Here is a 72,089-nt window from a genome sequence, read left to right on the forward strand (position 1 = left end):
GCCCAGGTTGCCCAGAGAAGCTGTGGCTGCCCCCTCCCTGGCAGTGTTCAAGGCCAGGTTGGATGGGGCTTGGAGCAACCTGGTCTAGTGGAAGGTGTCCCTGCCCGTGGCAGGGGGGTTGGAACTAGATGGTCTTTAAGGTCCCTTCCAACCGAAACCGTTCTGTGATCCTATGAGATCGCAGTGGTTCCTCTCCACTCTCTGAATTTATGAGCGTATCTTATCTGGGTTATGTGCTCACTCTGCGCCCACATCTCCAGAGCTGCTTTTCGGGAATCACCATCAGTCTCAGAGCTTTGCCAAGGAGGAGCCCTGGGGAGCCAGACAGAGGAAATGTGTGCTCAGGACGCAGCTGAGACAAGGGCTTTTTGGGGAAAACCCTGGGAAAAACCCCTTAATCTGGGTTGTGATTTTCCATGTAGAGGTGGCGGCGATATCTCCAGACATGAACAGTCTGCTGTAAGGATCCATTCACCCAGGGCTTTGCACTGTTCATTTTTATAGCTCTGGGTAGGGGAAGTTGCTAAGCTGGAAGCTTTTAATTTTCCATTGTGTTCATTTTTCCATGCCTCCTGCTAGGCCTTTGCAATGTCAAAGCTGGCCTCAGTAAAGCAAAACGCCAGTTTGAAGCTGGAGGAATTGGGCATTAAACTCTCTAGCTGAGATAAAGTCCAGTGGTCAGCACTGCCAGGTCTGGTGATTTGAAAGGAAGAAATGAAAAACATGAACCTGGCTTAAAACCTCTGAATTTTGCTAAAGAAAGATCTTTAAATTTTGTTTTCTTTATCTGAAGCTTAAAATAAGCATGCTTTGCAATAGCTGCTGGTAGATGGACATGGGAAAATTGTGTGCTCAGAAATTTTGTTGCTCAGATGAGAACATAATCAACTGAGAGGTTTTCTGGCTTGAACTTCTAATGCCAAGAGATTTTAATAAAATTTCCTGTAGTTTGATGGAGTTGGCCAAATGCTGGGGAGAGGGCTGACAATTTAATTCTGGGTAATCTGGGGGTGGGGATTAGCCCTGGTGTGATGCTAACACAAAATTAGCCCTGCTGTGTGTCCATCCCTGCTTCTTAGCTCCTTCAACCATCTCCCACCGAAATCTGCACTTCTCCTGAAAGTGGGGTGTCCTCCTCCTGGTCCTCAGTCCGTGCCCTGCAGAGAGGGGTGACAAAGTGATGCCTCGTGCTGCCATGGTCCACAACTCTACCATGAAGCCTTCCATTGCAAAGTGCCTTGGCTGGACAGACCATAGAGGGATGCTCCCTCCAGCAGATCAAACCCAGTTAATTATCATCATAACGCCAAGGTCATTTTTAGAGGACATTTCGTCTTAAGGTCATGCTTCCCACCGTTACTATTTCTATTTCTTTGCCACATGGGAGCACGTTTTCTTAAACCAGGGTTTTCTCAGAGCTGTGTGGTCCCATGGGCTGAACCTTCACATGCAAAGCCAGCCACGCTGTGTTTGGACAAATTTCCCCACCTATCTCAGACAGTTCACTGCCTAAATACACCAGGGTAGGATGAACGATGGAAATAGAAAGGGATTTACTTGAGGTTATGCAGCACAAAATGATGCTAGGACCTCACTTGGGGTTGTAGGCACTGCTGTAGCCATGGGTTACCCTCCTTTTTTTCTTTGGAAAAGTAGATGAGGGAGGTTCTGCTGAAATTACTCCATTTCACCCTGAATTTAAGGTCTAGATAGAATATAATTCTGCCAGCACCATGTTGAAGCATCAGAAAGCTGAGTGCCAGATGTCTACGCTGCCCCTCAGCACAGTTTCTTCCCTCTCTTGCTGTCTCCAGGTGTGAGGGTTTGGTCTGCATTTATGGCCCATTTCTCCAGCTCAGCTCTGCACCAGCACAGATGGATCTTCAGTTTTCTCTCTGGCCCTGCAGCCCTGAATAGCATCACTCCAAACAGCCTCATATACTGCTGCTGCAGAGATCCTAACAGGTCTGGGGACCATAAGACATCTTCTCCCAGCTCAGTTCTTTCAGGGCCATGCTGAGCCTTCCTCTGACCACCTGTTCCCAGAACGCACCAGCTCAGTTCCTTGTTTCTCAACATCTGATAACATCATGCCTGGTTTGGCTTGTTAAAATCCAGACAACTCTTAAGCCAAAGGAAAGATATCTGAGTCACTCTGAGTCGCTCCTGAATAAATTCTAATAGACACATATCAGGCAAAAGGAGTTAAAGAGTCAATGAGGATGATCTAAGCTGAATTAGTAAAAAGAGTTAGTGTTGGAGTTTTGCCCCAAGATATATGAGTCCCTCCCTGAGATCTCATTTCCCTTCCTGTTCTTTCGCAATCCCAGGACAGGAGGTTTCTCATGCACCAAACGGTTGGAAAAAGCCACAAACCCAGATGGGTGCCTTGCAATCCCCATCTCTGATCTTCTCCCCTGTGTGTCCCCCTCCCTGTGTATTCCTGCAGAGGAAGGAGCCTTCCCTTTCTGCTGTGCAAGGGATTGCTCGTGAACTCTCTCCTTTGTGGCTGAGATAGAGCAGATGTCTTCGGAAGTTGTCCAAGCTCGATTGCATTCGATGGGATTTCTCAGAAGGAAGCACCCACAGCAGCAGCCAGCATGATTACTTGTGGAAGAGTTTAGTTACTGCAAGAAGTTAGAAAAAAAGCTGCCCACAATAATAGCAAACAACCACCACCAGTTCCCAATGGGAAAACATGAAAGAGGTAGGTCTATCTGTCTGCTCTGGGAATGTTTCCCACCCTTGAGGGAGTCCTGTAGTAAGTCAGAACTAGAAGTAGAGATTTTTTAAACTCCTCTAACAAGCAAGACTTTAAAAAAACACACCTGCAGCTGTGCCAATGGCATTCAGGGAAGCTTGGAAATCTTGGAAACACATCACACTCTACTGTATACAGCCTTGGTCAAAAATACAGGTTGTTCTGTAGGTCCATCCTCACCCTTTGTCACTGGACCGTGTCTAAGGGATGGAAATCCACTCATCAGTGACTGACTGCAGTCAACTCACTTGGTCAGTGTTGACCAATGGACTTGTATGAAAACTGTGTCACCTCTTTGCTCATCGTGTTGATTATATCTTTCTTGATTGAAGGCCAGTAGGAAAAATACACAAAGAATATTTGGGAAAGGAGGCAGAACCCAGCTCCTCCTGGTGGGAGCCCCACGGCTGTCAGCAAAGGTCAAGGTTCCTCTTGCTCATTCTTCCTGCCTGGCCACATGAATTTTGCTCTCCTTAGTGCCTGGTGACCCAGCTTGAGCAGGAGGGACAGAGGAGAGCCCCATCCTCACTGTTTATCTCCTGTTCCTGCTGTCCCCTCACCCCAGTTGCTCCATAGCCTGGTGGATTTAACACTGTTTTGGCTAGTGGGATCTATGGATTTTTGGTGCATCCCTATGAGTAAGAAATCAAGCAAAGGGGGCAGGAGACCTGCATGGATGAGCAAGGAGCTTCTGGAAAAACTCAAATGGAAAAAGGAAGTCTACGGAATATGGAAAAAGGGACAAGCCACTTGGGAGGAATATAGGAAGGTTGTCAGAATATGCAGGGATGTGACAAGGAAGGATAAGGCCCACTTGGAACTAAATCTGGCAAGGGACATCAAAGACAACAAGAAGGGCTTCTTCAAGTACATCAGCAGCAAAAGGAAGACTAGGGAAAATGTGGGCCCACTGCTGAATGAGGAGGGTGCCCTGGTGACAGAGAAGGCAGAGTTACTGAATGCATTCTTTGCCTCAGTCTTTACTGGTAAGGCTGTCGCTCAGGAATCCCAGACCCTGGAGGTACGAGAGAAAGTCAGGAGAAAGGAAGACTTTCCCTTGGTCGAGGAGGATCAAGTTAGGGATCATTCAGACAAATTGGATCCCCACAAATCTATGGGCCCCAATGGGATGCATCCATGAGTGCCGAGGGATCTGGCAGATGTTATTGCCAAGCCACTCTCCATCAACTTTGAAAGGTCATGGAGAACAGTAGAGGTGCCTGAGGACTGGAGGAAGGCCAGTGTCACTCCAGTGTTCAAAAAGGGCAAGAAGTAGGACCCAGGCAACTACAGGCCAGTCAGTCTCAGCTCCATCCCTGGAAAAGTGATGGAAGAGCTCATTTGGGAAGACATCTCTAAGCATGTGGAGGATAAGAAGGTCATCAGGAGCAGTCAACATAGATTCACCAAGGGGAAATCATGCTTGACCAAGCTGATGGCCTTCTATGAGGACATGACAAGCGGGGTAGATGAGGGGAGAGCAGTGGATGTCATCCACCTTGACTTCAGCAAGGCTTTTGACACTGTCTCCCACAACATCCACGTAGGGAAGCTCAGGAAGTGTGGGTTAGATGGGTGGACAGTGAGGTGGATTGAGAACTGGCTGAATGGCAGAGCTCAGAGGGTTGTGGTGAGCGGTGCTGAGTCTAGTTGGAAGCCTGTAGCCAGTGGTGTTCCCCAGGGGTCAGGGCTGGGTGCAGTCTTGTTTAACTTATTCATCAATGACCTGGACAGAGTGTACCGTCAGCCAGTTTGTTGATGACACAAAACTGGGAGGAGTGGCCAATACACCAGAAGACTGTGCTGCCATTCAGCGAGACCTGGACAGGCTGGAGAGCTGGGCAGAGAGGAACCTCATGAAATTCAACAAAGGCAGGTGTAGAGTCCTGCACCTTGGGAGGAATAACCCCATGCACCAGTACAGGCTGGGGGTTGACCTGCTGGAAAGCAGCTCTGCAGAGAAGGACGTGGGAGTTCTGGTGGACAAGTAGTTCACCATGAGCCAACAATGTGCCCTTGGGGCCAGGAAGGCCAATGGTATCCTGGGGTGTATTAGGAAGAGTGTGGCCAGCAGGTCAAGGGAGGTTATCCTGCCCCTCTACACTGCCCTGGTGAGGCCACACCTGGAGTAACTGTGTCCAGTTCTGGGCCCCCCAGTTCACGAAAAATAAGGAACTACTGGAGCGAGTCCAGCAGAGGGGTATGGAGCTGATCAGAGGGCTGGAGCATCTCTCTTAAGAGGAGAGGCTGAGGGAGCTGGGTCTGTTTAGCCTGGAGAAGAGCAGACTGAGGGGGGATCTTATCAATGCTTACAAATACCTTAGGGGCGGGTGTCAAGAGGATGGGACCAGACTCTTCTCAGTGGTGCCCAGTGACAGGACAAGGGGCAAATGGGCACAAACTGAAACACGGGAAGTTCCATCTGAATATGAGGAGGAACTTCTTTACTGTGAGGGTGCCAGAGCCCTGGCACAGACTGCCCAGGGAGGTTGTGGAGTCTCCTTCTCTGGAGATATTCAAAAACCCGCCTGGATGCGACTCTGTGCAACATGCTCTGGGTGACCCTGCTTTGACAGGGGGTTGAACTGGATGATCTCCAGAGGTCCCTTCCAACCCCAGTCATTCCCTGATTCTGTGATTTCAGCTGTCTTGGGCTGAGGAGGCCTTCTTTTCTGCATTTTGACCAAAATTCAGCATCAGGAAGGGAGGGCAGCTCCCTCCCCTTGCTATTTAATATCCTGGCTCACAGGGTATCATGCAGGAGCACTGAGTCTCCTATGGTTCGCCTAGGTTCCATTCACTGACGGTGTAAAGAAGGGTCTCATTCAGGTCCACTGAATCACCCCCAGATTCCTTCTCTCCATGGACAGTGGAGGAGGCCTGGGCACTTATGACAGTTTTATCACCACATTGGGGCCAAGCATCTACTTTTCAGGTATTGTGGAACCTATGTAGCCTGCCTAAGGGAAGTGTGGGCTTTTGTCCATCTGGCTGTATTAGCTACTCCTGGTAAGTGGGTGGTTGTTTCCCAGGAAGCTGCTCATTGGACTGTTCGTTTCCTTTCTACATATGTTGAGTGTCTCATTGCAGATGTTGACTTCCCTTTGACATCAGTCAATATTTAGCTCTTGAGTTAATAAATATTTAGATATACTTGGATTAAATCAGTGTGTCCTAGGCTCTTTCTGCTAGCGTTCGTGCTTAAGCCCTGGGGCCAATGGGTCAGAAAACCCTGTCATGCTTTCAAGACCTGTTTCTGCAATGGTATTTGTAGATTGAGTTCATTCTGTTCATGAAAGGTCATACCCTTAGCTGTGTTGAATGCTACCTAGAGTCATCACGGTTCATAAAATCACACAAGGAACAAAGTAAAGCATGGGGATTTTTTTTTCCTTCTCAGTTTTTTTTTTAACAGCTTGACATTCGCATCAGAAGATCAATCTGTAGATTGAAGGGGTGTTGGCATCTTTCCAATGTCACATTGGGTTTTCCACTCAGTTCCATGTCTTTGGATCCTCAAATCCGCAGAAGTTTCTTCATTTCTATTTCCCATATAAACTGGATGGAATCAGAATCCCTTTGAGAATGTGAAAATCTTTGAAAATCAAAGCCAGACTGTGCAGTTCATATTTACCCCATCAATCCACACTGAAAGAGTTTGCATGGTGCATTCAGGGAACCAGAACCCTACTTGGATGCTGCAAGCTACTTTGGTCATCTCATCCCAAAAAAGATATTGAAGCATGGGATGAGGTCCTTTATCCAGACAATCAGAGACTTGGAAATCCTCTTGAAGGACAATCTGGAAAATAAGACTCATTGTGCAATGTGCTCTAGGTGAACCTGCTTTGGCAGGGGGTTGGACTAGATGATCTCCGGAGGTCCCTTCCAACCCTTAACCATTCTGTGATTCTGTATGATTCTGTGATTTACAGTGACAAAGTGAGAACTAACAAGGTAAGGACTGTATACCATGCGTGCAGACTACAGGGACAGTTCTCAGGATGCAAACTCAAAGAATAATTTAGGTTGGGAAGGACCTCTGGAGGTTTTTGGTCCAAAACTCCAAAGTTGCATCCAACTTTTATCCCAGAAAGCTCTTCAGCACTCATTCAACATTTTGCATTTGCTAAAGCTCCATTGAGTTCACTTCTGCAGAGGATTATGAGTTTCACTAAACACCTGTGGCCTTTGTTAAATGCATGGGTACAAGTGCATTGCTGAAACAAGCCCTGCAGTTTCCCTGTTGTGGAAAAAAAGGAAACAATAGATGATATTTAGATATTTTAAAAATGCTGTTGTTGGAGAAAACCATTGACACACTTTTCTTGTCCCCTAAGCAATGAAACCTGATTTCCTAGTCCCTTGCACATTTGCATCCGGCAGTACTCCCAGTTCCTCCCAGTGTCTCCTACGATTTTGGTCAGTAAAGGGCAACCTACAGTATTGCTGGTAGGGCCATGAGGTACCAGCTGGTGGACCAGTAGGCATTTGCTGACTGATCGGTCGGCTGCTGCCTTGCAGGATGAGTAAGGAATTGCCTTTCCATTAGTGGGCCTATTAACATATACTAATTTGTATTTAATTCTCCTTTAATTTGCCTTTAATTCTCCTTTCCCTGGTTGCTGATATGAATGAAACTTGTAGGAACTTCATACCCCCACAGATGGCAAAGACCCTTTTCTGAAAGCGGGGTGATAATGGCCAACAAGCTTAAAAGTGTTGATGCTTAATGGCTAGGCAAAATGACCACATGAGGATAGTTTTGTTCAGGAACCAGGCTAGGAGAGCAAAATAACTCCAATCCCAATAAAAGGCAGCATTTTTTCCATTCTTCTTCTTTTCTCAGTCCAAGATAAAATGGTTGTGAAGGTTTTTTCCTTCTAATTTGAAAGACAAAATTCACTTATGCACTGAAGCCTTGAAAGCAAGTTTTTAGCCCAAAGCACAAAATCATTACTCGATGAAGTTAGCCTTTGAGCAGCCAAATTTCAAAAGAAAACATTGACTTGGGGTGCTTTTGCTTGTCACTTGAGGAGATTAAGCATTGTATAGTGGGAAATAAAGACAACAGGAGGCCAAATACTGGGAAAAATCTTTTATCTGGTGGAGTTGCCTGTCAAGGGATGCAAGGGATGCCCTTGTTGCTGATACTTTTAAAGTTAGATTAGGACAAGAATGAAAACACCTGCTGCCTAATATCTAGATCCTGTTTCTTGTAATCTTAATGAAAATACTCTGACTACAGAAGGTACAGCACAGTCTTTTCCCTTATCTGTCTGCTAATCACTCTCTCCCTCCTCTGAAGCTACCTATAACGTCCATTGCTATGGTAACTGAGCATGGTATGTATCACAGACAGGATGACATATGCATCTTTTCCTGCTTTAATAGCTCCTCTCTTTAGGCTGCAGTCTTCCCTCATTGCTGAGTTCCCCAAAGGACATGTGTACGCTGACTTCATGGGTTTGTATCTCCTTGTGGGCAGCTGCCACGCTCACCCGCTGAACCGCTGGCGCCACAAAGCCCGGTGGGTTGTCGTTCAAATCAGCTTCGCATGGACCATAAGCTTGTGATGTGTTCCTCTGAGGTTTAATTACATGTATTTTTAACTGAGTGGCAAGAAAATGTTTTGAAAAAAACAATGTTCATTGAGCTTAAAGTGTAATTACCCAATAGATAAATATGCCTAGAGAAATGGGAGTTATTGGATTATTGGCTTTGTCAGGCAGGTCAGTCATTAAACGTTAAAAAATGAAGCCAATATTTTGTCTCAGCAAGTTTGCACTAGCGAACATTGATCCATTGTCTGTTTGTTCATGCTCCAAAATACTTGCCCATCAATAGTCAGAAGCCTTGTGAACCCAAGGATGGGGTCATAATGAAACAAGCAGACACTAGTCAGCAATGCGTAGAAGATTTACATCATCTTGCGAAGAGTCAGCTGCAGAGAAAGCTTGAGATGTAATGGTAAAGGCAGAAGCTGGTCTTCTCCATCACAGAAGGGTGTGTGGGGTGGTATTAGCTGCTAACACAGCCTGTCTCCTCCCTTGGAGTACCTCAGCAACAAGCACTCAGGGCTATTTCTGTTGCAAGAGATAAGAGCACCAGAAGCCTTCGCTTGATGTAGCACTTAGTGCCATGGTCTAGTTGACACAGTGGTGTTAGGTCAAAGGTTGGCTTTGATGATCCCAGAGGTCTCTTCCAACATAGTTGATTCTGTGATTCTGAGACGATAGCTGGATTAGTAAGAGATAGTGCCTTCTGCAGAGACCTTACATCTCAGTGGGGACAGGCCCACACAGCTTTAAATGGGAAGGGGACACAGAAAGGGAAAGGGACTTGCTGAAGTTCCTGACATCAACCTGACTTCACATCAACCTTGGCCAGAGGGACCTGAAGAGGTCCAGCAACAAGATACTGGTTCCATAATGCTGTGCAGCAAACAAAGGTCCTCTTGTTTCCCCTCCTGAGTGCTGAGCTTGGTGTGTTGCCTTCCTTTTATTCATCCTCTCCCCCTCAAGAAGTAAACATGAAGGTTGAAGGAGCGAGCCTTGCTTGGCCTTGCCTTGCCAAACAGAAGCTGAATGAAGATAGAGTTGCTCTACCTAAACGCATGGGGATGTAAATGCTGTGGAGGGAAAAGAGGTAGTTAAGCTGAAATCTGCGTCTGGAACATGAACAACTGGATATGATGGGGCAGAAATGTATTACAGCTGGAAATGTGATGTTTTCTGTCTCAAGTGGTGAGACAGAGCTAGCAAGGCATAGATAAAATGGCCCAGAAGTTTTTGCTACTTCCTTGAGGGATATCATATTTCGTATCTGCGGGCAAAACCATATCTCTTTGGTGGGTTTCCTCTCCCTCCTTTACCCCCTTTATTCTTACTCTGCTCTCCTGCCTGCAGCAAAGCTCCCAGGAGCTCACTTCCCATCCAAATCCCAAACCTCAAGCCCCGTGGTTTCCTCTGAAGCACAATGATGACTCAGAGTGTGCCGGGGAGCTACGAGGCAAAGAGTGGGCTCCATGGGAGAGCAAAGCTGCATCTTCTTAGAGAGTAATTATCTTTCCTCTAAGTGATACAAAGATTTTCTGCTATCTCTGCCTATAACCTCCTTCCACTGAGTGTTTTGATGAGGCTGCTGGACTCTATCTTCCAAATTATTTACAGATTTAAACATTATTGTGGGTGAATGGGTAAATAGCTGAGACCTGGACTTCCCTGGGGAAGCCCAAGGAAATGTAATTACCCTCAAGCTCCTCTGTTGGCCAACAGTGATGTGCCAACAGCACATGGAGGGGAGAAGGCAGAGAGGAGAAGTGCTGCAAAAACTTAATTTCATAGAAAAACAGGCTAAACACACAGATTTCTTAGGAGCAAGAAGCAGCTCTCACTTATGCGGTGAGACCATCTCAGTAGGAGAGGTGTCCCTAGTAGTTTCTTGGTTTCTCTGCTCTTTTTGTCTTTTGAACAGTGTGATGAGGTTGAAAGGCCTCAGATGGACTGCAGCTTCCTGGAGGCCCATTTTATGATCATTCCTTGACTGTAAATTGATTTTTTTTCTCATTTTAAAAGGAGATAGCCCATGCTATCACAGGAAGTAGCTCCCAAGTCTGGTGGCAAAGGGTTCTGTCCCATTCTTACTCCTGGTGTGGGTAAACTGCGGCTGGGACAGCCTGGGGCACCCGCGTGTCATTTTCTGGTGTCAGTAATGAGAAAAAATAGCTGTATTGGCACTTTGCAAGCTTTATTAAGTGATAGCCAGAGCCTTGGTGCTGCAGCTCCTAGGAGGGTGTGAATATGGTTTGTCTCCTCAGGGTTCACACTGATAGAGTCCAAGCAGAATGATGCATGAAAACTTTTTTTTGAACTCAAGAACTGGATTTTCTTGAATGCCTGGAAAAGTGTTAATGTTGTCCTTGTAGACAACACAGGTAAGCAAGTGCCAAAGGATGGGTGGAGCAGACAGAGACTTCTCTGTGTATTTATATGTTCTGGGGTTTAGTCCCCTCTCTCTGTCCACTCCCATCCAATAACCCAGGTCACTCATAGGAGCATAATTGCTAGTGCTTGATGAGTTCTTGACTAAGCCACGCCGATCAAGCTTGAGTGTATTTCTTTGGTCTTCTGCCATCTCTTTGCTTTCTGTCTTACCTCCACCATCTTTCAGCTGTTCCAGTTTGCTCCTTGATTCTCCTCTTCTCTTGATCTGAGTCTTCTCCCCTTGCTTCTTCATTAATCTTAAAATTGTTCCGCTTTGCATCTACTTTGGCCCAAAGACATCCATGGTTCCTTCTGTTTGATACCTGCTCCACTGAAGGCAAGTGATCCTGTTGCCCAGGGCAATGCTATATGTATCTCAGACTGATACAGCTCCATGAAGACACCCTTAGTCTCTGAGGCTGTGACTTTCTACGCAACAGCATTACTGAAGGAATATGTCTTTAAAAACTCCTTCTGGAGTAAGTCCTCAGGTACGCTTATGCTGCCTGAGAAACACAAATTCATCTTTTTGTTCTCTTCATGCGTTTTTCTCTCTCCAATTGCTGTCCCTACTCCTGCACCAGCCACTTCAGTGTTTATTGAAAATTTGTGTTAACAGAAGTATTTTTACTGTGTATGAAGACCATCATCACCAGTTCTGATATGTCTGCCCATTGCTTGGTGTCATTTGCATAAGATAAGGATCTTAATGGTATAACAGCCGTTGTCATGAGATTCATCTCGGCTTGGGTTGTTACTACACTGCATGGGAAGATGATGAAACGTTAACGGTTACTCTGTGCAGCCTTCTGACTTGAAGCCGTTACTTAACTTTCTCCCTGCTCTTACTGCTCCACAGCACAATTGCAGTTACAATGCTTTTAGCTGGAACATGTCTGATTTTGTTACTTTATATGGTGCTTCTCTCAAAACTAAAACAAATATCCTCAAAAGCACCTTTAATCTCCATCCTCACTCTTTTTCTACCCACAGTCAGAGCACAGACATTTGATCTAACCCCCTCTCACACTTTAGCATTTTTCACCCCTTGCTTCCTATGTCATTTACCTTAATCAGTCAACAATTACTTCCATTGAGATTTTCCCACTGCCTTGTAATGTATGTCTTTATAGTTTCACTGGTGGCAGTAACATGTGCATTATTTATGACCAATCATTTGATACATCCTCTTTTCATAGAATCATAGAATCATAGAATGGTTTGGGTTGGAAGGGACCTTAAAGATCATCTAGTTCCAACCCCCCTGCCATGGGCAGGGACACCTGCCACTAGACCAGGTTGCTCCAAGCCCCATCCAACCTGGCTTTGAACACTGCCAGGGAGGGGGCAGCCACAGCTTCTCTGGGCAACCTGGGCCAGGGTCTCACCACCCTCACAGCCAAGAATTTCTTCCTAATATCTCATCTCAATCTCCCCTCTTTCAGTTTAAAACCATTCCCCCTCATCCTACCACTACATGCTCTTGTAAAAAAAACCCTCTCCAGCTTTCCTGTAGCCCCTTCAGGTACTGGAAGGCTGCTAGAAGGTCTTCCCAGAGCCTTCTCTTCTCCAGGCTGAACAGCCCCAACTCTCTCAGCCTCTCTTCATAGCAGAGGTGCTCCAGCCCTCTGAGCATCTTCGTGGCCTCCTCTGGACTCACTCCAACAGCTCCATGCCCTTCTTCTGTTGGGGGCCCCAGAGCTGGACGCAGCACTGCAGGGGGGGTCTCACGAGAGCGGAGTAAAGGGGCAGAATCCCCTCCCTCGACCTGCTGGCCATGCTGTTGGGGATGCAGCCCAGGATGCAGCTGGCCTTCTGGGCTGGAAGCACGCACTGCCGGCTCATGGCGAGCTTCTCGTCAACCATCACCCCCAAGTCCTTCTCCTCAGGGCTACTCTCCATCCATTCTCCGCCCAGCCTGTATTTGTGCTTGGGATTGCCCCAACCCATGTGCAGAACCTTGCACTTGGCCTTGTTGAACTTCATGCGGTTTGCACAGGCCCAGCTCTCAAGCCTGTCCATGTCCCTCTGGATGCCATCCCTTCCCTCCAGCATGTCGACTGCACCACGCAGCTTGGCATGGGGTGATCTCTAATGGTTCTGGGACATATGCTGCTAAAAGGATGGAAGGTACTGTTGCTACTATATAGTCTTTTCTATTTCATCATCTGACATTGGCTCAGGGTTGATTGCTTTTTTGTCTTGCAAGCTACGCTCTCGATGTTGGTCTGGCGTGATTGTATCCCAGTAGATGAGAGCATTGAGCCAAATACTCTTTCCATGTCTCCACCTTCTCATTCACATTTGCTCTCAGGCCACCAGGACTCCTCTTGGTGCTCCTAGCACTGGCACGCTGTTGTTCCCATCGAACACAATATTTTTCCATCTCAATTTTATACCTTGTTTTCCTGGTGCTTCTCTTCGTTGTTGAGCCTTTCTATACCCTGAAAAGGTTTACTTGCCTTTGGAAATTTTCCTCTGCTTTGTTTTGTGTTTTTATTTCCACTCTCCCATAATCCTTGTCTCTGTTTGCATTTTTCCCTCTAATGCTCTTGTTTTGATGTTTGTCCAGCTCCTCCTTGTTTGTTTAGGCCTCCCAATAAGTTCCCTACTGTGTTCTCTATTTCTTCCTTAAATATTTCCCATCTGGTCTCTACTGAGATTTCTTTATCATTCCAGATTAATGGCCTGAAACTCTCTCCAAGCATTACCTTCTCTGTCTCTCTCAAAGACTTGCTTTTTAAACTTTGCGGGATCAAATTTAGCTCCAGTGTCACCCATCTTTCCCTTGGGCTTTATTGCGTTCGTCATCTCTCCAATAAGTAATTCATGATTGCTGCTGCCCTTCAGCATCGCTATAGACTTTCACATCCAGCAGTGACTCTGTTGTGCCTTTTGCAGATAATCATGTGGTCCATCTGGTTTTGTGTGTGACCAGCTGGTGACCCCCTGTAAATCCATGAGGGAGCCAAATGCCACCTGTGATCAGACTATGCACCTCACAACAACTTCTCAACTTCTCACCAGTTCAACTCCTCCCAGTCCCACATGGCCCAGCGTATTCTTTTGCTTGTTATTTCTGCTTTTATCCTCTATGTTCCCAGCTTTCACCTTCACATCTGCCTCATAAGCTGGGGCCTCGTTTTAGACACCATATTGTTAAAATTTATATTTTCCCTTCTCTGCAACTTATTTTGGTTCATAACAGCAAATCACAGCTACTCAGAGATTACTGCAGGCTGCAGTAAATATTGCTGTGGTGATCCTCTCAGGCATTAGTTTCCTGTTATTCACAGAAGTCCTTATTCCTTTTGCACATGGAGGCAATATTAGTCATCTGGAGAAAAAAAAGAAAGAAGTATATTATCCAAATTACCTGTGCCTCCAGGGTGTCTCTGGTTTGGAAGCTGTGGATGCAATTCTCAGCTGTGCTGCTCACTGGTCTGGGGTGAGAGGGAGGTCCAGGAGCCCATCTCAGAAGCTGTGTGGCATGTTCACCCATTCTCCAACCTCCATGACCAGTTCCATGTGTTTGGGTCATCAGTCAGATTGAATTGCAAAACAACTCCTTCAACAAGTTCTGGATATAATGACTGGTTATGCCTGTCTGGTTTATGTGAAAGCCTCGCCATCCTTTGCCGGACTCACTGGCATAGGTATCAGTGCCACCTTAATACCTTGACTTCTACAGCTGAAGCTTGGACTGGTCTGATTTAAAATCTTGAGTTTTCCTCTGCCTACATAGACTTCCCTAACAAGCTGAAGTGAGCTTCTTTAGTAGAAGACGCAACTTTTTCTTTTGCCTTAGATGAGATGAATTCGTGACATTTTATTCAGTAATATTTGATGTGACATTTCTGGGTCATTCCCATCCGTCACCTAAATAATGAGCTGCAAAGAGTCTGTATCCTGGCATAGGAGCAACCTGTCTTCCTTTAATTTTTAGGATATGTGGTAAGATGTTCATTGAAATATTCTGAAGTTGAATACACAGTGAACAGAGAGGATGTAAAAGGATGGGATTCAGTTTGAAATTAAGGTACCTACGTTTAGGTGTCTGCAGTAGGTGCCTGGATGTGAGATATCACAGAATCACAGAGTGCTTGGGGTTGGAAGGGACCTCTGGAGATCATCCAGTCTAACCTCCTGCCAAAGCAGGGTCACCCAGAGCACGTTGCACAGGGTCGCCTCCAGGCGGGTTTTGAATATCTCCAGAGAAGGAGACTCCCCACCCTCCCTGGGCAGCCTCTGCCAGTGCTCTGGCACCCTCACAGTAAAGAAGTTTTTCCTCATTTTCAGATGAAACTTCCCATGTTTCAGCTTGTGCCTGTTGCCCCTTGTCCTGTCGCTGGGCACCACTGAGAAGAGTCTGGCCTCATCCCCTTGACACCCACACCTAAGGTATTTGTAAGCATTGATAAGATCCCCCCTCAGGCTTCTCTTCTCCAGGCTGAACAGACCCAGCTCCCTCAGCCTCTCCTCATAAGAGAGATGCTTCAGCCCTCTCACCATCTCCATACCCCTCCGCTGGACTCTCTCCAGTAGTTTCTTGTCTTTCTTGAACTGGGGGGCCCAGAACTGCACACAGTTACTCCAGATGTGGCCTCACCAGGGCAGTGTAGTGGGGCAGGATAACCTCCCTTGACCTGCTGCCCACACTCTTCCTCATGCACCCCAGGATACCATTGGCCTTCCTGGCCCCAAGGGCACATTGTTGGCTCATGGTGAACTTGTCCACCAGAACTCCCAGGTCCTTCTCCACAGAGCTCCTTTCCAGCAGGTCAGCCCCCAGCCTGTACCGGTGCATGGGGTTATTCCTCCCGAGGTACAGGACCCTACACTTGCCTTTGTTGAATTTCATGAGGTTCTTCCCCGCCCAACTCTCCAGCCTGTCCAGGTCTCGCTGAATGGCAGCACAGCCTTCTGGTGTATTGGCCACTCCTCCCAGTTTTGTGTCATCAGCAAACTTGCTGACGGTACACTCAGTCCCTTTGTCCAGGTCATTGATGAGTAAGTTAAACAAGACTGGACCCAGTACTGACCCCTGGGGAACACCACTGGCTACAGGCTTCCAACTAGACTCAGCACTGCTGACCACAACCCTCTGAGCTCTGCTATTCAGCCAGTTCTCAATCCACCTCACTGTCCACTCATCTAAGCCACACTTCCTGAGCTTCCCTACGTGGATGTTGTGGGAGACAGTGTCAAAAGCCTTGCTGAACTTAAGGTAGACAACATCCACTGCTCTCCCCTCATCTACCCCGCTGGTCATGTCCTCATAGAAGGCCATCAGCTTGGTCAAGCATGATTTCCCCTTGGTGAATCCATGTTGACTGCTCCTGATAACCTTCTTATCCTCCACATGCTTAGAGATGGCATCCAGAAGGAGCTGTTCCATCTCCTTTCCAGGGATGGAACAGGATATGCATCTGAGCTCCCACAGCAGTGAATGGAGATGCAGTTGCTGCCTAAATACAACCATCTAGTGCTATGTGAGATGCTGGCTGGGCTTTCCTGCTGGCCTACAGCTGTCAGTTCCTTAAGGCACAGAAGAGAACAGATTTTGTGTGACATCGTCCGGCACCATGTGGACGTGTCACACACCTGATGCCACCTCAAAAGGCAGTTGGTGTTTTCATTTCCACTAGCTGAGCCTCTAGTCCGCACCATCAGTGTACCCCAGATTTAGGTAAGCAAACACAGGTGTTGGGTTTTAGAGGCAACTGAATCCCTTTGCAGCCCAATCAACTGTGCAGACCCAATCTCTGCTGATCGTGGTGCAGTTTCAGATGTCCACAAAGACAGTTATGCTTATGTGCCTCACCAAGGTGCAACAGGGAAGTCAGCTACCTCAAGGAATGATGTAATCAGCTTAAATTAACTCTCTTATGTTACCTTCTCAAAACATCCAGAGTTTGGATTAACAGTGGACACTCGATGCAATTTTTTTTGTAATTCATTGTAGAATCCTTCCAGAAACAGCCAAGCCTAAATCACCATTGCATTGCTCTCAGTTTTGTCACTTAAACCACTGCAAAATAGTATGAGATATGGCCAGAATGGTGGTCTTTGATACTCATTTTGTGGCACGCAAATGAATAAGTCCAGGGCAATTCCCGAAGAGTTTCACTGGGAATTTCTTACTAGCCACAACTGGTATCATGCAGCCAGACACTCCTCAGGATCCCAGACTGTTCAAAATGCACAGCAAACGAGAAACAGTAGTGATCCTTAATGGCATTTCTGAACAACTGGAGCATACCTGAAAACACTGTGTGGAGGGAAGAGCTGAAATGTGATGAGCAGAGCAGCTTGGTCCATGTTTCATCACATTCAATGTAGAAAAAGCAACATGGAACTGCTGTTTCTCAAGATAAATACATCTAAGGCAAGTGTTTCAAATGTAGATCATCTGTGATATTTCTGTGATCATGGAGTTTGTTCCCCTCTGTGAACCGTTAATGCTAATGTGTATATTGATTGCATATCACCTTCCCTCCTTAATAGATAAAATATACAGTGCAGCTGGGCCAAACCAGGGCTGGAATAGGACAATAAAGGACAAAACCATCTGTAACCAATTCGTTTCTTAACCAGCCATAGCCAAAGTCCCAACAATGATTCAGGAATCGCAGGGCTGGAAGGAACTAGTATGGTCATTTAAGTTAACCTGCTGCATCATTAAAGCAACAAAATTTCACTCATTATGAGGTCCACCTACATGGGACTGACTATGCCAGAGAACATCTTCTCAGGAGACCTCCACTCTTGACTCACAGCCTCTTACAGGAACAGTCAATACCTAAACAGAAATATATACTTAGTTATGAGAGAAACTGGTGGACAGTTCTCAAAAATACATAGCTCACAGTCTGCATTTAGGAAAATTAATGAAATATATCAAATTGCCAAAGCTACTCTACAGGACATAACGATCAGTAAAACCATGGTCAGACCAGAGAGCTGCCAACACATGATTCCCTCTCCTGGTGATCTTCTTGATCTTTTCTGCTTATGCTTTCAGAAGTGGCTTGAGCTTCTGCGTGACATCTTGCACAGCCAAGATACAGATGCATTCATTGGCTTAGACTGCAAGATGGTACGGACCAGACCCTGGTTTGCTTAGACTTGCTCTGCCCCAGGTTGAGTCTTTTCTGATGAAACTGAGCTTTTCTTCCAGATAGATTCACATCTTGTGACAGTGTTTTAAGGAGAAACTTCTTTTCTCTTGAGCTGCAGTTCACAGACCCTAAAACTGAACCATCCCAACATATGGAGGAGAGAGCTGAAGGTAGTGATGGCATCTAGACCATTGGGCCTCCCGTATTGAAAGCACTGGCCCACAGACTTCAATACCCAGAGGATGCCTAGTTAAATCACAGCGAGTGTTACTGAGACCCAAAGCATAGCTGAGCATTACTTGATGCTATGATGTCTGTGATGGTGGGTAGAGGAAGGTTCATGGTTTCCACAGGAAGTGACTTCAGTGACACTTTCTTCTTTCTTTTTTCATCAAAACACATTAAAACTGATAAAGCTTAGGACTCACAGGAGATGTTTTCCAAGCTGCCTGTGGGCGTCTGGATATGTGTTTCCTATTAAAAGACCTCCAAATACAAAGGCCGCTTGGAAAATCCCAGCTCTTTGAAAAGACGCAAAGCAAGCGGTCTGAAGTCATACAGGGAATTTCTTTCTCTGGGATTTGAGCAACTAACTCTCTTATCTCTGTCTCAGAGACCCTATAACTGGTCCAGATTTTTATGCATTAAACCACTGGGACAACTCTTGTCCCAGTGGCAAGTTCAGCCTGTTCTGACTTGGGATCCGACTAGTCGTTAGAAGACTAAAATCATTAAATAGCTGTGAAGGCATGTAAGGGAGATGCTCCCCCATGCTTTGCTGTTCCCTATACCTCACCCTGTGTGGTGCCACCACCAGTGCAACATGGGAAGGGTCTCCAGCTGGTATAAGATAAGAGGAGGAGGCTATGGCATGAAAAGTCTGAGAGACTAGGACTTGCTTTTCCATTGGATCGATGGCAGCCAGCATTGTTAATCTGCACAAACAGCAACCCCCATCCTAATTCCCTCCAGCCTTAGGGGTAGAGGTGGAAAGAGGAAGATGGATTATAGATTTAGAAACAGGATATCAGCTTTCTTATAGTCATAGATTTTAAAACTGGAGAGGCATTAAATATCACCTTTCTTGACTTCCCCTGGGGCCCAGAAGTTCCCATGCTTCGAGGGGAGCTTGTTACCAGCACCCAGGATGCAGCTGCATTTCCAAACAAGTAGACATGGCAAATGCATTTTAGAAATAGGCATAAAATCTCAGCAGCGACCGAACAACAGCTTCCTTTGTCTCTCAACCTCCCCCCAAATGCTTATACAATTGAAAATGAAATTGCACCTCTGGGCTGAGCTGCAGCCGTGCTCCTCAGAGGCCCCTTCAATCCAGCTGGCAAAGGACGGGGTCTGGCAAGCTTAGTCAGCTCGTGTTTGCAAAATGCTTTGGAAATGAAAACTGCTGCGCAGCACTGAGTCATGCAGCTGTGACTATGGAGAAGTGAAGTCTGTGGAGCCTAGGAATACATCTGGATCCCTTGAGGAGATCAGCTGGGATCTGTGGGTTAAGTGTAGACTTCATGTTAGCAACAATAACTCAGGGTTGAGCACTGGGGACCTCAGCACTATGCACTGCTCCAGGAAAAGTGAAGTCTTGGGTGTTTTTGCAGGCACAATAGCCTGTTTGGGACCAACAGGCATTGCACTTTGGACACATATTCTTCTCCCCAGTACTATGGCAGAAATCTGTCTGTGCACTGTGGAGGGAAGCACTGCTGCTCTGGATTAATGCTAACCTTGCACAAAGAGGGAATGAACCTGGTCAGCAAAACCAGGCATTTAACCGAAGAGAAACAAGACCAAATAATGTTTTCATATCCAGGACAGCTCTTATTGTCAGTTCAGGGCACCCGTATCGCCTGACTGCCGTAGTAACTAATGCCCTCCCTACCTCCTGTGCCCATTGCTGTGTTGGTGATGACTCCCATCTGATGGGTGAGGAATTGGGGCAAAAGGGCCATTTTGGTGAGGCCTAACCTTGAATCCTGTGTCCAGCTCTGGGCCCCGCACTTCAAGAAACATGTTAAGGTGTTGGACCAAGTCCAGAGGAGGGCGACCAAGCTGGTGAAGGGTCTGGAGGGTACGACCTATGAGGAACAGCTGAGGGAGTTAGGGTTGTTTAGCCTGGAGAGGAAGAGGCTCAGAGGTGACCTTATTGCAGTCTACAACTACCTGAAGGGGGGTTGTAGCGGAGTGGGAGTCAGCCTCTTCTCCCAGGCAACTAGCGACAGGACAAGAGGACACAGCCTCAAGCTTTGCCAGGGGAGGTTCAGGTTGGACATTAGGAAGCATTTCTTCTCAGAAAAGGTCATTAGACATTGGAATGGGCTGCCCAGGGAGGTGGTGGAGTCACCATCTCTGGAGGTGTTTAAGAAAAGCCTGGACATGGCACTTAGTGCCATGGTCTAGTTGCCATGGTGGTGTCAGGGCAATGGTCGGACTCGATGATCCCAGAGGTCTCTTCCAACCTGATTGATTCTGTGATTCTGTGATTCTGTGATTCTGTGATTCTGTGATTTTCAGACCCTCTTTTCTGATGCCTCTGTTCAAGGAGTGAGGAGCCATTCAGCCATTCCAGGACTCACAACAACCCATGGTAACTGGATGATGTAGGTGCCTCTCTTGCTTATCTTTTCCATTTCTTCCAAAGGACCTGACCCAAATACACTATAAGCCACTGAATTTGAATCTGCCTTTTAGGGGACCTGAAAGTCTGTCCCTCTGCTGCTTTTCTTCCAGTTATGTGGTTATCCGCTTGTGTTTCTTTTCTTCCAGTTATCTTTTTTTTTTTGGAGAGAGAAAGAAAGGCCAACTGGGGGGGTAAAAAGGTAGATGTTTCTGTCAAAAACCCCTTGCTGCTTCTATTTTACTTTGGTATTGTGAGGAGATCCAAGCAAACCTCCATCTGCAGTATCAATTAGGGTTGTTCCTTCCCTCTGTCTGCAGGGAGAGGTCTCTGTCAGCCAAACGATTATTCTTGGAATAATAAAAACTTGCAGCTGGAACCAAGAGCCTGGCTGATGCAGACAATAAAACCATGGGAAGGCATACAGAAAGAAGAGATCGCTTTGGCTTGCCAGGCTCAGAAATCTCCCTGTCTGTGTGGCTGCTTGCTTTCATCCCCCTGCAGACCAAACCCTTCAACATTAACCCAAATGCTGACATGGACTAAAACCAGTGTGTATGGAAGGAAAACTCTACCTGAAATAGCAGTGATAAGCCTGCAACTTACAGCCCGCGTGTAACAGCTTATGTAACGAGGGAGGAATCAAAACAGGAACCAGAAAGAAGATACCACCCTGTATTACTCTGCAGATATGGGGATCTCCTAAGTTCAGGCGTGAGTAATGCAGTGAATAATATTACAGCAGGTGCTATCATAGCGAAACTGCACAAAAACAACAAACTGGGTTGTCTTCAAGACGCATTTAAGCCTAAAATTCCCTTAAACGTGGGCTTAAGTCCATTCCCTGCTCAACAAATTGATACATGCAATGTGTGCAATCACCTGATCCCTAAATCCTTTTTACTCCTAAGGGTCTCAAGGGCTTTGCAAGCATTAGCATGACAAAACATGACACATCAACTCATACATAAAGTACAATACAGGGGCTACCAGGTACAATACCTAATGACCTGTGATCTCGTGGTGTGCTGTCATCTCATCTCCTCTCTAAAGCTGATGGAGGAGAGAGCTCATGAACCACGTGGAGGAAGATCTCATTCAGCTCTGGAGCACCAGGATGCAGCCAGGAGACTCTGACTACGGTTTAGGGAATGATGGGTGAACCTAAGAAAATTAGGTATCTATCCGATATGTCTGACTGCACTTAGGCTCCGAGGTTCTTAAAGAGAGCAGAGAGAGGGTCTTCTCTTAAATTTAATGATACCCAAAGTCTTAATATGTAGTCTGGTTAAGATTTTGATCCGAAGGCGCTGTGAATCCTCATTACGAAAAGGTGTCCAGCTCACCAGGAAAATGCTTTTTTTTCAGCCACTCCTCAACATTTTCCAAACTGGCAGGGGCAAGCTGTCCCTTCCCTCTCCTCACTCTCCTTGGAGCCAGATGCCCTTGGAGACTGCTTGATGGTTAAGCGCTTCGAGCCGTGGGGATGCTTGTTGCTGTGCTGTGTGTCCCAAGCCGCCAGCTCGCTGCAGGGCTTGGCAGAGGAGCCAGATTCCTTGGCCTGGCCCTCGACCACAAGTTCATCTTCGCATACCAGGAGCAGTAACACTGCTCCCGGCTTTCCACAGAGCCAGAGCTGCCACTAGGCACGAAATCAGGAATAAAAGAGAAACAGTCACAAATATTTTGGTTGCAAGACAAATGCAAACAAAGATGTTTTGCTTTTGGAACCACAAAATTCTTCAGTTTACAAAGAATTCCTTGTGTGTCCCCTAACTCTCTCTGTCCTCTTCTCTTCTTACCCCCTCCCTGGCTCATCATGTGCTGCTCCCTTTCCTACTGACTTTCCCTCCTCATGCCCCAGAGAAAAACGCAGGAGCAAAACATCTCCCAACGAAAGCCCCAGCACCCTGTAGGCAAGCCAGTTGTGTACATTGGCTTTTTGGGGACATGCATGGACAAAAGCCCAGATGGGCAGGGGTTATACTTTATTCAATCCAGACAGCTCCTGCCTTGGGTCCAGAACTACCAGTGGTGTAAAGCATCTCTTAAACCACTGTGTGCCAGAGAGGGCTTTAGTCACTGTGTGCTAGAGATAGAGAACTTTAGCTCTTCAACTCCCTTCCCTCCCTATTGCATCCCAGTACTGACACCATTCCCACCATTGTTCTCCTCTGCCTTCTCCTTTCTTTGCTCCAGATTTGGGAAGAGATGGGAAGACCTAAGATGAGAAGGCTGCAATGCCAATAGGATGGCAGAAGGGAGGAGAAGGAGATTAGCTGGGGTGGGAGGGTAGCTGCTGGAAGGTCTCTCTGGTGGTTCCCATCCCTCTGTGCAGCCCTAAGTGGTGACTGAGAACTGGATCTCACTCCAAAGCCAAGCTCCAGAGCCAAGCACCAGTTACAGACGGAGGCTGGCCAGAGCCCAGCTCCCTCGGACTTGGGCACCTCAGAGCCTCCTCAGCTCTATTTCCAAGTTTGGAGCAGCTCTCCGCACACACATATTGGGTCACATCTTCCCTCACTGACTCCTTCAAGTGCTATTGCTCAGTGAGAGAAAGAAAAATAAGCTGGTGTTCATCTTTCCTCCCTAGACCCTGCCTTGACCCCTCTCATGCACCAATCCTTGTTGTTTCCAACACTCCAAACAATGTGTGTCTTTTACCCCAGCACCTCTATGTAAACTGATACCAATCCCAGCAAGCTGTTTCTCTTGCTTAAGGGGTTTAGTTTGCCAAACTGAAATTTGAGAAATTCAGACCAGAAAGAAATAGGAAGAGCAGTGGAAATTCCCCAGGGAACAGGATCACAGAGAGGCGTGGGAGGTCCTCAAGCACAAGACTGCTTCCACAGTCTCTAGGAAGCTCACTGGGAACCTCTCCGTTGCCACTGAATTTATGGGTTAGCTATTCAGTTGCTGCAAGGACGGCACAGATGATCATAGGTAGATACAGAGGTAGATGGAGGGAGGAAGGGAGGGAGAGCACAAGCAGTTGTGATTTCATTTGTATTTGACTACATGAACCAGACTCTGAGTAATACAAGATCAAAACACTTCACTAATCTATGCAGCTCCACATGTGTAGAAGCATTATGAGAAAGAGTGGAAACTTTTATACCAGGGTCTTGTTTTTCTTTATACAAAATATAGGAAAATCTTACATTCTTAAATTTGAGGAGAGCCATGGCTGGTCCTTTCCAGCCTGAAAAGAAAGCAGATTTTAAAGCATCAAAGGAACATGGAAAGCATCTTACACCCCACAGGGGCTCTGTTGTGTGCATGGCTACCCTGGAGCTGAGAAGGGTTAATCCATGTAACATTGGGTGACCTCATTGCTCTCTACAGCTTCCTGAGGAGGAGACCTGGAGAGGGAGGTAGGTGGTGGTCTCTTCTCCCTGGTATCCAGTGATAGGACACGTGGGAATGGTTCAAAGCTGCTCCAGGGAAGGTTTAGACTGGACATTAGGAAGCATTTCTTTAGAGAAAGGGAGATCAAACACTGGAACAGGTTTCCTAGAGAGGTGGTTGATGCCCCAAGCCTGTCAGTGTTTAAGAGGCATTTAGACAATGCCCTTAATACCATGCTTTAACTTTTGGTCAGCCCTGAATTGGTCAGGCAGTTGGACTAGATGATCATTGTAGGTCCCTACCAACTGAAATAGTTTTTTCTATTCTATCAACAGCACTCTCTGGGTAGGGAAAATGAGCTGCTGCTGATGGTGCTGCTGCTAGAAGCTTTGTATTAACTTTTAACACATTGCTTAAGGCAAAAGGAGGCATCTCAGGAGATAAAAATGGCCATAAGTAGCTGCAGAAGGTACCTAGAATGAGCTGGAGGAGCAGCTCTTTGCACGAAAAAAGCAAAGCAAGCTGCAGGCTGGAGTCTCTGGTTGCTGAGCTGCAAAGCCTGCCTGCTCCCAGGCCCCCAGGACACAGCCCTTGAAGCCACCGGTGGGAAGCATGCTCACCCTTGGACAGTTTGGATGAGAGTGGATCAGTGTGTGAGCTCCTTTTTAGCACCGAGAGAGACAGGCTGGTCTGCTGGGTGGGTAGGTGCCTCCTTCAACCACACCAGTCTCTTGGCATGAGCACCTCTGGAAGCTTTGGGGCTCTACAAACCATAGCAGGCACCTCACCAGGGTGCGCAGGCTGCTCTGAAGTGGTAGATGGATACTGCTCCTTCTGCTGGGGTGGGAAACGTGGCTCTGAGTCAATGAAGCGAAGACACAACGCACGCAATGGGAAAATATTCAACTCGGTGGTTTTGGCTTGAGCAGAGAGCATTTCTCTCATGCCAATACCCTTTCAGAGCTGACTTTAGCAGGCACCTCCTGGCCGTATCTTGGTAGGAACATCAGCTCTGGGAAGAAGCTCTCTAGAGGAATTAAGGAGACATTCAGCCCCGCCAGCAGTCGGTAAATGGGAACTTGGGTGCCTAATTCAGGTTTGAGGATCCTTACACACCCACTTTGTGCCTCTCTGCACAAGGCAAACCTGGCTATATGCAGACCACACTGGATGCCCTGCAAAGCATGTCACAAAAAACCCCTTCTGCCTCTCTCCTGTAATGATATCCCTGGGAGGAGAGCTTTGGCTTCTGCTTGGACCAGAGATGAGCAGCACGTAGAGTCCAGGCTTAGAGTCAAGGTCAGAAAATATTGCTTTTTTATAAGCCTGATATCCTCTCTTTATTCTTCCTGCTCTTTCCCACCTTTCATAGGATGGTTCAATGTTACTGCTCCTGTTAATTATTCATCACAGTCTATATTTGCTTAGGTAAGAGTTCACAACATGAACTCCCCTAACCTGCCTGATCTAGCCTTCTCGGATTGTAAATTAGCAAAAGCCGGGCAGCGCTGGTGAACGGTGGCCACAATGAACAGGCACTTCTTGCTTCCTTCTGTAAGCACTTTCAGGATGACTCTGCAGAGTTTTGAAGCGTGCATGAACTTTGCTTCTCGTTTTTGCGTCAGTGGTGTCCGGCCAAGGCATCACCGTGTCCCAGAGGAGGACATGAGGGTTAGGCTTATATTATGGGTGTCATATGAGTGAAATCAAACACAAGTTTTGTGAGGTAATGATTAAAGAACAACCTCAGGTTTTGCAGGTCCCTTTCTTCCGTGTAGGATGATGGGTTGCACGGTGAGCTTGGGCACAGGAGAAATAGAGGAACCAAAGAAAGGAGGTGTCTGGGGACACCCTTTGGACCTTTCATAGACCCCCCTCCTGGGTACCCCAGGCAGGGGATGGCAGGGTCACAGGCAAGAGGAAGGCACCAGGGCTGATGAGCATGTGGATGAGGTTCCATGTAGGTTTTGAGGGGCAGTGAGCTGATCTCCAATTATCCTGGCACTTTGCACTGGGGTGTTCAACCTGATTTAGCTCCACAGGAGTCACATAACCCTTACTTGTTTGAACAGTTTAAAGAGAAGCAACATCACAAATACAGGCTGGGTGGAGAACGGATTGAGAGCAGCCCTGGGGAGAAGGACTTGGGGGTGATGGTTGATGAGAAGCTCAACATGAGCCGGCAGTGTGTGCTTGCAGCCCAGAAAACCAACCGTGTCCTGGGCTGCATCACAAGCAGCGTGGCCAGCAGGTCGAGGGAGGGGATTCTGCCCCTCTGCTCCGCTCTCGTGAGACCCCCCCTGCAGTGCTGCGTTCAGCCCTGGGGCCCCCAACAGAAGAAGGACACGGAGCTGTTGGAGTGAGTCCAGAGGAGGCCACGAAGATGAAGAGAGGGCTGGAGCACCTCTGCTATGGAGACAGGCTGAGAGAGTTGGGGCTGTTCATCCTGGAGAAGAGAAGGCTCCGGGGAGACCTTCTAGCAGCCTTCCAGTACCTGAAGGCGCTACAGGAAAGCGGGAGAGAACTTTTTACAAGGGCATGGAGTGACAGGACGAGGGGAAGCGGTTTTAAACTGAAAGAGGGGAGATTTAGATGAGATATTAGGAAGAAATTCTTTCCTGTGAGGGTGGTGAGACACTGGCCCAGGTTGCCCAGAGAAGCTGTGGCTGCCCCCTCCCTGGCAGTGTTCAAGGCCAGGTTGGATGAGGCTTGGAGCAACCTGGTCTAGTGGAAGGTGTCCCTGCCCGTGGAAGGTGTCCCTGCCCTTGACAGGTGAGTTGGAACTAGATGATCTTCAAGGTCCCTTCCCACCCAAACCATTCTGTGATTCTGTGATTCTATGATCATTGGTTTCAAGAGAAGCACACCAGAAGAAAGCCAGCACAGACAAACTGAATGAACCCAGCCCCTGAAACAGCTGGGACTAATACACTCAAGAGGGAAACATCTGCTTTACAGGAAGAAGGTCAAAAGCAGGCTACTAGCCAGGAAAAGAATTCAGGATCATGATAAAAATATCTCTGAAATGTCTGAACAGACCATAGTTAGGAACAGAAGAGACAGCAGAGATGAGGCTGGATTGCATTCCTAGGGCAACACAGTGTACATTAAATGCCTGGTGCAAGCTGCTCTAGACATCGCTGGTTAGATTCTGCTTGGAGGAGCCATTTGACATCCCAGAAACTTGGGTGTGATTGCACCATAGGCGATAACAGGAGCCCTCCATCTTTTTCTGAGCTTGAGGGTGGAAGATAAAGGCGAGTCAGGAGTGTGGGAGAGAGCATCCTCTGGAGTTAGACACAGTCAACAGCCTGTTGCTGCTTTAACCAGCCCTGCCAGGGGTGGGGGAGCTTAGCCTTCTGTAAGCTAACATGAAGGTTGACCAAATGCAGCTCCAGTCCACAGGCTGGATGGTGCCCATGTGCAAATCTTTGGATGCTACTGAACAAAAAAATATGGCAGTGTAGTATCTCAGGCTGAGACTAGTTCCACAGTTGACTCTCCTTCAAATAAATTAATGAAAAAACCTGCCAAAACATGTCAGAGGAGCAACTTCACTGAACTGAGTAGAGGCTCTCCCTGGTTTACACCATAGCAGAATGGGGCAAGTATGGTCTCTGTCCTTCTGGGAGAGCTGGAAGCCAAGGAAGGTCCTGCAGGTGGAGAGCCCACACTGAGACAAGGAGCCAAACTGTACTTGACAGGTGTCACTTGTGTGGCTCCAGGATGTATGTTGGTGCTTCCCGGAGGATTTTTACCCTGTCTTCCCTGGTATGGTTCCTGCAAGGACCTGGTGGAGTGTCCAACCATCTGGTACAAGCAAGGTCCCTGCTGACCACTGGAGACTGACATGGGCAATGGCAGTTCCGTTACTCCTTGGTCTATCTGCAAAGCCCGACCTGTACGGCAACATTGAGAGTCTGTGTGCTGCTGCTTCCATTACCCTCTATGACCCATCTGAGGTGCAAAGCAGGCTGGGGTAACTGGGAAGCAGGAGGAAGAGCCCAGGCACAGCATGGTGCTGCAGCAGGGAGAGGAGAGGATGCTCCTTGGGCAGGCATGGTCCTCACTTTGCTCCTCTCGGGGAAAACCCCATGGGGCAGCTGTGCTGCAACCTCCCACACATCATTATCACTCCAGCCACATCTTCTGGGCTTCAGCTCCTCTGCGTCCTGACTCCATGTCAAACACGGAGGGATAAAGGTAGGCTGGTGCTAGGCTGCCTGTCTCCTGGGCCGCTCAGCATCCTTTATCATGTTTGCTCAGCTGTAGCTTTTTCCATTTTAGAGGAGTTTCCTTAAAAACAGCAGTGGTGGTGGGGAATGGATGCCTTCTATCCCCACCCTGAAAAGGGTTGCACCTATTTAAAGAGGCAGATAAATAAATGCAGGAGTTTTCCTACTGATATAGTGGGTAAATATGCTGCTATAAAAACCTTTGGACAACACAGCAATGTCATTATGTGGCCTAATTTCCACTGTAAAGCACCTGACAACGTATTTCATTACGGAGAGTACCTGGCAGATAAAACTCAGGGCTGAGACTGCTCATTGCTCTGCTCCCATCCTTTCCATACAGTGATGGGTGGGTGTCCTACACCTACGTCCTCTGTCTTTTGTACCCTCTTATGCAGCCAGTTCTTTGAGCTGGGACAACCTCTAACTGGGTTATATCGGGGTGAGGTCCAGGGATGCCCCAGTAACAGAGTAGCTGCTGAACAGGAGAAGTTGCAGTCTACAACTACCTGAAGGGAGGTTGTAGTGAAGTGGGAGTTCGCCTCTTCTCCTGGGCAACTAGCGATAGGACAAGACGACATAGCCTCAAGCCTTCCAGAGGAGGTTCAGGTTGGACATTAGGAAGAATTTCTTCTCAGCAAGGGTCATTAGACATTGGAATGGGCTGCCCAGGGAGGTGGTGGAGTCACCATCTCTGGAGGTGTTTAAAAAAAGACTGGACATGGCACTTAGTGCCATGGTCTAGTTGCCATGGTGGTGTCAGGGCAATGGTTGGACTTGATGATCCCAGAGGTCTCTTCCAACCTGGTTGATTCTGTGATTCTGTGAGTTGCTGCTGCCCTCCTGGGACTTCCCAGGGACACCTGAGAGTGAGCTCAGCCCCAGGGTAAGGTTACCCTGTGTGGTACCCAGATGGGCTCCCTGGGTGCCCCAAAACCATCACTCTGTGCCTCCATGATGTTCTACTTCCAGCCCAAAGTGATTTGCTTGCTCCTTTCTTCAGGCTTCCTTTTTCTTTCAGACTTCAGCCATGGTACAGCATCATGTTTGGGGCTTTCTGCTGAGGTGAAGCCTTGTCTGTCAGTGGGATGGGGTTCTTCTCCCATCCTCTTACCCTACTTACAGGAGAAGGAGGTACCATGTATTGTCATAACCGGGAAAAATATGTTTTGGAGAGAACTTTAAACCTAATGATTCGGGGTGGGAATCAATGTCAGTGATACTCCTCTGGCAGGCAGAGTCCCTCATGCAATGGGGTTGTCCCCATCCCATGAGTTACTGGAAAAAGTGGGCATGGAGGTATTAAAGGCAGCCCTGCCCTGCCAGGAAATCCTTCTAATAACCTGTTCCTATGGATATTTTCATTTTGACCTAGAAAAACATATATTATACAGGTGAAACATCGCATGGACAGGAGGGGAGATCTGTGGGGTTTGTTTCGTTATGAGGTTGGGGGGGTGGAATGTGATGGTGTTTTTACAGGCAGGCAGGCTCCATGGTGGGTGTGAATATTGTTTCAAGGTTTATGTCCCTTACATGTTAGTGCTTACCTCACTGCAGGGAAAAGCACTCAAATAGCCATAATGTGGATTAGCCATGTTTCCTCCTTCTGGGAGATGTTGCAGCAGTCCAGATTTTCAAGTGCTCAGCTCTCAGCACAGTGACCTCTTTGGAAAACCTGTCCCCTTGCTCTGGGAACTCTCCTGGCTCCAGACTCTGCAAACACTCCACATGGTGTCAATGAACAGACGGGGAAAAAAAAGCAAGAATCAACAGTTGAAGAAACACCCAAGCTTCTTACGGAACAAAAAGGGACTTTAAGGAACATAAATAAGAGTCTTCCCCCCAAAAAAAGTGACTATTTAGGTTTTTTGCTTCTACTTTCACTTGCTAACTGCCTCAGATCTTTTGCAGACTTTTATGGCAGGGAGGTTTGATGCATTGCTCTCTGCCCTGATGAGACAGCCGGCTCCGGTCGTGCAGTCCCTGCCCCAGCAAAGCCCTCATTGTCTCAAGAACTTTTCAGAGAAAGTTTCCTCCAACTGCTTGGCCGGGCATGCTGCCAGCAAAGCCAGCCCCTCTGGGCTCATCAGAAGAGACCTTGTACTACATTTTCCACTATACTTATCTAATCTTGGCTTGTGTCCATCTAGTGTTTGTGCAGTAATTACCTCACTAGGCAAAACAGTTCCACTGCCTAATTGTCTTCACTCTCAGGAAATTGTTCCTAATAGCCAGCTAAATTTAATCTCCCCTTCCTTGCTCCATCCACCACGGCAAACCTGCGCAACGCTTTTTCCTTCACTTATGGTTCTATACGTGAAGCGATTATATGGTGTTATCTGCTCTTATTTCTCTAGGTCAAACACTCAAAATTACTTTCTAGGACTTGTGTGAGTCACAACCATCATCCTTAACTCATTTTCCTTGGGTTTATATGAACTTCTTTCAGTAATCTTGCAGACCACATTCAAAACTGAAGTGTGTTCAGCTCTGAAGTGCATTGAACTCACGAATGAGGCTACCACAAAACAGCTTTTCTTTAAAAAAACAGTAATGTAAAAAGAAGAGAGGGTATTTTAAACTTCACCTAGATCTTGAGCCTTGAGAGCTTTCTTTAAACATTTTTTCAGTGGCTTTCGTTCATTGATATATCCTTCATTTTCTAAATGGAAGGTAAATGTTTGCAGATTATCAGGAAGCTGGATCTTGAAATAAAACGTCATGTATTTTACCAGATGAGTTGTCACTGATGGAACACAGCAAGCTTAAGGGGATAACAGTAGCAACAAGTCATAATACAAACCAAAAGGGTAGTCCTTGTCCCCTTCTGGTCTCCCACCAGCTTGAATTCACAAACATTTTTGGTGGGGTATCTTGCCTCAAAGTGTCAGTATATGTCAGGGACATTTCCATGTAGCTTCTCAACTTGAAGACTTTCCCACAAGCCTTGAAAACAGCAGCAGAGAAAATCCGAAATTACTAAATCCATATTTCAGGCTGTATTAGATCATGACCCTTAGGTGTATCTGCTGGAGCTTGGTACTAGAGAGGAGCAAAGCTGAGGGCTAGGTGAAGCAAGGATCAGATGGGGTTCTCCTATGGTGTGTGCTGGATAGGAATTAAAAAGGTAAGTGTGTGCTAGGGGAAGTTATCTGGGACATCAGGATGAGTTCATACTTGACAGCCATCGAATGGGGAGAGAATGGTGCATGGGACTTGCTGGAGAACTGCCACCTGAGAAAGGGCAGGAGCTCTGCTCCCAGCCCCTGTCCCCTGATAAAGAAGATGACCTTTCACTGCACTCCTCTGCCACTAAGGAGGACTGCAAAAAATGCAATTGGTTTTCACAGTATCTAAAAGAAACTTCTCCTCAGTCAGCCCTCTCCAACCTTTGCACTGTAATCCTTGGCCATGACCAGGTCCTAGGTACCATGTGTCTGTACAGAGACCACATGTTCATGTTGCTCCCTAAGTCTGCCCTTGAGTTTTGCTTCTCAACATGTCATGTCCTGCAACACCAGGCATCTTTAGGTACCCCAACTTGAATTGTGTCTCCATCTTCTACTCAACAGAGAAGCAGCAAGGACAGGATATGGGGTCAGCCAAGCATCTCAGTGGGCTTGGGACTGGCTGAGAGGCCAGTTTCTGTTGCCTGTCTCCATTTGCCACGGCTCCATGATGCAGAGTCCACACACCCGTGCTTCCTAAAGACTCCACAAGCTGCCTCACGTTCACTACATTGATTTCTCCACCAGCTCCTTTCCAAGAGGTTTCTAATTACTATTTTTCAGCTCACAGACATATGCGACTGGCCCAGCGGAGCCTCATGGTGGGAGCTAGTGGGAAGAAAAAAGGTTGTGTTTGATCTCAAATGATTGCACAATCCTGGTAGAACCAGTTTCCCCAATTAGTCGCATCCTGCTGGGCTTTTAACACCTCCGTGTTGGCACATCCCCGCGTCTCTCATGTCTGTGCTATCCCCAAACCCTGTTGGGAAGTGGGTTTGTCTTCTCCCTGAGAAAGCCTGTAGCTGATGGGAGAGCTCGGATCTCCCCGTGCACCTCCTCCTGCTTGAGCCACAGCAACTCGCAAGCCTGCTTTAGCACTGCAAAGGCTTCCACAGAGGACTTAACCCTGACCCCTTACCACCAAAGACTGCTGGCAGACACAGCTGATGTGTGCTGACTGCTAAGCCAGGAGCTAAGGAGAGTTTGCCCCTACCTTGCTTTACAGATTGCTTTTAGGTCTCCAAGCATTTGGCTCAGGGATTTCACCCCTGTTTGTGCAGGACCTAGTACAACAACTTCAGTTTGTGCCGAGAACTCATGCCTTCCTGCGATAAAGATACTCCATATCAGTAAAGAAGAGGATCAAAGCCATGGAGGGGGTGTTACGACCAACCTACATGCTGAAGTGTTGTAAGAGATGGTTGTAGATGAAAAGGGAAAGCGCCTGTGTTAACTCCTCCAACCCACAATGAGTTTTTGGTCTCGACTGCTGGTGGAAAGATCATTTGCCCTTGCAAGAGCAAACAGCGTGCATGTCAAATTGAAACCAGGGGAGGCAGGAAACACAGATCCCCACGGTGCTGTTCCTCAATAAAGCCATTTTTCAAAGGTGGGGCCGGGCTTTAAAACACAGCCATGGCTTGTGAAAAGACTGACTCAGTGTGTGCTGGGATCTGTAGGGTCCCAGGGAGGAAGCCAGCTCTGATAGGTGTTTTTTTGTATGGTGAGGACCTCTGGTTAGTTTTCCGTAGCAAAACTATTCACAACAACAGACACACACACACACAAAAATTCCCCATGACTTTTCCCTGATGGGTAGAAATTTAGTGATCAACATTTTGGCCCTTTTAAAACCCCTTTGAAGTCAGAGGCCGAGGTTTTGTAGTTGTTTTTTTCTAAAGCTCTCTGTAACTGCTGACATATGCTGCACATATGGTTTCAATGTGATTAGACTTCCGATCTGGGTTTTTTTTCCTTTTGACTTGACAAAGTACCTACTCACCAGCCACATTTCCATGAGGAAGGGACTTTTAACAAGATTCCCAGAAAGAAATGCACTTCTGCAGATTCATTAAACAAATAATAACCTCTCTTTTTGGTTTCTTTTTCCTCCCTTTGAAATATGTGGGAATTTGCCCAAAGGAGGGAAGCTTTAGGTGGGACCATGCTTTACTTCCCCAAATGCCCTCAGGAAAAATTACTCAAGGGTAATTACACATCTTTGCAGATGCACGGGGAATACACAGATCACTTGGTCTACTTAGACAGCATTGGATCTACAAGTATGAGGCTGTGTTGTTATTTGCAGTGTGGAAAATGTCTGGAGGCCCCAGTGACAAATGAGATGCCCCTGGGTGAGATGCTGCTTGTGGCCTGGGGTGGGAATTCAGCCTCATCTCCCAAAGAAGACAAGTGATCTGCTGCAGTCATGAAGATCACTGCAGACAGCACAGATGCTCCTTGGGCTTCCTCTTAAATACCATTATTGGGGTTGAGGGTATGTCTTGCACATCTTCAAGGTACGAACAGCAGGTGGGGACCTTCAAGTCTTGAAGAGCACCAGAGATCTGCATGAATCAATAGCCAGAGACAAAGGTCCTCCTTGCTCTTTTGGTTCTTCTGAAGACCTCAGTGTCAGAGTAAAGTTTGGCCCCACATATGTTAACAAAGCAGATGCCGTGTGAGAGCAGATTAACGCTCGGCCTCATCCTGTGTCCTGGATAACACAAAAGCCCTGATGCCTTCGGGCAAAGCAGGGGAGGTGCAGGGCTGTGCTCCAGGGTGTAATGCCAGAACAGTCCACCCAGAGGGCAGATCCTGCAGCACCGAGGCAGCTACTGGTGGTCAAAGCATATCAGCATCTATGGTGCTTGTGACATTTTCACCATGTCATTTTGTTTCTGCACGCTTCTGATCTCTCTCTTTGCCCTATTAAATTCTTGTAGTTCTGGCATTTCTCATTCCCCTTAGAAACACCTAATCCTACTTTGAACGTCGCTACTCTTCCTCCATGTAGTAGTTACTCTTGAGTGATTCCTATGGCAATGAATCCTCCAGGCTCATCAGACGTGAGGTAAAATCAGAAGAGCTGGTGTGAAAATGCTTCCTACCCTTTCCGATGTGTCCTCTGTGCAGCCAAACACTCCCAAAGGAGCCCTTTTAAGGAGTCTTGTTTTATTGTGTCTGCTCTACTTAAGCAACATTTTTTTCCGGTAGTGAACTTCGCATTTACCCACATGGATAAAAACGGTTGTGAACTTTCCTGACCCATTGCCTGTAGATTACGAAGTTCACGCGATGCAAGATTAACCCCGGGCTGCGAAGTTTCTAGGTTGAAGTCAGCTGATAAAAGCAGAATGCAAAATCACTGCTGCACTCAGTTTGCCAAGATGAAAGTGTACTATCGGTGAGTTTGTAAACGCTTGCAAAATACTTATGTAATAGAAGAATAAAGGTCATGTAAGTACCTGGATAGTCATGAGAGAGGGAAGAAAACGTAGGTGCAGAACATTTTGACCAGTTCATAAAGCTATATGATAAGAAAGAGCTGGCGTCACACCCTCGGCTCTTGGGTGAACAAGTTTTTATGAAGGAAATAAAAGTAATGAGTGAGCAAGATTTACTCTTGAGATTTCCAATAAAAATATGTCTTGTCCAATCACGCTACTTCATGCAACACCAGCTGCTCTACCAGTCCAACAGGCATTTTTAAACTCTGACACAAGCATGATCTCAGCCTTCCTCTCCACATACCATTTTCTCTCCCTGTTTCTTGGAAATAAGCAACTTTTCCCCTTCATTAGCATCACATCTACCCGACAGATAAGAGGTGGTCTGACTGGTACAAGTCTAATTAAATGCAAGACACTTGTTCTCAAAGTTTGCTGCTCTCACTTTAGCCCTGGAGAAGCTGGTGCACCCAACATCTTGCTTACTTTCTCTAGCTATATCAAGTGGGTCATAAGACACTGCTTCTATGGCAAACCTGTTTTGGCTTGGTTGATCTGGTGTTTAATGCCCTTTGTTCGCCTTGGACTGTGTTCAGACAACCTGGGTTAGCCTCTGTCAATCTTCAGCCCTTGCTCTTTTGACACCAAAGGCCAAGAGGCCAAGTGAGATTTAGATGAAAATTCCCCAAAGTGTCCTACTCTGTGTGAAACGAGCAAAGAGGGAGGCTTTAAAACATGAACTGTGGGGCACTGGGGCTTACTGGGAGAAGGGACACATGTCCAAGCATCCTCTGTCAGTGTCCCCGTTGGGTGACCTGGCGCGGGGCACACGTGCTCTCACTGAAGATGCCCATTCAATTTGTTCATGAAAGTAACGAAATCAAAGTTTTATTTGAAAAGCATTGTCCTGATGAAGAGTTTGCATGACTCTTGGTAACATCTGAGCACATTAAAGGTTAGTTTGTGTTAGTCAGACTGAGCAACGCCTCCCTCCTTACCTGAGAAGATGTAAAGAAGCAGGGTTTGTTTGATGATAAAAAGAGGTATCTCCAAACTAACAGCAAAAGTCAGTTTTATCAGCTGCTTGGCATGCACAGCAGCTGCTTCCTTTGCTGAGAAGCACCCGTTACTTTCTACTGACTACAAGCTAATAAATTGCCGGGCCAATGACACGTGTATCAAACAATCATGTTGCAAAGGTTAAGGTGACAAGATAGCAGTTGTAAATACAACATTTTGCTCAAGGCTGCAGAGCTCCAAGTGGTCTGAGCCTGCTGGGTGTTTTCTGCTAGACAGCTCTGCTGATTAAGTGGTGGGACAAGGACTTTTTCCTTTGCAAAGTTCACGCTGGGAAGTTCCGTTTGTTTAATGATCAGCTGCTGTGTCAGAAGAGTTCACCAAAAGAGTATCACCGAAGTTCAAACTGTGTTCCTCTCCTTTGGAAACTGAAGGGAAAATTCAGACCAAGGTTCAATTTAAAGACGGATAGTGCATTTGTAATTAGTGACGCCAATACACCGAGAGCTCTTTAACCACCAGCAATGAACTTAGAATCATAGAATCGTTTTGGTTGGAAAGGACCTTTAAGATCATTGAGTCCACCCCTTAACCCAGCACTGTCAAGGCCACCACTAAACCATGTCCCTAACCACCACATCTACATGACTTTTAAATCCCTCCAGGGATGGGGACTCCACCACTGCCCTGGGCAGCCTGTTTCAATGTTTGACAACCCTTTCTGTGAAGAAATTTTTCCTGATCTCCAATCTAAACCTCCCCTGGCACAACTTGAGGCCATTTCCTCTCATCCTATTGCTTGTTACCTGGGAGAAGAGACCAACCCCCACCTCACTACACCCTCCTTTCAGGCAGTTGTAGAGAGCAATAAGGTTTCCCCTCAGCCTCCTTTTCTCCAGACTAAACAGCCCCAGGTCCCCCAGCCGCTCCCCATCACACTTGTGCTCCAGACCCTTCACCAGCTTCATTTCCCTTCTCTGGACTTGCTCCAGCACCTCAAGGTCTTTCTTGTAGTGAGGGGCCCAAAACTGAACACAGGATTCGAGGTGCGGCCTCACCACTGCTGAGTACAGAGGGAACTTGTGAACCTACAGAGTGTCTTTTGGTTTAAAATGCTTCTGTTTTGTGTAGGAAAATGAGGCACATCAGAGGGAACATTTTGAAAATAATCACATCCTGCTTTGAAGATCCTTAAGCCAAGATGCACCTAAAATGGGACCTGGAAGAAACATCAGAGGATGTCCACAGAAGTCCTGATCCTGCAGGACCCCACATCTAGAGACTCAGCAGCCTGAGGAGCACAAAAGGGATTTGTCCTCAGGTCTGTACAATGCAGGTGTGCAGTACAGGACCCAAACTCCCTTTGAGGCCATGAAGAGCTGTCATCTCATGCTCTTTCTGTAGCCAGCAGCAGTAATCAGCGCCTGTGCAGGCTTGCTTCCTCACCATATAGGGCTGACACTGGGTGACACCAATCCTGCTCCCTTCCTGGTGTCTTTGGGATGTGTCTAGCTCCCACTGTCTGCATGAAAGGAAGAAATTCAGCTTGAGGGTCCCACCTTTCATAGGATCATAGGGTAATTTGGGCTGGAAGGGACCTCAGGAGGTACCAGTCCAACCTGCTGCTCCAAGCAGGGATGGATGCAAGCCTGTGGATATACCCTATAAATGCCCTTTGAAGTGTTCATGGCTGGCACTATCTTCACCCCAGCTGGCAAACTGAGATAATCTGGTCTGAATCATCCCTGGCTGTCAAGAATAGTGGGTTTCCAAAATGTGTGCCTGAACACAGCCCAGAGGGATTCACACCCTTGGGTCTTAAATCTTCTCAGCTTCCAGTTAGGGATCCTACCCTCCCCGTGGGGTCAGTGGGAATGTCCCCAGGGGCAGCCCCTTGTTTTCCCTATACTTAAGCACTGGTCATACAGCAGACAGGCTGCCCACGGTGCTGTGAAATGGGGAGATCTCAATCTGATTTTTTACCTGGGATCCACTCATTAAAGACCTGTAATTTCCAGAAGTCCTGGAAGCAAAGAACAGCTTCCATAGGCTCTCAGGGGAAAAATCATTATTTCCACAGCCCATGCGACATCTCCCTTAGAATTTGCTCGCAGTGCCTTGCAGCCCAGCAGCCAAGATCAAAGCAGATACCTTATTTCAGCCCTGCCAGCTAATTATATGCTGCAAACACAGCTAACATGCATGGTCTAATGTTGCTTTAATGAAATCTCCCCAGTGTAGACTTAGGAGGAAAAAAAAATAAATAAAAAGGGACAGATATACACTATCTGTCCTGACGAAGTTGTTAATTTTACACTGACGACAGCAAAGCTCTGCAGTGTCAGAGTGCTCTTTGCTGAGTGCTGACAGAGACTTTATTCACAGTGTTAAAATCATTCCTTCTTGTAGTGTTCAAGGCCCCTTGGTCTTCCTATGTAGAAATGCCCTTGAGGGGAGCGTTTGCTTTCCCATGCTTTTGGCAGGTCAGGGGCTGAGGCCTCGAAAATTGCCGAGACGCACGTCATCGAGCCCAGTGAGGTCAAAGGATTTATTGTGTGAGAAAGCTCTGGCTAGAGCAGGATTTGCAAAATCAAACTCTAACTGACTGTGAATTGTGCTGGCCCAGGGAAGTCACGTCCCTGGGATGTGAGAGTGACACTTGTTGCAAACGCAGTGGGAAGAACTTGGAGCTGTGTTGGTTTTTAACCCTGATGGCTGCTGCACATGGTCAGGTGAAATTTGTGTTAAAGAGTCCAGAACTTAACTTGACCTGCCTTTTTCTCTCCAAAAAAAAAGCCAGCCTGCATCCTGTGCTACCTCTGAGAAGGAACTGACAGTGGTGCCCCTTTTCATCTTCATTCATGACCGTCTTCATTCATGACCATCTTCATCCATGACCATCTAGGTTCATCTCCGTCCTCTGGCAGTTCCTGTCCTTCAGGTGAATGAGATCAGACACTTCCCTGGGTCTTTAATGTGAAACACCAGGGAAATGAAAACAAATGAGACCCTGGTTTCCTACATGTTCATCTCAGAGGAATTCATTAAGCAATGGTATATCCTGCACTTACTTCTGAACCGAGCCCTGTAAATTGTAATTGGCCTAAGCTGATTTTCAGAGAAAATATCAACTTTTAATTTCCAAAAGAAAAAGGTCATATGTTCCAACAGTTAATCACTTCTCTGTTATTTCTGTTTCTACCTTCAGGTCAGTGCACTCTTTCCTATTAGATCAACAGACCTTTCTTGTGCAATCAAATGTTCTTCTCAAATATAATTTCCAAAGTTAGGAAAAAAGTAGCCAAGAGCATATGGAGATGCTGGATGGGCAGTATAACACCTTTGGCTCCTTTGCTTCACAGCTAAGTGCATGTTCACTGGGGGTTGACCAGAGTGGATTTCAACTTGAGTCTCACACATTTGGTTTCCCAGCAAAATGCTGTTGCTGTTCCAGCATCAGTCTCCAAGGGACCTTCCCTAAGTGCTATACCTCTGTTCAAGTCATTAGCTGGAAACTTGGACCCACGCCTACAAACGTGTGACCCTCCCTGTCATTGATTGCTAGCCTCTGAGCGAGTAATTTAATAATCCTGTACTAAAAACACGGAAAGAATAACGTGACTGTGGGAACGCTGTGGGAACGGCGGGAGCTCAGGAAGTACCACACTCCTGCAGAGAGGAGCCTGCACTCACAGGGAAAACTGAGCACAACAAAGCATGGCCCAGCTCCAGAGAGGTGTTGAAAAAGGAGAAAACCTTCTTTTTTTCATGCTAAAAACCCTCCTCGTTTTATCAGTCTTGGTTAAAACAAATTCTTTTCTTTAGGAACAGGGGTCTTATAATTGCACAGCCTCTTCATGCCTTTAAAGAGAGAGCTCCTTTGACATATGCCTGCTGGCAGCGAGCACTTTCCTTCCATATGAATGGCTCTTATTTCCCTTCCTTTTCTTCAGCCTCACTTGTACCATCACATCATGCACAATATTTAACCCAGCCGACCTCCTTTTGATACATCTATTTCCCGTGTTTAGAAAACATTTCCCGTTTATTCCAGGGGGCTAGAGTTCCTTGGCTTGGATTGCTTTTATATCCAGCCTGGAAAAGGGGAAAGAGGGGACGCGGGGAAGAGTTCCTCCAGATCAGCAATGTTGGCACAACTGTCCCTGCACGGCATGTGGTAAAACACTATGGTCAAGGAAATGTTGGACTGATTCAGACTGAATGGCTGTGGGATGGGAAAAGTCCCAATTGGCTTGGCTTAGCATAATCTTTTGGGCCAGTGCCCTGGATGATTGTTATTGCAAATATCCTTCCAGATCAAGCCCGGATATCAACAGGAGCCCATCGTCCTGTTTACCGTGTGATTAAACAAGGCCAGGGAGCAATACGAAAGTATCTAAGGCATTCTAAAGCATTTAAGGAATTTAATGAATGCCAACTGTACCGGAGAAAGTCTTGCTCAGCTTTGAAACAGCGTAGTTGTCCAAGGACACTGCTATAGGAACATATACCATCTTAGGAGTCGGGGCTCTCCAGGCTCCATTACTGCATCCTTGTGTCATCCTGAGCAAGCCATGTACCAGCTGCTTTTTTGTTTGACTTCCCCAGCTGCAAAGAGGGGTTCACTCATGTGTTCATCTTCAGTTATAACCAAGCAAAACCACGACCGGGAAATTTTGAGTCTTAAGACTATGAAATTGAAGGACTACTGCATCCAACAGTCTTAGTCCATTTGGAAGATGGGTTTTCACAGAATCACAGAATCAATCAGGTTGGAAGAGACCTCTGGGATCATTGAGTCCAACCATTGCCCTGACACCACCATGGCAACTTGACCATGGCACTAAGTGCCATGTCCAGTCTTTTCTTAAACACATCCAGACATGGTGACTCCACCACCTCCCTGGGCAGCCCCTTCCAATGTCTAATAACCCTTTCTGAGAAGAAATGCTTCCTAATATCCAAGCTGAACCTCCCCTGGTGAAGCTTGAGGCTGTGTCCTCTTGTCCTATCGCTAGTTGCCTGGGAGAAAGGATGGTTTTGTTTTGTTTAGTCTGCAAATTTTTTTCACTGCATTCAGTTTTCTGATTTCCATGCCCATCCTAAGGATCAGAAAGTGCCTTGTTCTGGGCAGTTAGTTCATGAGCATCTCTGATCTCAGGTCTTGGGAGGAAGGGCAGATTCAGAGAAGAGAGTTCTTTATCAGGTGGATCTCTTTTAAAAACACTTAAGTATAACAAGAGTTTTTCCTAATCGTAGCGTAAACTTGATCTTCCTCCGCTCTGAGTGTAAGATTATTTTCTCTGGAAATTTTCAATTTGTTGACAAAGGGGAGCAAGTCACTCAAGTTCGACGACAGCTCCTTGTAAGGCAGAAAGGAATCTGATTTATACAAAGTGATGTTTGCGAATATGTTCTGCACATACATCATAAAATTTGTTTGGAAATGCCTTTAAAGGATTAGGGCCAAAGTCTGCCTTGGTGATTTTGATGCAAACCTGGATTAGTTTCACGGAAGCAGTAGAATTCATTCTGATCAAGGTGGCTGGAAGGGAGTAGTGTTTGGTTCTTAATCTATTAAATTGTTTTCTTTGCCACAGTAAGTGCTCCAGAGGCCCATTTCTCTGGATTGCACAGAGGGATCCACTTTACAAACCACCTTCTTATGCTATCACTTTACAGCTGTACTAATTTTTCTCATGCTGGTGTCCTGCCATTGGGAAATCTAGCTGCTGGCCTTCAGGGATCTCACCTGAATCATAGAATCATAGAATCGTTTGGGTTGGAAGGGACCTTAAAGATCATCTAGTTCCAACCCCCCTGCCACAGGCAGGGACACCTTCCACCAGACCAGGTTGCTCAAAGCCTTATCCAACCTGGCCTTAAACATGGCCAGGGAGGGGGCAGCCACAGCTTCTCTGGGCAACCTGTTCAGAGCTTGATTTACAAAAAAAAAGGGATGGCTTGCTTTTTTTGAGGGGTGGAGTCCCCCTGCAGGAGTCCCTGCAGTCTTTCATCAGCAGTTATGGGATGTTGTCAAACCAGACCTCTCCTCTTTTCTCCTCTTTTCATCTCTTGTCTCCACCATCTCCATCATACTTACAAATATCTTAGGGGTGGGTGTCAAGGGGATGGGGCCAGACTCTTCTCAGTGGTGCCCAGTGACAGGACAAGGGGCAACGGGCACAAACTGAAATATGGGAAGTTGTATCTGAATATGAGGAAAAACTTCTTTCCTTTGAGGTTGCCAGAGCACTGGAATAGGCTACCCAGGGAGGGTGGGGAGTTTCCTTCTCTGGAGATAGTCAAAACGCGCCTGCACGCAACCCTGTGCAACGTGCTCTGGGTGACCCTGCTTTGGCAGGGGTTGGACTAGATGATCTCCAGAGGTTCCTTCCAACCCCAACCAGTCTGTGATCTCTGAGGGTGCCTTAATCTTCATCTGTAATGTGGTGCTGTCACAAGCATCAATGTCTGCAGTTCTCCCTGGGCACATGGTTTTACCAAAGCAATCTCTTCCCCCTCGGTTTCTCATACACGTAGAGACAAAGGGGAGCCTGAGATTGTAGTGTTGTCCCAGTGGTCCTAGCTAAAGACTAAATAGGTTTTTCTTCATGTGCTGCCTGGCAGAAAGGCTTTTTTCACACTCCTGCTCTCTTGGCATGAGCTGAAAGCCCTGTTCAGAGGAAAGCTAAACTGTCCAAAGGAGAGCTATTGAGCTGTGCTGCTGCCATCTGATGCAACATTGACTGAATGTGCACTGAACTTGGCTCTACGTGGGCTGAAGCAAACATGACTTAGAGAGGGATCTAAGAGCACATCGTGTGAGTGAAACATGAAAAATGGAGGCTGTCTAGCCTAAAGAAGAAGGGCTGGTGAGGAGGTGGGAGAAAAGTACATTCAAAGCTGCTGCAGAGAGGAAGAAATATAATATTCTTCTTGTCTGTGCTGGCAAGAAGCTCAGGTTAGATGCTAGTTTCAATAACGTTAGATCTGAATCTGGTTGCAAAGGGAAAGCATGGTGCGGCATCACACATGACACCTGAGTTATTGAAATCTAGATGGTTTTTTGGTTTGAAATTGCTGAGAATCACCAATTAAGAGGCTCTTTTGGGGTTTCTAGCGGTCCTCTTCAGTGTGGCTCTGTGAGCATATCAAATGTGTCAACCAGCATCATACCAATGTGCCCATTTCCCTGCTTTAACATCCCAAGAGTGTGAAGGAGAACAATTCAGGGTCTGTTCCAATAAAGGAGACATGCTGCTGTATGTTAATGTCCTTTCTGCCTAGAGGCTGGTGTTCCTCCCTAGCTGCAATTTATATAGGGGGGAATCTTCAGCCCCTTGGACTCCCCTCTGTTTGACCTGGTCCCTTCTATTCTCCTGGTGATCCCCAACTGTTCATCTGCAGTCAACCCTTCCCACTTCTTCCACCATTTTCGCTGCTCCTCTTCTTCCTCCAGTAAACCCAATGCCTTTCTCCTCTGGTCCTCCTCAAAGCCAATAATATTTTCACCTTTCTAACACTGATCTCCCTCCTCCCAACTCTTTTCCCACTTGCTACATCTTCTGGCGTTCACAGGCGGAAGGGGAGATGAGAGTAAACTTCCCCTTCCCTGTGAACATCTCCTTTCCTGCATTTTTTTTATTTGATCAGTGAGGCCAGAGAGGCTCTGTGGTTATTCTGGCTTGGATCTATCCTTCAGTTTAGCCCTTCCACTGGGGCAATTCTGTAGCTCTTATTTGCTAATGAGGTTTTTCTTCTGGGAAAACAGTGGAAAGATCTATGGCTCACAGACAGGGGTTGTTAGCAAGCTGGCCAGCAAATAAGAGCAATTCTTGGACTGGAAATGGCTTTTCAATCAGTTAGGACATCACTTGGGCTTTGCAGAAGTGTCTGTGAGCAGCTGCAGCAATAAGTGCCGAAGGGCCGTTGTGTTTGGACTTCTTTGGTCAAACACAGAGCAGGAAGCAAGTCTGAATTTTGTGCAAATGGGCAATTTCTCCGTATCCTGTTTTATCCCATAAGGAAATCTTTGTCTTGTATATGAGAAGGAGGGGAGAGGAAGAGGATAGATTGCACCTGTGAAGTTACCCTGGTTGAGCAGAGACTGCTTTGTCCCAGTGGGAACACCTTTTGTTCAGTCTTTTTAATTAGTCTTCTTTTTGTTTCACTAATATTAAATCCTTTCACCTAAAAATATCCATTGATATTGGCATCATGGGAGAAGGATATCCATGAACAGCTGGTGATCCCTTAAGGTCCCCAGCAACATGCCCTAGGAAATCCTTACCTGATCTGAATTGCGTTGGGCTTCAGACACCTGGCAAAGGTTTTCTTGTGGAAAGGGCACAAATTAGTTGACTCCAGACCTCTTAGTGGATACGAACATCACTGCTGCAAGGGCTGGGCTGCTCCTGCCATTGGAGAGAGAAGGGAAAAGAGCTGAGATGGATAGTTGTGAGAGAAACCTAGACTTACAAGTCCGAGGATGGCAGACAGATGCAATGAATAAATGCTGTTGTCTCCTTATCTCCCAGAGGTCCACAGAGGAGCTGTAGCCTCCTGGTCTTCTCTCAGCAGCAAAGGTTGTTGAGAAAGTTGTTGGTGATGATGGAAATGCTTGGCTGGTGGTGGCATGCCTGGCTTTCTAGGATCCTGGTAGATATGCAGGCAGCAGGGCCAAAGTTTTTCAGGTGCACTGGGCATGCTGCTGCCCAAGAAGTTGCACCTACTACTCTACATCAAATCCACTGAGACCTCTAGAGCACAATGTATGGCATTTAGCCCAGCTACCATCAGGTAGCTTGAGGGACATCACATGTGGCTGGAGAGGAACCAGCCAGGTGACAGTAAGTCTGAGTCTGTCCTCATTCTCTTGGGCTTTGATGCCAAAGTGACTGGAAGCCCAGTTAGGTGCCTGGAAGAGCAGATATGAGTATGTCCCTTTCATGTTCAGCATCATGGGCTGACTCCATCAGCAGCTCATGCAATCCTTCCTGCTGACCATTTTTTTGCATAGACACACCCAAATCAATCAACAGAAAGGTAATTCATGGCTTGTCCTGAGTCCCACTCATAACATTTAACAGCCACCGTTAGTTTTCACAGGTATTGATTGCTCCAAATCCCCGAATTCCCTGGTTTTATCCTGAAAATCATATTGCATTGGAATCCAGACCTGCAGGCTGGGATTCATCTCAGACCATGTGAGAACATAGAAATGTGGAAGCAAATATAAATGACCCCCAAGGGCTTTCAGGCTGAATTCCTCCTTGGGTGCCTTGGGGGACTTGTGCCTCTCAAAGGAGAAGATAAAGCGGCTGTTGTGATTTACTCCCACTCTGAATACCCTACACTTCCAGCACGCTGCACCACTCTGTGTCCTTGCTGCAATCAAATCACACTGATGGTCACTTTGCTGCTCCTGGGTCCATTTCTGTGGCTTCTGGGCTCCTCAGTAGGGTTGAACTGGTTTCCAAGTGAAAAATTCAACATGTTGCATGAACTTGCAGTGAACAACTCCCTGTGCTGGGAAAGCCATCAGGTTGTACTGACAGTGGAAATATTCCTTTGCAAATGGGCTCTCGGGGAAAGTGGAGCATTTGAGGAGCTCTTTTTCACTTTCTCTCACTCTTCTTAAATTAGGGCTGTGAGCTGGCACTCAACCCCTGCTGTGAATAACATACAAAAAAGAAGGACCGGAATCAATTGTTGAGAGCTGCTGCCACTGCTCATGACCACATGCTGGAATATGTACATCAGTCCCCTGAATAAACCCTAATGGCCAAAAAAATTAAAAATATTTTTTAAAAGTAATTTAAAAAAACCCATATATAAGTTGTAATGTTCTTGGAAAGCATGCAGCCTGCTGGGGAAAGTATATTGGGATGGGGAAGAGGTGGGCAGAGAGTAGTTACATCTGCTTTGCCAACAAAAATACGGCTGGTGTTTTGCCACCAGCTGAGGGAACATGGTTGCTGCTGAGAAAAGTCCTTCTCCCCTCTTGGGAGAGGTTGGTGAGGAGCAAGGAAGATGAGGAACATGGTAGCGGGAAGGGAAGCAACCCCTTTTCAACAGCAATAAATTCCAGTATTAGCTTACTGAACGAGGTCAACTGCAGCCCAAAGGTCTTTGAAAAGCTGGCTTTGAGAACAGATGAAGTCCTGATTAGTCATGGCCAGTGGTAACACTCTCAAGCACTTTGCAGCCTGTCCTGAAACACCCCAAATGTGGCTTCACCCGCTTTGTCTTCCCCCCACACTGGCTGCAGACCAAAGGGAGCCATAAGAGCCCATGCCAGGAGATTCCTTTGGCTTTGTTTGGGATGCATCATTTATCTCCTTCAGTTTTTTAATTTTATGCTTTTCTTGCTGATATTGAGAGGGATCCAGCATGGCGGTCTCTGACATTTTGTATGCGTTTACTTAAATTCGGTTTTCCCATTTCATTTGATTAATTCTGTTTGTGTTTGTTTTATTCAGCTGGTGATGGAGTGTAGGATCATGCATGTCTGAAAGACTCTGTAATTGCATTGCCTGTCTTCTGATAGTGCAATTAATCAACCATATTAATCATCACTTCTTTCCAATTATTGCCTCCCATGTAGATATATAGCCCTGAAAATTCAAGCGTAAATCTAAATCTTTACAGACTTATTCCTGTTAATAACAGTTATAGATGTGGTGACTTCCTCCATAACCTCTGGGCAAGGAGTGGCCTTTTGTGATGAGTTATTTATGCTGACTTGATTTGAAGACCTCGGTCATTTACATAGTTTAATTGATGGAAGTTTTTTCCCTGAAGCTTGAAATCTTATATTTGATTTATTTCCTGCGAATAACAATCTGTTTGTAGGTGCTCTGAATGGACAGTGTTTTGTGATATTTCTGTTATTGTTTTATTTCCTAATAGTCTACAAAAAGGCTGTTATAAGTTGCTTATTAAGAGGAGTCTTGAGTAATACAGAGCTTGACTAATATATGACCTACACGGATGGCAATGCATGGGTGGATTATAAACCTGTCAAAAGGCACTTTGGCTTTTAGTTATGTTCTTGGGCAGGAAATAAATGCCATTCCTCTATGAGCTCTATTATCTTAAGCATGCCCATGCCTCATCTGAAAGGAATTGTTAAGATTTATTGCCTAGCATTTGGCCATTGTGATACCTGAAGGAGTCTCCTGTTGCTGCGGCTGTGTTAGGTGGGAGAAGAGGTTCCTAAGACGAGCAATGTCTATGGAGTAAGGAATTCATGGGGAATTCAGCATTGTGAAGCTGAAATTTTGTGAAATACTATTTAGTGAGAGAGATTTTGGTGTCTGACATCCTGAGGTCCTCCACTGTGTTGTACCAAAGCATGAGAGCTTATAACACTGCTACAACAGACGCAGAATCCACTCTTGCTATGGTGCTGGGTCTTTTACAGTCCCAAATTGCACAACTGGGGACCATCTGTGTGAGCCTTTGTATGAAGGCAATTTTTTTGCCTCTGGCTGAAGTATTATAAGGTCAGGACTGGACTTATTGGATGCTGGACTTGACCGCTGAAGGATCATGGTGTGTTTTCATAAGCAGGTGGTTTGGAACAGGAGAGTTTTTAATCTGGGGAATTTCCGAAGCACTGAGAAACCGACTCCGAGTAGATGCAAGTGGAAATTATTGTAAATAGCTCATTGCACTAATTATGCAGATGGTCATGTTTACACTGGTAGGGACTCAAGGAGACCACTCAGATTAGTCTGGATGCACACAGGTGTAACTAGAAAGTGAAGCCTAGTCCATCACTTGCCTTGCTTCAGGACCTTTACAGACCTCCAGTAACCCATGGCTGATCACAGATCATGTAGTAAAAGCCTGCCCTCAAGGACAGAAACTTGGTTTGAAACTTTTACAGAGGAGCATGGGCGTGGAAAACCTTATATTACAGCTGTCACTGGGGTACAGAAGCTTTTTCTCTCCTTGCTATCCATTTTATTATCAACAGTTCTCATTTCCCTAATTTAATTAGCTAGCGAAAGACCATTTGCATTCATTAAATAAATCAGCATTCTGGTTCATTGTGAAGCTAATGATCCAGTCTTTAATTCACATGGTTACAAGGAACTTGATAAACAAAAGTAGCTGCTGCCAGCAAGCACCTGCCCTGGTGAAACCCAGCTTTGCCAGCTCCAACCATTCAACATGGGCCACATGGAGAGCCCAGTGCTCCCTGCCCTGTCCCTTTCATACCTGGATGCTGCAAGGTTCAGTGGAAGATGTGTGTGGTCTTCTTCTGGCAGAAGAGCTTGCTAAGCCGCTCTCCATTATTTATTATCAGTCCTGGCTAACCGGGGAGGTCCCAGATGACTGGAGGCTGGCCAATGTGCTGTCCATCCACAAGAAGGGCTGGAAGGAGGATCCCGGGAACTACAGGCCTCTCAGCCTGACCTCGGTGCCTGGCAAGGTCATGGAACAGATCATCTTGAGTGCGATTACACAGCACATACAGGACAATCAGGGGATCAGGCCCAATCAGCATGGGTTTAGGAAAGGCAGGTCCAGCTCGACCAACCAGATCTCTTTTTATGACCAGGTGGATGAGGGGAAGGCTGTGGATGTAGTATACTTGGACTTCAGCAAAGCTTTTGATACTGTCTCCCGTGGCATTCTCCTGGATAAGCTGGCAGCCCACGGCTTGGACAGCTGCACACTTCGCTGGGTTAAGAACTGGCTAGATAGCTGGGCCCAGAGAGTGGTGGTGAACAGTACTGCATCCAGTTGGCATCACTAGTGGTGTCCCCCAGGGCTCAGTACTGGGCCAAGTCCTGTTTAGTATCTTTATTGATGATCTGGATAAGGGTATTGAGTAAATTCGCAGATGACACTAAGTTGGGTGGGAGTGTTGATCTGCCTGAGGGTAGGAAGGCTCTGCAGAGAGATCTGGACAGGTTAGATAGATGGGCTGAGACCAATGGCATGAAATTCAACAAGGCCAAGTGCTGGGTCCTACACTTTGGCCACAACAACCCCATGCAGCGCTACAGGCTGGGGGAAGAGTGGTTAGAAAGCGGCCCGGTGGAAAGAGACCTGGGGGTGCTGATTGACAGCTGGCTAAACATGAGCCAGCAGTGTGCCCAGGTGGCCAAGAAGGCCAACAGCATCCTGGCGTGTATCAGGAATAGTGTGGCCAGCAGGACTGGGGCAGGGATCGTCCCCCTGTCCTCGGCACTGGTGAGGCCGCACCTCGAATCCTGTGTCCAGTTCTGGGTCCCTCACTTCAAGAAAGACCTTGAGGTGCTGGAGCGAGTCCAGAGAAGGGCAACGAAGCTGGTGAAGGGTCTGGAGGGTATGTCCTATAAGGAGTGGCTGGGGGAACTGGGATTGTTTAGCCTGGAGAAAAGGAGGCTGAGGGGAGACCTTATTGGTCTCTACAACTACCTGAAAGGAGGGTGTAGCGAGGTGGGGGTCGGTCTCTTCTCCCAGGTAACAAGCAATAGGATGACAGGAAATGGCCTCAAGTTGCGCCAGTGGAAGTTTAGACTGGATATCAGGGAAAATGTCTTCACTGAAAGGGTTGTCAAGCACTGGAACAGGCTGCCCAGGGCAGTGGTGAAGTCACCATCCCTGGAGGGATTTAAAAGATGCATAGATGTGGTGCTTAGAGATGTGATTTAGTGGTGGACTTGGTAGTGTTAGGTTAACGGTTGGACTCGATGATCTTAAAGGTCCTTTCCAACCAAAATGGTTCTATGATTTTATGATTCGGTTTGGGTTTTGCAACTTTGAAGGCCTTTAGTTTGATTTTGGGTACTGTGAAGGTGGGAGGTCACAGTTTCCAGGAATTGGGAAATATCCACCGTTCAGGATCAGCCACACAAGTGGCAGAAATGAATAGGAAGTGGACAACTAAACAACTTCATTGTGCAGGATCCTGGGTGGATGTCCAGGGGTGAGAAAAAGTGTGCAGGTGCCCCTGCTGCATGGTGTAGAGCATGTGGTGGGCCTTGGCTCTTCATGAAGAGGAGGATGAGGGGACTGTGATCCCAGTGCTGAACTTGTGTTGAATGTAGTGCTGAACTTAGAAGTCGCGCTGGATAGGGACTCTCTTAAGGACATGGGTCTCATTTTCTCACCAGCATAGTAATGCAAGTGGTTCCTCTTGAGAAACTGTGAGGATCTGACCAGAGTAATGTTGGTGTCACTGGAGTCATTCCAAGCTCAGAATAGAATAATCCAAGCTAACATAGGATTCTGCTTCTATTCCCTCGAGGGTAGGCATCTGGAGATGGATGAGCCTAAATGAATCACTTCCTGCTCAATTTTTTGTCAGGCACCAGAGTCATGCTTTGAAGTCTGAAATCCCAGCTTCATCCATCTAAGATGAACTCCCCCCGGGAGTACTAAGATGTCAGGATGGAGTTTGGCTTTCCTGTCACTGCTGGGATGTTCTGCTGACAGCTCTGTAGACCTTGACTGCATTGACCTCCTGCAGCCCTGTTATTAATTCTTTAAATTCTAGTGAGGGGACGTTTCACTTTGCAGACCAGCCCAGGGCTTTCAAACTCAGCCACATTTCTTAACAGATGCTTCTGATGGGCTTGTGTCAAACACTTTGGAGACAATCTAGCCAGCTAGGCCCAAGTTCATCCTACATGTCATGAATTTCTAACTGAGGTATCTGAGCTAGGATCCTTTCCTGACTGATATAAACTGCTTTAGCCTTCAGAGAGGGATTGAATCAAGTTAAGATTCAGGACTATAATCTTGGGCCTTTCCTGTAGTTTGGTCATTCTCTCTCTAAAGGCAAATAGCTTCTTAATGAATTCCAAATGATGAACTACACAACAGAAAGCTGAAAAAAACATAAATTTAACTGCAGCATTGTTCCAAACCATGAAAATCTATTATCTTTTTCATATTTCTAAACCAAGACCCCTGCTGTTTCCTGAAAGTCTTCCCATTTTTGGCCCACCATTAAAAACAAAGCCTATCTATATTTGTGCACAGAATAATTGGAAAGGAGAATTAGACTGAAAGGTAATGTGAGAGCTTTCTAAGCACTCACAGGAAACAAAGACCTGTGGAAATGTACAATACTGGAACAGAAAATACTTTTGTCTTTGGAAGCCACTAGTCAAAGTGTCCAAGGCTGCTTTTCTAGTGGGTGGAAAGAGAAAGGCCCTTGTGCAGATTGATTTGAACAAAGCTAATAAATGTGTCCCGGGTAGACTGGCTCAACTACCCTCTGGAAATCTCTTTCCCTTGCCTATAGAGAGAATACTTAGACTAAATGCTGATATTTTTTAAATGTGTAGATGATACTAATCATACCCTGGCATCTATTCAAATAGCCAACAGATATTGCAGAAAACAAGGAAAAATCTTCAGGTGCATTAGCCAAGAAACTGCCTCTGAGTTCTGCAGGTACAGAGAGACAAAACCTTCCCTGCGAACCTTTCTGCTGTCTACTTCAGGACCTTAGTTAGTATGCTCAGGTCATGAGCACAGTCATCTAAGGTATAGCCAGTGGAGAGAAAAAGAAAGAGACCTCTTCAGAAGGCAATTCAGAGCAGGAACATGAGCTGGCTTGACAATAGGTATACTGAATAGGGCTGTCATGATAGGTATTAGTCTTAGCTTGTTAGGATGGGAGCAACGTCTTCCTTCACATCCGCCCACCACCACGAATGTCAGGGCTGCTGCTGAAACCAGCCAGGAATCTTGAACAGGCGACAGCATCCCCTGAGCAAAGGTGCAATCACCTTTCAGTAACAAAGCCCAGCGTTAGTTGTATTTTTTGTAGCTTCGGCTTTAAAATCAGTTTGGGTTGAAAACAGAAGGCAAAGGAGTATCGTGGTGCCAAAACAGACTAAAAACAATGAAGGCATTTTTGAGTTACGAGATGTTAAAGCGTGAACCCTAAAATGAAATTTGGTGTGGTTTTGCCCAGTATGCCTTTGTTTTCTCTCCCCATGACGTTGCATCACAGCGAAGCATAATCCTTGGGGTTTAATGGGAACAATGTGTTTCTTTTTCTGAGGTGGTAGGGAAAGACATTAGGTTGTTCTTAGTTATTTGGATAAATGCTTGTGTTTTGTGAAGGACCTCCCAGTAAGTGTGTGGATGCTGCTGTTGCTTAGCGTGCTGAACTGGACTTGGAAGCAAAATGGTTTGTGTTTGAAATAGGGGTGGTGTTGGAGCTGAAGCAAAGTGTCAAAAACAAATTATAGCTGTTGATAAGGTGTGGTAAAGGCTGGAGGAGGTTTCTCTCCTCCTAACACAGACACAAACCCCGCACTGGCACCCTTAGCTATGCCTAAATATGCGAGAGAGATAGCTTGGGGCACCCACTAGACAACCAGCTTGTCTGGGCGGCCTTCTGGTAAAGTGGAAGTGTGTTATGTGTTTTCCCTTCCTCTGTATTCATGTGTATTAATTAGGGAGATGTTAACTGCTAAACACTCTCACGGTAAGATCATAAGAAGGCACAGACACGGTTCCTCTGGTAGATGCACAGCAGTTTCTCCCTTCCATGCTAAGGCCCCCTCCCCTTTGAGTCTTTTGCAGCTTCAAGGCTTGAGCTTGAAGTTAAGGACTAATCTCCCCCCGCTTCCACATTTCATTACTGGGCTTAGAAATGGGACTTTGTGAACTTCCTAAGACGTGACTGTAAAATCTAAACATGGCAGGCTTTGTGACAGTCAGCCAACCCCAGCTCACACTCAACCGGGAGACATATCCACAAGGGTTACACACCCATCTCAGCCAGCTCTTTCAGAATCCAGCCCTGCACAAGACATGCCCACGCGCATTCAGCGCCAATCCTTGTTTCCAAAGTTAATTACCTTTCTCCCCTTAAAGAGAATTCCTGCACTGTTGACATTCATCTTCCGTGTGTCAATCTCACCGTGCGAAGATGTATTGCTCTGTGTACTCCGTGCAGAGCCATGAGTGTCCCAGTGGCGTTTTCTGAAAGTCATTTTGAGTAATCATCCCTGGAGGGTCCCTCAAGCACATTCAGCTCTACATCAAGCAGCATCACCTCTGCCTCTTTAGCATTCTGCAAAGCCACGCTCCCTTCCCCCTCCTGCCCTTTCTGCTCCTCACCAAAAGACAGGCGGAAAGAAAGTCCTTGCTCTCCTCAAATCCTCCGCCGCTACATCATTCATCTTAGCACCTAAATCAGAACTGCCCATGTGCTTGCTGCGTGCCGTTATTTTTCACTCTGTCCCATCCCCTGCTCCATTGGTGCCGTTCATAGGAGCTCATGATATCAGCATGAAAGTCTTCTCCCCTGCAGCTCCTACAATCCATTTATCTCCACCTTACCAAATTGTTTGAATAGCCAAGACTACTTCTACACTTACTTTAGGAGCTTGGAAACATTTCCAGAGGCATTTCAGTGCTCACTCCATTCCCCTTTCCATATATATTATTGCACAATCATTTTCCTTAGATCATAGAATCACAGACTGGTTTGGGTTGGAAGGGACCTTAAAGACCATTTAGTTCCAACCCCCCTGCCACAGGCAGGGACACCTTCCACTAGACCAGGTTGCTCAAGGCCCCATCCAACCTGGCCTTGAACACTGCCAGGGAGGGGGCAGCCACAGCTTCTCTGGGCAACCTGGGCCAGTGTCTCACCACCCTCACAGGAAAGAATTTCTTCCTAAGATCTCATCTAAATCTCCCCTCTTTCAGTTTAAAACCATTCCCCCTCATCCTATCACTCCATGCCCTTGTAAAAAGTCCCTCTCCCACTTTCCTGTAGCCCCTTCAGGTACTGGAAGGTGCTAGAAGGTCTCCCCGGAGCCTTCTCTTCTCCAGGCTGAACAGCCCCAACTCTCTCAGCCTGTCTCCATAGCAGAGGTGCTCCAGCCCTCTGAGCATCTTCGTGGACTCCTCTGGACTCGCTCCAACAGCTCCATGTCCTTCTTCTGTTGGGGATCCAGAGCTTGGAATTGCACAGATGTGGCTTAAAGGTGCACAGGTCTTGAGCTTAGTCTTTCCAAACTTTCTTCTTATGTAGATCTCAGAGCATTCTGGTCCTTCTTCCTCTCCTGCTGGGTCCCAAAGGTAGGGAAAGGCTCTGTATGGATACCACAGATGCTCCAGGCATGGCTGCTTGCCAGGGAGGAGGCAACAACCTGTGATTTACCATCTTTTTCTCATGAAATAGCTGCATAAAAAGCCACTAATTGAGTCTTTAGCTTCAAGGTATGTTGTCTTTGATGGCTTTTCTGCTCTCCCTCCCTCTGCCACCTCTCGTTCCTGCCATCGTGCTGCTGCATGCCATCCCTTCTCCCCTGCCAGCACAGCTGCTCTGCTGAGAGCTGGTTGGGTAACAGATCCAGCTTAAAAGCAACATAGCAAAACCAGATTTTTTGGGGGTAATCAGTTCCTTTCCTGATTCCTTTTATCCCACCCTACTCAGCCACACCTTTGTGGCACTACACCACGATACGGCAGGAACAAACACTTGGGAAAAGGTAAGGGACAAGGACTGAGGGGCAATTGTTTAAGCTGATGTTGCTGCAAAAGAAAATGTATCAAGAAACCACAGCCTGAGGTGCAAGGCCTCTAGGTGATATAACAGAGAGCTAGTGTCACGTTCCTTTAAATCCCTCAAGGAATTTGACTTACTGGATAGAGATCCTTTCTGCAAGAAAAAAAACCCAAACAAGCAGCCCTTTGTAAATCAGGAAATGCTTATTATCTCCTTCACCCTCTGCTCCTTTCTGTGCTCCTCCATTCAAAGTTAGAGTCATGAGGACAGAGAGATGCACAATAGTGCAATAAATAAATAAGTGGCCTGGGGCTCAGTTTTGATTGCAAATATTTTAGGACTGCATGGATTTGTGGAGATGCCGTAAGCTGCGTGGCAGAATGAAAGCCCAGCAGCATTCGTAGCTCCAAGCTCCTGCTGAGAGCCATTCAAATCCATCTTTAAAGAAAAATAAAGTCATGGCAAAGGCTGAAAACAGCAAGCCTTTTCCCCCTCTCGCTCCTCGCTTCTCAGTTCAGCACGTCCCAATCACGTTTTCTCAGGTGTTAGGATGAGTGCTTTGAAAACCTGCCAGAATCACATTGTTTGCTCTTGGTGTTAGAGCCACCAACTCTACCACCTGAAAGAAGCCCTTATCACCTAGAAAAACTAGTCTTGCACCCCACAGCACGTGGGGAAGAAAAGTACATTGGTGGTTTTTGTAAGTGGGAGTCTGCTGTTCGCATTAGTTTCTGAGGCATCTAAGAAATGTAGCACAGAGACTTTTTGGAAAACATCTTCACTTCTCCTTCACTGGCATGGTCCTCCCTGGGCTATTTCTTCTGCCACTAAAAGCAGCTTGAATTCCTGAGGCATGTGGGTTGGGACCTCAGATATTCTTGACTCTTTCTGGAGGTATTTAAAAGCCGTGTAGATGTGGTGCTTAGGGACATGGTTTAGTGGTGGGCTTGGCAGTGTTAGGTTAATGGTTGGACTTAATGATCTTAATGGTCTTTTCCAACCTAAATGATTCTATAATTCTATGATTATGTAGTTAGTGAAGAGAAATAGATGCCTCCAGAAACTGATTTGTCCGTGCTAAGATCCACATCACCTTTCAAGAGTATCTCTGAGTTGCCCCAGACTGTAGCACGACCTTGAGAAATTCAGTTCCCCATGCAGGCACTTTGGTCTGGTGTCAAATGTTGGGATGAGCTCTCCAGACCCAGTGGTGTTACCTTTTTGGAGTCTGGGGTAGAGAAAGCACGGGCATTTCAGGTGATGACAACCAGCTCACCGGGGACTGTGCGTCTGCCACTTCTCTTCCACCTTCTTTCTTCACCTCCTGCATCTAATTTCCCTGAGGTCCCTTGCACTCCCCCTGGCCTCCAGTTCCTTATGACCTCCTGCACCAGCTCCTGTCTCCTGTTGCGTACTGAAATGAGGAGCTCCTGGGGATGTTACACCATCCAGTTGATGTGGCTACAGTGCTACTGGTGTCTGAGTCAGGTAGCCTCGTGATAGTTCTGGTGAGAACCATAGCTGAACCTTCAGACCATAGCACACACTCTTTGCCCTCAGGCAGGAGCTGGGGACCAAGAGGACTTTAAAAAAAGGTTGATGTGAAACAGCAACCAAGGAATAGTTGCAAGACCTCATAAAATCTGTCCATGTGTAGAACAAAGAAAGTAGCTGAGTGTCAAGGGGTATCCTTCCTAAATGTGAAAAGAAGGGTCAGTGTGATGGGCATGTGTCCAAGCAGAAACCAAGGAAGTCAGGCTCCTATCACCCTTGAAGCTGGGAGCTGTGGTGCTAGAATGAGGAACCTCTGAAACGCCAAACCCTTTTCTGTCCCTGCTCACTAATATGAGGCTGCAGTAGTACAAATATGTCAAGCGAATGTCTCCAATTTCGTCTTCTGGTTTCAGGGCAGGCTTAATCCAGCATCAGTCTAATTGTGTTGCCCAGTGGTTTATTGAACCAGTCGGGTCTTGTTCCCTGTGGTTAATACTAGCTGCTAAGACTTTTTGCCTTTAATTCTTCTTTTGACATCTCTTTTTGGCCTAGCTTAGGCTAAAGGGCTTAACTTCTGAAACATGCAACTTGGGTATCTCTAAAGCATCCTAAGACCTAAAAACCCCAATATTTAAGTACCGTAGTTTTAATGCACCTCTTTGGACTTCTTAATATATTTATGGGCCTTTAAGCAGGCTTTTTATTCTGTATTTATGCAGTATCTAACCCGGAGAGGTCTTATTTCATGGCTGGGATTCCTATGTATTACTAAAGAGATCCACAGCTTGCCAGTCTTTTCTCTTTATCTCTCTTTATGTCTCTTTAATCAGCATAGTTCAGCTGCAAACCCTTCATAGAGTGGACTGAGCTCACTCAACCACACTCACTCGGGTGGAGGGGTCCCTAAACCAAGGTATGGGCCCACTGCAGCAGATTGGCTTGGGAAACTTTCTCTAAGTAAAGTCAAATGTGTGCCACTGCTCTGCTGGGGCACCTTGCAAATCCTTCTCCTCCAAGTCTCCCCACTATGGCTTTCAGGGGAACAGGTCCAGAAAGGTAGTGTTGGTGAAACACAGCGTGCCTAGGACTAGACCAAGCTGTCACCATGGCATCAAAACCTTTCTCTGTGTCTTCTTCTGAGCATCTGCTGCACCAAGCATAAAACCCTCCCTGTGGGACAGCCTGTGCGGGCTGGGAGCTTCCTTCCCCCTCTTCCCCAAGCCCTTCCACTTAATTTGTGTCATTTTGTTCAGATGCAGCTGGAAAGAATTAAAATGTCAGCCAGGCACAATTGCCTCCATTGAGATGAAAAGCTGCTGGAAGAAACAATGCTAACAAGCACAGCAAAGAGAAAAAGGAGAAGCCTGGTGCTGTTTAGCTGGTAATAATTAGCCCCAGAAATGGAAAGAGGCAAGATCCAGCGTGGCTCCCATTCAGTTCAGGGGAGGTCGGTTAGGACCAGGTCGATGAGCACTGTGTAATTGCTGCTAATCTGTTACTGGATGGAGTCTGGTCTCCAGGATGTGCCCGTCATGCAAAAGCATATGGCAAGCCATTTGCAGAGAGTGAGGGCAGGCAGAGATGTTCCTGAAGACTTGGCTGCTGTGGGAGGTGAACTCCTTGGGTAGGGTTACGTGGTGACAAGTGGTGGGGGTGCAAGGTTTGGGAAATCCTTCCATATTGGATATTCATATGTTATCCAAAACGGAGTGATGGAAGGAGAAGTTTTCAACTGTTTAAGCCAAATGACTATGTGAAGTCAGGACTCATCCTACAAGAGCCCAAGGCACTACAGGTAAAGAATAATAGATTCAAGGAAATCACTGAAGCTCCACATGTCTTTACTAGGAGAAGAGATCAGATTTGGGACTTTTCGATGGGGAAAATGCAACAGCCCTACCTTGAAGACTCAGTATTTTAGCCTACCAGTTAGCTTTGAAGAAACATGCAAAATGAGACTAGAAAGGTCCTCCAGGGTTGTCACTCCTGTTCCTGTGTCCTCAGTCAGAGCTTACCAGGGCTGAGTTCCTGAAAGCAATGTGGAGGATGCTCTGGGTCCACCAGCCCCTCCTCCTTCCTTCTCCTCTTTCCAAATCTTCCTTCTTTTTCTGGACAACATGAGGACAATCCAGACAACCTATTGTGCATCCAGTCGTCATTTGTAGCAGGAGCTGTAGCCAGCTGCACTCTTTCTTTTCTTCTTCACATCTTCCCAAAGCAGTTTCAGCGCAGCACACACTTTGTAAAGCAACATTCTCAGATGAGAGCCTGGTGCCAGAGCTTCTGTATTAGGGGTGCATTGGGAAATATGGGAATAGAGAGTATTGTGAGAGCAGTGATGTCCAAATCAGACTAGAAGTTCTTGTGAACTGGAGATTGACTGTCTCTGGTCTACCCAGCTCTTAAAATCTGTGATGATTTCATGTGTCGTTCCAGGTCTTTCTTGTGTACGTGCCCTGGAGTGGGCCAGTGTTTGCCTCTGTCTCTGCAATATGATGCTGGTGACTCAGTTTGCATCCACCATCAGGTCAAATGTTTGATGTGCCTGGGAACTCCTCCATTTTTTTCAGGCTAAAGAAGTTGACCTAATAAAAGATATGTTCCCTCCCTACAAATCTTGCTTAAGCTCAGCCTTGAAGTCTTTCAGGATGTATTTATCCCACATCAACACTGCATACACAGATTATTGCCTCTAGAAGGAGCAAGATGGGAACTGGGCAGGACATGTTAAACACCAGTTAATGAGGGTGACAGGACAACCTGGAAATTGCTTTTGAGGTGAAATTGATGGCAGAGAAAGGAAAACAGCTTAAAGGAAGATGCAAAGCAGTTGCACATGATTGAAATCAAGGAGTTCTAAGAATTTATTTAAATGTTTTCCTGGCCTGACATCTAGGAGTAGCTCCATAGCAAAAACCAAGGTGGAGCAGTGAAAGACCTTTGCTGGCCAAAGGAATACAACTGCAGTAGTTGCACTGTGAAATCTGAAGCGTACCATTTTTTTTTAATAAAATCCTGCCCCCAACTGAGTAGGCTTAGTTCATACTGAAGTACCAACATATGGGTGCCTTTCACTGCTTTTTGAGATAGGGGCTGCTCTTCTATCGCTTATCTAGTTCAGTAGCTGTGCTAAGTGTCACGACTTTTTCACAGCAGTGCAAACACCCTACTGAAGCAAGGTCCAGCACTTCTGACATCTGCTTGTACATGCCCTATCTTTTAATGCAAGCAGCAACACACCTCCCAGTTTGGTGGGACAGAGAGCTGTGACCTGTCTTGATGTGTGTTTTCAAGGGGGAGGCAAGGGAAGAGAATGGGTACTCAGACAAAGCCAATTCTTACAGTTCAAAGGTCCAGTCAGACCATTGTTCCAGTTAATCCCATCTTCTCAGATGGCAACTGCTCACTGGGAAGATGAGACTGTTCCCAGGATGCAGCAGGTGAGCTGTGTAATACCCTTAACCGTGTGAAAAATGGCTTTCTCACCCTCCCATGTACACTTCTTATGCTCTCTGAAGCATAATGTTAGATTACCTGAATAATATTGTCTTCCTGATTCTTTTGGTTAAGCCCTTTCTTTGGGCTGAGATTTCTCCAGCGAGGCATTGAAATGAAAACCACTCCTTGATGGCCTCTGTTGTAGTGACTTTCACAATAAACACCCTCTCCCCTTCCCCTGTTTTATCTCTTCCTCCAGAGCCAAGGAGTAGAAATGACAGTATATGATCACAATTTGTTTTGCAAGTGCAAGACATGGTCCCAAAGGGGACTTTCCTCCAGTGCCTGGCAGCATGATCCCTTGCACAAATTTAGGGACTGTTAGAAATGGGAAACAGCCACCAAGAGATCACCGTGAGCTTATATAAGAGCTGATGAAGGACACTCTCTGTGATGGTGTCCTAGTTTGAATTGCACTGCAGTATGGACACACTCAGGACCACTTTCCTGTGCCTGCCTTGGATGCAGGCAGTACATCTACCACAGCAACATGGAGCTCCCCTGGGCTCTCCTGCCCTCCAGGGAGAGGATGGAGCCCTCAGTGAACTACAGCTCTTAAAACCTGAGTGATTAAAGACAGCAATATCTTCCTTACCTACACTGCAGACCCACTTAGGAAATTGGTATATGTTGCTGCATTGACACCATTTTTACTGGTGAAGCATCTGGAGAACCTCTGTATCAGGCCTGGAATCCTAACTGAAGAAGTTGGGCTTGGCAACTGCTAAGCCACTATCTGAGCTTGAATACCAGCCTCTGAGGTTCAGTGGTGCCATTGCAATCAGCTTTATGAAAAACAATTCTTTATTCCAGATATGATAAACTCTATGCTGGCAAAATTTGGACCTCAAACAGAATTTAGGTGCCTGGCTTCTAGTCTGGTTCCCGTTTGTATCTTAGAAAAACTCACTCCCTCAGTCCTTTCTCTGTGGGTAGAGGTCCTACACCCAGAGGTGGTACATCCCTGTGAGCCTTTGTCTTGCCTTGAGTTCACTAAACGGTAGCTGTGCCCCGTCAACCTTACGCGAGACAGGACAACCTGCTAAGCGTATTGACACCTCTTAATGCAGGTTTTGTTCTGGTTTCAGACACAGTTAACACAGTTTGTGGCTTGGTGCAGCAGTTTGCACCAGGGCTGTTATCTCAGCCAGGTAGCTTCAGAGAAGGGCCTCCAAAAGGAGCTGATCTTATCCCAAGCCCAGCACAAGAAACAGGGGCAACATGTTTCTTCTCCTGCTCTCCAGGGAGAGGATGGAGCCCTCAGTGAACTACAGCTCTTAAAACCTGAATGATTAAAGACAGCAATATCTTCCTTACCTGCACTGCCTGTCTTTGCCTCCCCAGAAGACCACCACCTTGCATACTCTTGCAACTCAAAGCCATGAGGTGCTGGGAAGAGCCTGCTGCTTCAAGCCAGTGCCCTGGCTCTGCCCTTGTGCTCCTTCAGAGGACTGCTTCCCCTCCTTCTTCTTGGTGCTGCCATCTGCTTCCAGCCTTCGTGAATCCCTGCGGGGGCCTTGGGAAGGTGGAGGAGGAATTACCCCTTGGTTAGCACCTCTCTTCGTCCCAGGCTCCCACCAGGAGGCCGGGCAAGGAGGGCTTTGCCATCAAGGCAGTCTTTTTCCCAGTTCTGCCAAATTGCCCCAGGGTGCCTCATTAAGCCTGCTGCTTCCTGACTGAGATGGAGCTCGTTTCTTTTTTAATGCACAGGCTGACAGGCCTGGAAATATCAAACTCTGCTCAGAGCTGAAGCGTCCGTGCGTTGGAGCTAATTAGCTGGATTTCAAATCAGAAGGGCAACTGGCTGCCTTCTCTGACAGCCCTGTTTCATCAGGACCTCCCAGGAAGATTGTTTTAAAGTTTTCCCATCCCAGGCTTGAAATGAAGTCACAGGAACCTTCTTTTTTTTAGGGGGTGGAAGGGGAAGTAGGCATTAAATAATTTTTTTTTCCTTTGCCCCACCCAATACACATCATACTTTCTTTTGGGCAAGTGAAGATAATTTCACACCTATCAACCACCTCTGCTTCAAGAAGCACTGGGGAGACACATGTTTACTCTCCTGGGAATCTTCCTGCACCACCACCTCCTATCCCATGAAAATCACTGTCAGCACAAGAGCTGCCTTGGAAGAAAGCTGGGCTTTTTTTTTACATATTACAAGACAATTCTCCCCTGCCTGCTGCTCTGCCTCTGGAAGGCCACCACGGTGCTCAGTCACCCGCATCACTGCAGGTTTTAGGGCTGGAAGAGGGAGTTCTCAGCATCCAACTGGATTTTACAAATTATATCCCGTGTTCCCCATCTCGAGCCTTAAATTCCACTACAGCCAGGGCATAGCCAACTTCAAGAGCAGAATTCACAGCTTTTGGCTCCTTGTGGGTTGGGCTACATAAGACCAGTGGTGATTTTGTGCTGCTCAGCTTTATACAGTCAGAAGAGACCTGCGTTTTAGAGGCAGGTGCTTAATGCTTTTTGCAGACCAAGCATTCACTGAGGGATCATCAAAACCTCTGCCCCTCCATAACCTGCTCTGATATGCTAAAGAATTCATCCCTAAAAGCTTCTTGTGTGAATTTGAGCCCACCTGGAGTTGTTATTCCCGCCTCAACCCATTCAACCACTCTTCTGCTTTCATCTCAGGACCTTTAATCACCTCTGGACGCTGGGTTCCTACACAATACCTTGCTATGGGCAATTGGCAGCCTCGAGATCAACTACAATAAATTCCCACCTGAATCCTCTGGCACCAATTCAGCCAGGCACTTTCTTCTTTATTTTCTTCACGCCCCCAATTAAAAGTAATATGTCATGAAGTTGCCTTTATGTTTGTGTTGGTGGGCATGTCAAATGCTTACACAATACCATCTCTTACAAAACCTGAGACAAAGAGTCCCACACGAACTGGCTGCCCTCCATCACTTCACTTCAAAGTCCCTCATTGTACATTAAGCCTTAATAAAGGAAACTTAATGAGACACTGGAGGGGCCCCCAGCAACATAGGATCTGAGACCTGAGGAGGGGGAAGTGGCGGGGAGCTTTCAGACCTCTGCAGCATTAGGTAGCAGGAGTTATTTAACTGAGTGGAGCTGCTATTCTCCAGGAAAAGCTAGCTGAGCCCTCAGGAGAAGGATTTCCAATGCCACTTCATGCTGGGGGCCTGATGTCTCTGTTTCTGCAGAGCGATGCATCTCTCCAACATGTGTCTGCAGAGCAGTGAATGCATCTCCACAGGAGCTGTGGGAGAGGAATTTCAGCCAAATGTCCTACACACGCTGCCTTATTAATCCCTTGCAGTCCTCCAGTGGAAGAGGGAAGGATGATTCATTCCCCATTTGGCTGAAAGGAAACTAAAGCATGAAGACTTGAAAGAATAACAAAAAAGAAAACTTCTACCCTGCTCTCCTGAATTAGACCTTAATTAGTGACTCTGGGTGTATGTATGTGGTGTGTGGAAACAGGGATGAAGTCATTCCGCCCATGCCAAGCTCTCTGGACACAAGAAGGACCAGATCAGAGGCAGGACTGGTGTGCTATGGATGGATCATGTGCCTGATGTTTTACTTTCATGCTAAGGCACAGAATTGTATGTGTGACTTTTGGGTTGGGGCTGCACAAAAGCTGCCAGATCCTGGCAGAGCAGCTTTGTCCTGACTGTCTCCAGCCATGCCAACGCAATCAGCGAGGCATCAATAATCTGATGAAGAGCAGGTGGTGACCCCAGAACTGCAATCTGGGTCTAGATGATGGTCTGAGCACCTCTGCTTGGAGCTGTAAGAAGGATACAGGGACAGAACAGGGTCAGCCAAGGATGTGACTTAGAAAGTAGCCTGTGAATCACTTTCACACCTCTTCAGGGCACCCAGCAGAGAGTTTGGGGTGATCAGTGGAAAGTGCTGAGAGTGAAAGAGATCCCCTTATTCCCTTATGAGCAAATGGCTATGGAAAACTCATGTGCAATAGCCAGGCTAGTCTGAGAGACCTGCTACAACCAGGGTGCATCTAAACTCTTTTTCAATCAAACGAACCCCTCTCAAATCCTGCTTTGCAAATGTGTATCATCATCAGTTCAGCCTTTGCTAGAGACACTCTGCTGTCTTTGAAGGGATCGTAGCATGGGTTGCCTAATGCCACCCGTGTTGTCTGTAGCTGCATTGGTCATTGCAGGCTCCAGTGTGTTCACTATAGCAGCAGGACTGAGGCAGCAAAAATCCCCTAGCAGAGGGTCAATAACAGCAATGCAGTTTGCTTGGGCAGTGGGATGCAGTATATTAAAATCATCTTATGTGGTGAAACCTGTATTATGTGATGAAAACATTGCCTTTGCCTTGCAGTTACTGGCTGCAGGGGCTTTAATCATCCCATTTATACTGGCCAGAGGAAAGGATGGTCTTATACTGTAGGATATGACTGTTTATGACTCTCATTTCCTCTCCAAGCTGAGCACATGGCAGTGTCCATCCTGGAAAGGAGATGATCTGAATAGTTCCCCATATCTGCTCATTTCTAGGAAGCAATGATTAAAACCCAGACATTCCCTTAACAGAATTGGAGGAAATCTCCGGTCCCACTAAGTGGACCTCTGGTCCCACTAAGTGGTGGACATGTGAGGAACAGGGGAATGCTGGTGGGACTGACTGGACTTGCCTTCACCTGCTTTGCCTTGCCAGTGTAATAAGAATGAGCTGTTTGCACCCCCAGGCACACACTTGCCCTTGTGTGCTGGAGAACCAGGTTTCTGCCCGTGGAGGGGAACAAATGTGAAACTAGACAGGCACATGTCTGCTCTCATGGACCTTATGCAGAAAAGATGCTGAAACCCGGTGTCCCTCCCTGGCTGCTAGCAGCCAGGAGTTTCTCATACCATCCTTAAAAGCTATCCCCATAGGGCAGCTGGGCCAAGGCGTGGTTTGACATATAAAGTTATGCAGAATGATGCTATCGTGTATCTCTGCCAGAAGGCAAGAATTTCAGGACTTCTTGCATCGTCCCTGCTTTATGAATTACCAGAGGACTGCATTTGCTTAGCTATCATCTAAAAAATATGTGCTTGCCCCACCCTAGCAGGGAGACTTGCGTTACTTCACTGGAAGGTGACCAGTGCAGTGACTTAAAGCTCTGCATTAAGTCCAGAGGAGCCAGGCTGTTGAAGCAGACCTGTGGGGATGCAGCCAAACCAAGCCAAGCAGCCAGTCCTGTGGAGTTTACAGATATTGCTCCAGTTCAAATCCTACTTCTAGCAATGGTCAAGACTGGATGTATTGGAGGAAGATGCATCAGCCGATGCCCAGTGTGCTTAGTGCATGGGGAGCTGAGCACATTGTCATGTTGGACGGCATTACACGTAATAACATTTGCTTTGAGACCAGCTGGCTTCGTGCTCTGTCCAGAAAAATTAGATCCTCCTTCCTTCAGCGTGCACAACTGCAGATGTTTTTAACAGCTGCAACATTTCGCAGCTTTTAAATCATAGAATCACAGACTGCTTTAGGTTGGAAGGGACCTTAAAGATCATCTAGTTCCAACCCCCCTGCCATGGGCAGGGACACCTTCCACTAGACCAGGTTGCTCCAAGCCTCATCCAACCTGGCCTTAAACACTGCCAGGGAGGGGGCAGCCACAGCTTCTCTGGGCAACCTGGCCCAGTGTCTCACCACCCTCACAGGCAAGAATTTCTTCCTAATCTCTCATCTAAATCTCCCCTCTTTCAGTTTAAAACCATTTCCCCTCGTCCTGTCACTCCATGCCCTTGTAAAAAGTCCCTCTCCCACTTTCCTGTAGGCCCCCTTCACGTACTGGAAGCTGCTAGAAGGTCTCCCCAGAGCCTTCTCTTCTCTGGGCTGATCCATCCTTTAATTCAGTTCCTGTATCACTCAGTGACCCAGCTAGCAAAGCTAACAGAGAGGATCAGTTGTCTTTTTGTTTCAAATGTATTTTCGGTGGCCGACCAAGACGTTGGAAGATGCTCACAGGAGGAAGCAGGCAGGTCCTGGTTTTGCTTTCAGGAATCTGTTGGTCCTTGTTCTCTCTTATCTCTGTTTTATAGTTGCAGAATCTGACTGATGAAGAAGAAACTCAGGTCTGGTCTGTTTAACAAGCTCAGTTTTAATTCAAGAGTACTAATGTGGTCAGAACTGTTTTCAACATATTAGTTCTTGCTGGTGGAGGAGGTTTCTCCAGAGGAAGATTTGGTTCAGGGTAAGCTGGCAGTTACAACCAGGTGAAAGCTGCTGGAGGACTGGACATTCCTCATCCGAACTGTAAAACACCACAAGCACTATAATCCACCCTACGTGTTTGAAACCAGCAGGCAAGTTCTGCACTGCTTCATGCCCCATTCATAGCTGACTGCCTCCAGCCAGGCACTGTGTTGACTGGAGTTTTGTGCCTGAGTCCATTCCAGGTGCCCTGAAGAACAGGGATGGGCTTCACCCTAATAATTATCATCGTCTGCCTGGGCAGAAATTTGGAACAACTTTGTAACCCAACCACTCAAAGCAAAACAAAGCCTGGCACCAAATAATTCACTTGCTGTATCCTGAGGGTCTTGGGTTTGATCCAGCTGGATCCTAGGACCAAGGCCATGATGAGAGGCCAGACCCTGCCTCAGGTCGCTCACTTACTGGCAGTCTGGACTCGAGAGCCTGGAGACCACAGTCCATCACTTGGTTTTATTTGAAAACTACCATATGAAGTCAGGACTATTTAAAGATCGCATCTATTTAAAACACACACACACACAAAAGGGAGATAGAAATAGCAGGGGCTGTGAGGAGTGGGGGCTGAGCTCGAATTCTTCCTCATCTGCACACATGGTGACTTGGATGCTTTCCATGGACGGCTCACAGGACTGTCAGTGGCAGAGAAAGCAACATCTCCCACACATGGTGACAGCCCCTCTGCCATTACACCCTGGCCCTCCAGTTTATTTGCGGGTCATTATCACACTATTTATAGCTGGCACCTATTTCTAACCCTGCAGACTACTCGCACATGAGAGGCATCACAGCTTGGCAAGCCAGGGATGTTTGAAGTGTGAAATCTGTGAGGACAAGGGAGGAGAAAGCCTGATACAAAAGACAGATGGAGAGGGCAGACAGGGCGCAAGGTATCTCAGGACCATCTCTGACCTACCAGAGAGTATCTCCATCTGTGTGATACCTACTGTCTTTCCTGCCTCATGGGGTTTACAGTCTAACCATGGTGACAGGAGAGGAATCGGCCTTTGGATAACCCCCAGGGTCTTTTTTTTTTTCTTTTTTTCCAATATTCTTCTCTCTGTCTCCTGGCTTCTTATTTCAGTCTGAATTTCTTCTCTCCACAATTCTGCAGCTTCTGGAGGCATCGGCTGTTGTGGCCTCATGGGAGGAACCTCCCTTGGCCACAGGTGTAGAAAACCAGAGTCACCTTCTCATTCCAGCTACAGCAGGTCTTTCTACAAGCGCTGGGCTACCCCATGGGACTTGCTGTCCCAAGCGTGCTGCCTGCCTCCCAGCCTGAGCAGCTGCAACCCCAGGGCTCTGCACCAAGCAGAGAGCTGGTGATCGGCATCCGGCACTCCATGAAAACTCTGGCTGCTCTCTGAGCTTCTCCCTGACAGTTATAGCACAACAGCTGTAAAATGCATTACTCGCAGATGTCTATAATTAGGGTCCAGCACTGCCTTTCGATGGCATCTGAACCAAAAAGGCCAATGAAAATTGAACTTGCTCATTTGAGCCAGTAAATAAATATTGACGCTCTGTAGACCTGTGAGATTCAGTTTTACTGATTTAGCCTCATGCTAATTGTGGGAACTGACAGAAGGAACCCTGGATCCAAAGGGATCATAGCTGAGCTGTTGTTTTCCAGCAAGACATTCCCATATGGCCAGGACACTTCATGTCCTGGAGTTGTATGGGATCCTAAATGACAGAAGTAGGTCTTTATTGCTATGTTTTGGGATGATTATTTGTGTCTTCCTGCCTGCCATGAAAAAATAATTTGCATCCTGACTAACACCAGCTGTTTGCTACTGTTGACGAGCTTCAGTCTTCTGTAAGTTCTGTCAACAACATCACATTTTATATATAGCACATTTTCCAGCACGAACCGTCACCAAGAGCCTTTCCAGCCACTGCAATATCAGAAAATCTCCTACAGAAAGAGACAACACCAAAAAACCCAAATAAATTCAGAGTTTTCCTAAATAAAACTTACTTCAAATTTTGTCTTCAGGGAGCTCTGTGCAGCTTGTGTGAAAGCAGGCTGAGCTTGTTGAAGGCCTTGTGTGTCCACAGTGTTGGGGTGTCTCTCTTGTGTCTCCAATATTCCAAGAACCTCTGCATGTGCTTTAAGCACACAAGCAGCTCCAACAGAAGGTCTTTGTTGGGCTAAGATAACAGACAACCGATGAAGACAGGCAGCAGTGCAAAAGATGATATATGAAGGTCGGTGGCCTTTTTTGATGGAGGTCTGTACGTTTTTAGGAGGCTAGGAGGAGCAGGAGAGGGTCAGCATGCATTCAGAATGAACAGTGAGGAAGAAGAGGAAGGAAAGTGCCAGCACAGAAGTGGTTAAAATGAGCTCTCACCAAGATCACAGAGCAAGAACCAGCAGGACTCCAACCAGAGATTCTATCTTTGTGTTCCCTGCTCAGATCATCTATATGCTATTCTCTCCTTCTTTACTGCCATTTTTCATTTATTGCTGCAGTTTTACAGAAGCAAAGAATAAAGGTGTGTTGTGGGGTTTTTTTTGTATTTTATTTTGCAAATAGGCTGTGTTAACTTCATACTTGTGGATAGTTCCCATTTGTGGCTCTGCTATTTCCAGAGATAGGATATCAATCATTCCTGGAAATACATGCAAGATGACATTTTCTGTTAGACCAAAATATAATTAGATTTGCACACACCAAGCACAAGGTTATCGACCACGAAAACAAAAAGACATTGCATGAACGGGGAAGAACATCTGGGAGACACACCAATCCATCTAGGGACCAGCAGATACAAAACCTGAATAATAGATGGGCTAACTTGATGCTATCAGGGCCAACGCACTTCTGATTAAATCTACTTCATCAAACATCATCAAGGACAAAATATTCCCTTTCCTTGTAGTTGGATGCATGATGAGTAAGTAAAAATATATATGACCTCTAACACATTTCTGAGTTACTTTAAGTCCTCTGCTTTTTTCAGCAAGCAGTCACAAAGCACCCCTGTACACTGGGCATCAAATTGGTTTGGAAGTACTCTGTTTTTAGGGGTGCTAATGCATTAGATATTGACTCAAGCTGGAAAACCTGCAAGCAAACTCTCCTTTCCAGTCTGCTCTGCTGCCTGCCAGTGGACCAAGGACATGCTAAGTGTTGGGAGTGCTTAGGGTCCCCAGGTGGCATTCATCCTTGAAGCCAGACACTCGTGTTTATGTTTTCCTGTTTAGTGTTTGTACAGACACTAAATTTGGTCTCCATGGAAGCCTCAGGCTGGCTCTGAAAAGATGGTGTGGATTCACTCATTTGGTCTGTGACCATTGATAGAGCACGCACTGTATGGTCCCAGCCTCAGGCAGTGGCAGGCTTGGGTTGAGGGGAAGGAGCTCACGGACACACTTGCTGTAAGTGAAAACAACAAGGAAAAAACCAACTTCAAACCAGTTCACATTACAGGGAGAGAAAGTGAGTTAAAAAATCCATCAGCAACTGACCAAGGACTTTGCTAGCACATTTTAACTTTCCTGGGGAACCAAAAAGAGGGACCTCTCTCTCTGCCTGCGAACTGGTGACTGACAGAGACTACGTCCGTGTTCAGCACATCTTGGACAAGATGGACTGGCAGGTAAATTGGAAGTATCTGGTGAGACAATAATTCAATTGCTCTCATTGATTCAGTTAATGGCTTTCATTTAAAAGGTTCATGGAGGATCATTACTCTCCATTAAGCTGCCACAGGTAGACACAGACAGATGGTAAACCAGTTTACTCAAAGCGCTCCACTAAAACTATCTACTTGGAGACAAATCCCTGAGCCTGGCTGTCAGAGGAATCTGTCAGGCACATGGACAAGAGCCTAGGAAAGTCCCAGGAGCTGGCTCCCATGAACTCTGATCCTGGTGGGCCTGCAGGAGGTCTGCAGGGTGCACAGGCTGAAGATGACTGCTCAGGAGCAGACATATGCTGCAATATAAGGTAGGACAGAAATTCAACCCAGAAGCTCTGCTCTTCCACTGCAGGGAACTGTGAGCCTGAAAATCTTCTGATGCTGAGTGTGGGTGGCTGCAGGGAGCAGGAGAGCCCTCTCTGTGGGTTGATACCACCTGCCCTCCCTCCTGTGCCACAGGAGATGGTCAAGAGTCCTTTAATCCAGGATGTTCTTCTGGTCCATGTTGCGAGTGTCTAAACGACTTCAGAAAATTAGAAGCTCTACTGGTCAGAGTCCCTGGTGCCTCTTAAACCAATGATTCCTCAGTGGAATGGGCAAGAAATCTTCAAGGTCTTTTGACTTCAAATCTTTTTACCCAAGTTCAAAAGACCTGGGTCCACACTCTCTTTCTGTTACAGGGTGAATTTGAAGAAATCACGTCTCCTTTGCATGAAGGATGGGCAAAAAAAGTACAGTGCACCTCTACTCTTCTGCTTTGGCATGTTGGAGATGTCCTGGAACTAGTTTCACTATGAGTCAGCCCGATACAGAAAAAGGGTCACAGCTTCAACTTCTGTGCCTAGTCCTTTGGCTTCCCTCCTGCAGTTCCCTCACCATAGCCCAGGGCTAGCACACACTGTGTGGCAGAGGACTAAGGCATCACACATAAGCATTTTCCTATAAAGGATTTCTTAGGAGATTACTTGGGAGACGAGAAAAGTTTTATCCAAGATTTTCAAAACTGTCAGAAAAGGACATTTAAAAAGGCTAATGTCATATTCTTACCGTCACAATGAAGAAGGCTTCTTGGGTGGAAATGTTATTTCCTCTTTAATGTTCTCTGAGTTGTTTTGTCCTGTCCTATGTAGTGAGTAAAATTGCATCAAGCACTTTTTAACAACCCCTCCTTTTCCAGCGTGCAGTCATGTCTCCTGGGTGGGACTTGTCATTGCTGAATTATCCTGGAGCAGAAAAATGTCAAAGAGCTCCGGAAGGCCTTTTGAGGGTGGGTTGGGGGGGTTATATCAACACACTTAATAATGGATGCCTTGTGTGGGCAGGCAAAGCCAGGGCCAGAGATATGCCAGGCTTAATGAAGAGGATTCAGGATGGCACTGCACATGGAAGCACTAGAATGAGCCACTTCAGATGTCTCGTAACCTTTTGTGTCCCTACGGCTGCTTGGAAGGGTTTGACAAAGAGCTCTTGGACATTCCTAAGGAATGAGAGATGCTGCGTGCACACAAAGAAAAGGCTATCTGAGGAGCTGAACTGGGCTGTGGGGTCACAGAGCAGGGGAAAGCCATGACAAGGGGGTGTCCTGTGCAGGATGGGTGCTCAGAGAGAGCTTAAAGGGTTGCTGTTGGAAAGCATGCTCTGTATGGACACCCTTCTGCCACGTGACCCCCATTTCTTCTGTCTGTGATCTGATGCATGCAGTAAGGAGAGCAGCAATGTGATACTCTCCAGATGGAGTGGTGCAACAGGAATATCCACCTTTAGAGGTTCACATATGCCCTGCGAAAGGCGCTCTGAGAGTAAAACTCACCACCATCACCAAAGGCTGGAGTTAGTCTCTATGTCACATACTGGGACCAGCAGACAAGAAATTACTTCTGCCTTGGAGGCAGACATCAACTTGCTCTATAAAAGTCAAACCAAAGTCTCAAAGAGTGTTACTTTACAGGAGCAACAATCTACCCGCTTATTGCTGGCCGGGGCAGCTCCAAGCTAATATCCTCCTTCCCTGTAGTATTCATCTCTGACCTTTTGCCAAAGCCTAAGTTGTCAATTCTCTGCTTTGTACCACATTTCTCTCAGGGTGGCAAGGGTTTGTTCAACTACCACAATGCTGATAATGAGCAATGATCAACAGGTCCTCCATACACCTCCAACGTCAGCTTTGTCTCCTCTGTAATGTCTTATACATTAAAAAAGGCCCTTAGCCAAAATGGGGATGTGTGTCCGCAAACTGCTGAATTTTGCCTGAAGTGAGTTAACTTGAACATACCATTTTCCCAGTGGAGACAAGACCTCGTAGCATTTCTGTACTTCTTTCCCTCACCCATATTCACTACAGTGATGGCTCACTAACATGTGGTGCTCTGAGCACTGGGGTCACCAAAACCTGCCTTTCTATGGGTCCGTGTCTTGTGGTTGATTCTCTAATGTCTAGTAAGGGTTGAGGTTTTGCTACAGGCTTTCCCTCTGGACAATCAGTGAAGGTTTTCTCCATTGACTATGAGCAGAAAATCTTTAGCTGTAGAATACCTTCGAGGTCTCCACCTTTCTGTCAAAAGTGATCAAAATTGGACAGCGTGTTCAAAAACACCTGGGGAAAAAAGAAGAAGACTGAATGGTTAGGCAGGCAAAGACACTTACAGGGAGGCAATCACAAAGGTAGCACAATTGCATAGTACTCATTTCCCTAGGAAACTAGGGCAAACCACATCTTCATTGCTTTTGATTATGTCGTGCTGTGCATTGCCATCTTCAGTCTGCAAACATCAAAAAGCCACTGCTGTAGTAACCACATATGACATCTGATGCTGAACAAGAGGAGATTAAATCCCCAGTAACAGGGGACATATTTCTATCTAAACTTCCCAGGCAATAATGCTAGAAAAGTGTTTTATAAAATGCATAAGATAATAAGAAGCTGAGAAAATATTTTCCAAAATCCATTTCCAATTCCCTCTAACAATTGCCATCAGATCTTGAAATCTTTTTCTCATTTCAGTGCAAAGAAAAATCAGCATTAAAAGAAGTCTGTATTACAGCCTGAGTAAATCTGAAGATATTTGCATTGAGACCTCTTAACTGCATGGGATAGAGCAACAGGATCACGGCCTAAAAAATAAGAGTGGGCAGGTGATGTAACCAGCAGACGGTGACATTTCACAGCATTGTCCCTAGACAGCCCCAC

The sequence above is a fragment of the Nyctibius grandis genome, chromosome 2, assembly GCF_013368605.1.
Source record: "Nyctibius grandis isolate bNycGra1 chromosome 2, bNycGra1.pri, whole genome shotgun sequence".
In the NCBI taxonomy this organism is placed as follows: Eukaryota; Metazoa; Chordata; class Aves; order Nyctibiiformes; family Nyctibiidae; genus Nyctibius; species Nyctibius grandis.